This window comes from Aythya marila (genome assembly GCF_965140915.1).
Source record: "Aythya marila genome assembly, chromosome: 5".
In the NCBI taxonomy this organism is placed as follows: domain Eukaryota; kingdom Metazoa; phylum Chordata; class Aves; order Anseriformes; family Anatidae; genus Aythya; species Aythya marila.
In genome coordinates this window covers 14,752,328-14,824,416 of record NC_139046.1, presented here as the reverse complement: position 1 = coordinate 14,824,416, position 72,089 = coordinate 14,752,328, and the positions used below count along the sequence as shown (strand labels likewise).

Below are 72,089 nucleotides of genomic sequence, written 5' to 3'. Positions count from 1 at the left end.
TAGGAACTTCCCTTTGCCAAGTTTGGCTGGTTCACTTGGTAGGAAGTGCCCAAGTGGGACTCCCCATGGGAGTTCCCATCCTGGTGCTAATCTAGAAGTAACCAGGAAACAGAGAAACAGGAGGAAAGACAGGATCAATAAAGTAAATGAGCAACATGAAAGCAACAGAGACAAACCAATTAAAATAAAAAAGAAGGGCTAAATCTGCTCCCTGGCCAAATGGAGCCTCACCAGTGCAGTCCTAACCACAATGGACAACCTGGTGGAGTTAGTCATTCCCTGAAACACAATATTTCTATACAGGACATTTCAGCAGCATGGTGATGTCTTCTAAAAATCAGCTGGGTGCCGTGTGTTACCCAGCCTCCCCTGAAAAACTGGTACCTTAGTGTTGGTATGGGTCACCATGAGGGTAAAGATCTTAAGTGCTAAGTCACGCATATACCTTTGCAATTAATTTGACTACAGTGTACCAAAATCTAATTTATTTTCTTATCATCTCACAACCATTAAATTGCTAGGGTTGAGCTGTATAAATGCTTTAAAGAAAGGCAGCTTCTAGTCACTAAGGGATATGGCAGAAAATTTCCCTTTCAAGCTTCGTTATGTAACGCCAACTTATTTTAATTAGAATTTTGCTCTCAAAGTCCCACTTTACCTAAGTAGCATGATCCCTGAAACACAGTGGAGATCTCTGATAGCACAGGCAATCTATCTGCTTCTCTCAGCAGGTGCTTGGCCTTTGGTGTTATGTCTCTCAGGCATGTGAGCCCCCAGCAGCTCCCTGCAGCATTGTCTATTACATTGTCTGTGCTTACTCAGAATGGGTCTTGTTCTCTGCTATCAGAAGTGCAAGAAATGTCTGTGTAAGCATTGCACAGCTTTAATTCTCCTACAGAAGAGTGGTCCTCTGGGAGGAAAGTCAAATAAACAGCAGCCTAAACTGTACTCCAGATAGCTGAAAACCAGGAACAGGACCAAACCCAATTATTTACAAGATGATGCTGATGTTAGCCTTTTCTCAGTAAGAAAAAAAAAAAAGCAGAGATTTTTTATTTTATTTATTTATTTTTTTAAGTAAGTACATTCCAGCTAATTAAAGGTTTCCCTTTCTTTCAGTCTTGCATGAGAGTTATTGCTGTATTAAAGTCTTTGGCAAGCATCAGAAAGGTGTTGGGGTTTAACCCCTCAACATCTGTAGCCAACTGCATCATCTTCCTATGTTTTCTGTGACATGTCCTGTTGCAGAATATGGAGACTTACCTGGGCAGGCATTGAAAGTAATTTCAGTGCAAAACCCCCAAAGAAAATGTACATTTGTCATATCATAAAAGGGTGATTTGTGTATGTAGGTGACAACAATCCTGTTCTATTTTTTGTCCCAGCATTCTCGCACTTCAAACAGAGCAGACCAAACAATTTGTTTCCATGTAATTGTGTTAAGACTACAGGCAGCTGAAATTCCTGATAATTGTGCTATGCTTTGTTATGATGATGAATTACAGGGTATGTTTCTGCCGTGCTCATTAGTCTTTCTTTGCAGTCCTCACCCTGCATGTGCACTAAGATAAATTATGCATTGACCCTTAAAGGCAGTGTTCTGATGAACCATATTGTTTTAAAGTACCTGTTTTGTTTTGGTTTGTTTTTTAATTTTGCTTTTTGACATCAGTTGCTCTTTTGATTCTGAAAATGGGAGATATAATTTCTTCTTCACCCTGTTTTAGAGATTGGAAACTTCATTGAACATGTCATCCTTTAGGCAAAAAACAGGAACTAATCTCAAGAATAAGTGCCTTACAAAAACAATATAACACTCTTACATATAGACATTGAGAACTGTTTTAGAAAAGAAGGAAAACAATCTTGGAGCAAAACAGAAGTGTTGTCCCTGTCTGGAGACAGAAGATATCGCTGATAAATATTCAGGATTATATACATGTAGATTGGGAGGCAAATTTGAAGCTATTTAGGGAAAAAGGACAAGCAAGGTAATAATTGAGTAATTCAACCTATTCTGAGCATTTGCAGTAGTTTACTGCATGAAATGCTTTCTTCAGAGAGCAGACACTGCAGTCAAGTAAGAAAAAAAAATGTAATCAAGCATCTGCAGCACGTCTTCTTTCTCTCAGTGGACACTACAGTTTTTGCCAAACATGGCGCAGTCACAAGATGTAGAATGGGAAGAAGCTCAAAGACCTTACTCATTTGTCTAATAAAATCTAATCCAATACAATAGCTAACCACTTGGTGGATAAATTACATTGTATACCTATGTATATTTACTACATCCGTAATCATATATACTATGGTCAATGCCTATGAAAATGCTGTGGTGGTGACCTTTTTAGGGAAATTGGTTTAGGGAGCTAATTTTTACACAATATTAGGTTATTGGTATTTTTTTTTTTTTCTTAAATTCTCTTTTAAACAATACATCATTGTTTTGTTTTGTTTTTTTCTCCCCCTAATATGACATTGTGCTTCTGTCTGGATACAGTGCCTCAGTGCTTCATGTCATTTTGATGCCTGAAGTCTCAATTTGCCAATATGTTGTCAATTTATCAGTAAGAGCATTAGCACCAAAGTATTTGAAAACATCTGAACAATCAGAGGTTACTGGCTAACTCTATACATGCTCCAAGTTTCTCCATATTTGCCATCTACTAAATTTGAATGAAGAAGCTGAGGTGTGAATTTTTAGCTTAAATGTTATCTTGTGATAACACATGTAGATGTCTTGCAAATGAAAGCTGATATGAAATATGGAGTGAGTTAACTCATGACTGTCTAAAGCTGACTGTGTAGATATTCTTTAAAGTTACTCTTAAGCCCTGAAATCACTTTTCTGTAACCCTTTTCAAAGTGTTTACTTGTGCTTTCTGCTTGACCAGTTCTGAAGACAGCAGATGCTGTCTTCATCCTTATACTCTTGAGGGACATATATGAGTGCGCCTGTGATGTGATTTTCTCCTGTTAGTCTCCTTCTGAATTGCAGGATGGAAACCATCATAAGCCACTTCTTACCAGTGATGCATATACTATGGTAATAACAATGCCTTTCTAGTTAAAGCTCCTGTTCAAGTACCCAAATTCCAGATATTCAGATAGCAACAGAAATACCTAAATTAGTTATGCCTACATGTAGGATTTTGTTTGTGGGCTAGAGTGTTGTTTCAGTCACCCACACAGAAGGAACTGCTGCCATTTCTGATGCCCTGGAGTATACGAAACATCCTGATGGGGCTAGGAAACCCATTGCCAACCAGAGAACAGGCAGGTTACTCTCTCTAGTCTCATATAGTACTGCCTCCCTCTGTGTGGGCCCATATTAGAGTCAATAAAAATCTAGTGTGTAGTCACTGGAACTGAGCAAGTGATTCAGCTAAGCAGCTGCTGGTTCCCTGAGTTAGCGTAAACTGAATTGTGCTCTGGGCCACATTGGCTAGATATCTGCAGAGCATAACAGAGTATGAACAAGTGATGCATGTGTAGACACTTACATGTATATAGCTGTAGTTAGATACCCTAAGTACAAAATATTTTGAACAGCTAATAAATTATAATTTTTTTTTTTTTTAATTTGAAGGGATCATTATAAAAGCTTTCTCTCAGTACTAATGCAAAGCAATCAGAGCATCTCTAAAGTATAAAGATCGCATGGGGAAGTATCTGTCCTATGGAAGGTAGTAACTGGACATTGAGGTATTTACCTTCTACACAAACACTAACATGTAAGGCAGACCTACCAACAAATGACCTATCAGGTTTCCAAAGGAGTCTATTGCTTTAAAATGAGGTTTAAGAAAAAATAAAATTCTAGAAGACACACTAATGATTGGTGACATATTGGCAGGAGCTAAGCAGGAACTAGACAGTGTTACCACTGGTTTTGATTGCTCTGATTCCAGTAGCTTTGTGAGAATGATTTCCCATTCCTTGTTAATGAAGACCTAACAGAAAAGGTGCACCATTTCCTTCAGTAATAGATTTTTCAGGGACTAAAGGGCTGAGCTTTATGTACTGTTTCTGTGCTACAGGGCTGGCCTTATTGCACTGAAGACTGAGGTGCAGTAGCATTCATATGTGCAAAATTTAATTACTCTGATTTATCAAGCAATTATTTTTCCTACTAGTTTTATTCAACTGTGGGAGATCACATCCTTTCTTTGAGCAAAATGAGTGCATTTGCTCTAGGATGTAATTTGCCATTCACAGATGAATTCTCTTTAATAGTGACTTTGTCTTTATTTTTCATTTTCAAATAAAATTACATTCTCAATTTGTTAGTAAATTTTACTTAATTTGTTAGTATAAGACAACAGTAAGTTCTTTACTGCACAATGACATGGCTTCTGTCGGAAGGCGATTCCCACCCAAGCCTACCTTTTAGACCATCATGTTAAGCCATGATGGTGGAAGATGGAAATTTTGTGTTTAAAACAGAAGCCTGGAGAAGGCCTTGTATCTAGAGTTTTCAGTTCCTGCATGAAAGCTCTTAATTCCTAATCTATAAAATAAATTACAATGATCACTTCTACTTCTCATTCATTTAAATGAATAAAGGAGCTTTCTGCTTCCAAAGTAGTTGATATAAATGCTGATTTCCAAGAGACAGTTTGTAAGTGTGTGTTGAACATGCACAAGCTTTTAGTGCATAGTTTTAATGAAGGGGGCAGTTTGTTGTCTTGTATATTTTCTGATGATTGTCTCCCACTCAGAAGCACCTAGCTTCTGAATGGGAGAGATGTTTCTGAATGAAAAACCATTAAGCCATTAAGGATGAACCCTCAATTACAGAATGGCTAAGTTTGTATCAGTCACAAGATGCATATTGTAAAAGATCTTGGGGATGAGAACTTGGCAGCATCCTTCACTCCTTGTCTTTCCATGTACACTGAATATTCTCCAGTATTTTGATCATTTCACTTTTAACATTTTTCCATTGCCAACCTCTGTTTTCCTCATTTGTAGTTTCATGTTATCTGTTTTAAAGTGTTGTGCTAAATTGCTGCTTATAACTTCCAGTTTATGTGGAGCATCTCATCATGTTTCCCTTTTTACCAAATTTCCTTTTACTTTTTTGCGTTGTTGCTTATTTGCATTGCTGCATACATATAAGGTGACATCTAACAAAGCCAGTAACTTTGCTTTCACTGGATCCCTTTCACACATTCTGAGGGCAGAAAACAGCCTAATTTTCATTAGAAAAAACATCCAGTTGGAACAAAAGTAATTAGGATGCAGCAGAATATAATCCATGTGGACCACAACAGGAGAGAAATGTTCTTCATGTGTTATTTTTATTATTATTTTTCCTTTTCTCTTTCATTTTTAAATTCTTCAGAGCTTTCACTTGACTAATCTGTATTAGATGCATGTGAATCTCCCAGAATCACAGGAGGCTAAGGTTGGAAGGAGCTTCTGGAGACTGTGCAGTCCAAATCCCTGATCAAAGTAGGGTCAGCTACAGCTGGTTGCTCAGGGTTTTGAATATCTCCAAAGATAGAGAGTCTATAACATCTCTGGGCAATGTGTTGCAGTATTCAGCCAATACAGTACAGTACAGCAATACTGCAATGTGTTGCAGTATCGTATTTCACTTTGAGCCAACTGCCTCTTGTCCTTTCATGGACTCATGTTCAGTATTGTGGCAAAATATTGTGAGAGAAAGATTCAGTAGTATCTTTGATAACACACTGAGCAAATATTTATATTATCTGTTTTTAATGTCACAAAAGGCCATAAGAAGCCATTAGAGCCATCTAGTCAAATCTCCTCCAGAAGAAAAATCTTAAAGTCAGTAATTTCTACATAAAGTCAAATAGTTATCAAATAATAATTGTTTCAAAAGTACATTTCACAGGTACAACTCATATCTTTGAGTATTATTAAAAGAGAACCTGATACATCCATTGGTAATTTGTTCTGGTAGTAATTTGCCTTTAACTAAAAATGTAGAGAAAAACAAATGATGAATTCACAGAAAATGAATCAGGAAGAAACCCAGGATACTGTCCCCCTTATCTGCCACTGAATCATTTAAGCAATTTTGATGTATGTTGTCTGAATTTTTCTCTGAAAAACCCCAGGGGTGGAAACTGAGCTGCTTCTGTGGACAGTTCTGGTTGTTCAAAAGTTTTTGCAGTGCCTGGTTTAAATTTCCCTTGTTGGTATTTAAGTGTGAAACTTCTTGCTTTATCCCCAGTGGTCATGGAGAATTGCTTAGTGTCTTCCTTTAGTCTACACAGCTACCCTTTTTATATATAAAAATTGTTAAATCTCCTTTCATATTTCTTTCCGTTAGATAAAATCACCCCTTTAGCCTTTCTTGAACAAAGTGGTCTTGAATTATATCATTCTTACTGCTCTCTTAACTTCTTCCAGATGGCCTGGCTTATTCTTGAGGAGCAGTGCTTGTAACAGAAAACATACTCCAGTGAATCCTGTACCAACTCTTGCAGACAGCCTTTCATTTAGGCAGTATGTTTGTATTTGGCAGTGCTATTGGCACATGCTCGGATCCAATCCGCTTTAATCCTCAGATCTATTACAGAAGAATAGGTCTGTCATTCCCTAGCCTTTATTTGTGTAGTGTAATCCAAGTGTATAGCCTTTTTTATTTTTCTTTCTTCCTTTATATATATATATATATATATATATATTTTTTTTTCCCCTTCCCCCCAAAAATTAATCCTGTTTCTTCAGGAGAATTCTCTAACCTCACAAGATTATTTGGTGTTTTAGTTCTAGCCCTTATAGTGCTTGAAACTTCTATTTTGGAATGATCTCCATATTTAATAAATATATTATATTTATTATATGTCTATACTGTCATGCAAGCTATTTATGAAAATACAGTGTAATAGACTTAGAATGAATTTCTTTAGAATTTTATTCAAAAAAAAAATCTTTTTTTGAACGGAAGGTTCAATAAATATTTAGATACAACTTTCCCCATGGATAGTCAGTAAGCTGCAGTTTTGTTGAAGCCAGGATGGCCTACCACAGGAAAGATAAGTGTATAGTTATCATATATCTTAAAGTTCTTCCTTGAATCTTGCTAGTGACTACTATCACAGAAAGGATACTCAGTTGACTGAATTTTAGTTTTGTCTTCTTATGGACATTTTTGTCTACTTATTTTCTACTGTTACATGTCAATAGTGAAATTTGATCATTTTCCTAAAAAATATAATTAGGTTTATTTAACATGATTTGTTCTTGAAAGGTCTGTGTTGGCATCCACCTATTTATTTGCTGTCTTTTAGATGTTTGAGGATGATCTGTTTGACAATTTCTTACAGGATTTTTCTGGAACTGAGATTAACTAAGTTTTGTTTTCTCCTTTATAATGTCTCCTCCATTTTTTAGAATAGGGGTAGGATTTGATTTTTCCCATATCTGTGAAACCTGACTAATTTAATCATTTGTCAGCCCTGAAAACAAAACAAAACAAAACAAAACAAAAATAACTAGCAGAAGTAAAATACCCACAGAGTTTTCAGCAAGTCAAACTTTTTTTGAAACCTCTATTTTACCTATTTTCCTGCCGGTGTTCCGGTTTTTTACTCATCTCTCTGCCTCTGATGCTAATTTTGTTAGCTGTAAGCTCACAATTGGCCTTTTTAGTGAAGACAGAAGCAAAGATGTCATTAACGGCGACCTTTTAATGTCTCTTGTTGAATAATAGACTAACATTTTTCTTAAACTTATACTACTAATAATGTAAATATAGAGTATTTTCTCCATTTTATTTTCTCACAAGTTATATTTTACCTTTCTGATTTTATCCCTGGACTGATGATACTCTAGTTCAGGACAATTTGTGCCCATGATTTGTGGGGTTTTCATCTATTTATTTATTTATTTTAAATAATGGCACTACCAGCTCTCTGCAATTCCTTTTTTCATTTTTACTGACATTGTGTAAAAATCTAATACTTCCATCTCCCAGAGTTTGTTGCACTCTGATGTACTAATTCCTGTGATTTATTATGCTTCTGTTCTCCCTGCTAACTGACTGAGGATGTTTAATTCTGTAATCTATTTCCTGGTCACTCTCAGATAAGTTACTTTTCATCTGTTTGTTCTCAAGTTCTTCCATAGTGGCCAGAAGTGCAGTCAGAAGACCTCTTCCTTTATTTAGTTTCTTCACCTTTTACAGAAACAAAAATATCACTATGACATTTCAAGACTTTGTTGCCAATGAGCTCCTGTTACTTTCCTTCCCCTGTGGTTGTCTGGGTGATGAAAGAGTTCCACCACAAACCAAAGCTGTCCTGTCCTCTTCAGGATTTTGCTGATTTCCCAGAATATGGTTCATCCATCTGGTCTTTGAATAGACCTAAAACATAACAGTATTATTTTCTAATTATCTTCCACGTTTCAGCTGGTTTCTATTTGCAAATCTCCTACAATTCAGAAGAAAATCAATATACCCTTGAAACAGAGAAACATCTCCTTTGTTTTCCTTTTCTGTAAGAGCTGAACAAGATACGTATTTAGTCTGCTAAATAATTGGACAACATTACAGCATTAAAATACTGATCACTTCTGAGTCAAAATATCTGTTGGTATAACTCTGATGAACTTCAACAAAATTTCTCCAGGACAGAATATGACCTTTTGTGCCCATTGAAAAGGAGGAAAGATATGCAAATCTTTTTTTTTTTTTTTTTTTTTTTTAAATCTGAAGTTGTTTAAATTTGAATTTAAGAGCTCTCAAAACATTTGTGACATCTTTTCTGATCTCTGTAATTGTTACTCTAAACATTATATTCAGGATATTTCATATTTCATATTTCAAATAATAACATTTGAAAAACAAAAAAGGTTTATGGACAGGAAATGGAAAATCTAGAACTAAGACAAGCACTTATCAGATCTTGTGGGTACTACATTAAAAGACAATGAGGATTTCCCCTTTGTACAATTAAATCCAATTTTAATAACTAGGTTCTTCTGCACGACTGCAGTTAATTTTTAATCACTGATGTAGAAGTTAAAAAAAAAAGTTCTTTCTAAAGATGAATGGAGAGAAAAAAAATATTATTATTGATTTCCTTAAGCTTGTCTCATATGATGGATATATAAAATGGAAATAATATAGAAATTCCTTAGGCTGTGACAGGAAATACAAATCATGTGAATGGAAAGGAAGTTGTACTGGAATAAAGACATTTCAGAAGATAATGAGTTCACTACAAAACGGTCTTTATTAATTATTTTCCTATAACTCTGATGCCAGTGGAGCACCTGGTAAGACAGGGAAAGATACGTGTGGGTACGTCACTTTTTTTTTCCACTAGTAACTGAGGATGTAATCAGGCTGTTGGCAAACTGAATGCAGTGAAAGAAGAAAGAACAGAAAATCCTGTGTTCAACCTGGAGTTAGTTTTCTGATTAGTACAAATGGGGAAGAAACAAAAAAAAAAAAAAAAAAAAAAAGAAAGTAAACCATAAAAGGACCCATGTAACTGACTTGCTGTGATACTTCAGTTCTGAATTTTCTATTCTGAATTAACATGTTTAGCTAAGGGTGACGACTTAAGCTAAAGTGACTGTAGGCATTATTATGTACAATGCCGTTGTACATTATTATGTACAATGACCTTATGGATCTCAAACGTGATCAGGGAAAGTCTAATACATTGAGTGAAGGAGAGTTTATATCTGTGGTGTTTCAAAAAAAAAAAAAAATCTTGAAAGGTACATAGGAAGAATTTTTTAGGGCTGAGAGTGACCTGCTAACTGGAGTGACCTGTTGCATTCATCTGTTGATCTCAAAGAGTGTATTCACAGTGCAGCAGATACCAAAACTAAAAACATCTTTGGAAATTTCATCACAGAACATGTGAATACATTCTGTATCTGTGTTTTTCATCTTTGTCCCTGTTCTTTTTTCCTAAAGCGCATCTTGTACCTCATGTGCACTGGAAATCAAATTTAGAAATTACATAATTGTCTACAAGGGGATGGAGTGACTGCCTTATGGGGTCATCTCCTGCTGTGCTACTTCACAGTAAATCTGAATTGTTTCCTATTTCAATGAAAGAAATCACTAGAGGAAAATAGAACAGACTTTCTTTCCTACTTTTTAATGTTGAAACTGGAAAATACGAAGTCAATTCTCAGGTGAGTCAGGAAAATATCCCAAAAGAACTTTTTGATGTATTTATCCTAATTTACTGTAAAATAGATTATTTTTTTTTTTTAATTTCCCTAAGTTAAGCAATTTGTATTCCTTCTACTTCTTCTTCTTCTTTTTTTTTTTTCTTTTTCTTTTTTTTTTTTCTTTTTTTTTCATACAGAAGCCAGGTATAATAGTTATAGAAGGCATGGGAAATATCAGACTTAAGGAACAAATATAAGGTACTGGTTATAATTTTTTTTCAGGTTAGGCTAACAAAATTGCTAAACTGAAATTTACTTATTGCTTTATTCTTTCTAACATCCCCTTCCGATGGAAAACCACACAGCTTTCAAGTTTCTGATGCGTAAAATATCTGTATTCTGTGTTGAGTTGTACTATGCATAATATGAGCTCTAAAAGTGTTAGATTGATAGAAGGGATTCTTTTCTTGCCTACGAAAGTCATAACATTTTTAGCTTTCCACAACTTTTCTTGCTTTATATCTAAAAGATATTCTCTTATGATTTATTAAAAGCTATAGAACATGTATTTTGTTAAAACAATAGAGAAATCAAGTACTGTAACAATGAGATATTTTATAAAAGGATAGAGAAATATATATGCAGATTCCCCTGGAATTTTTATGTGTTTGCTGCATATAAATTAGCCCTATAACTTCAGCGAGGACAGACAAGAATAAATAAGTTCTGAGAACATAAAAAGTTAAAGTTTTAAATAACTTGGTGAAGGACAAAGCCAAAACACTGGTAACAAAAAATATATTTTTTTCCTTTCTTCATCAGTTTAGTTATAAATACCCCAATAGTTTATGAGATATACATACTTGAAAGTGTGAAAACGGTGAGATTAAAAGCTTTCTAAGTAGACATGCCTCTCTGGACAAAACCTCTCTGTAAATTCAGTTTGACTGAGGGCTCTCTCTTTGTTCTGGATTTCATTACAAAAGCTTTGCAGAATTCCAGTAAATAATAATTTATGACGTAAATTTTATATCAAAGTACAAATGAGAATAGAATTTGCTTTATTGTATTCATCTTGAAACCGTTTATATCAGAAATATAACTCTTTGTAATGATCATCCAGGCAATGATGTTGTATTTAATGAGGATCAGTTGAGAGAAGTTTGTAGAGAAGATGTTTAGAAAGAGAAATGCAATGTAATAAATTAAATATACTGCAAAACTAAGTAATTTCTCCTGGTATCTGTGCATACTTGCTGAATTTACTTACAGTCTATGACACAAAATACACTTTTATGAAAAAATTGCTAGTGGTTCTCTTCAAGAGAATGTATATAACATTACATTTCAAAAATGTTGGATGAACATTAAAGTTGCAAAAGCCAAGAAAGAAAAAAAAAAAAAAGCAAAGCTTGAAAATTCATGATTAATGAAAGAACATGCACATCGTATACTGCATGCATATAGTATGAGAAGGGGACTGTTTTGTTTGCAGATTACTGCATATCATATTTAAAACAAAACAAAAACAACAACAAAAAAAACTATTTAAAAAACTATATTTTTTTTATATAAAAAAAAAAAAAAATCAAGTTCCTCTCCTGCCCCCACCCCCAAACCTGAAATCACTGGTCAGTATTGGAATTTGTAATTTAATAAATACCTGGAATTTTAGAAATGCATGGATAAAGCTTTATTATCTTTTCTGCCTGTGAAAACTACATGTATTTTTAAGACCATAAGGAGATAGTATATGGAGAAAATAGTATATGAAAATGATATGCAAAATGGCATTATGTCCATGGTTGTATATGTAATAATAATACTGTCACTGACTTTGGGGATCTTAATCTTCCATCTTATAACTATTTTATGGCAACACTTCGATAGAATAAGTACTGGATATATCACTTGAAATACTTAGCAAAATATAATATTATTACCTAAAACTAACTGCAGACTTAAATATGCTCAGTTAAATATGCTCAGAAGAAAATGATCCTAGGCAGACCCAAGGAACCATAATGGCTTTGCCTTCACAGGAGGTGATATTTTCTTCACAGGATGTAGAGATCTTTTCCATCCAATATTAGATGTTGTAACACAGAGAAAAACTCAGACATCATGAATGGAAACAGATTTATCATCATTAAAAAAAAAAAAAAAGTGCAACTTTTAAAACATGTACTCTTTAGTAAAAATCATTCAATGTTTATGAAACTTTTAGATTTCCAGTAGGTCTAGGCATGTATCTGTAAAAAAAAAAAAAAAAAAAAAAAAAAAAAAAAATCTATTAAAAAGGAGCATGACACTCCTTGTGCAGGCAGTCAGGTGTCCAAACCCCCTGTCGCTGACAAAAAGCATCACTGAGAACAGAGCTGCCTGAGATGAGGGGCCACCTCAGGAGGAGGGGTCACTGCCCAGGATCTGCTGATGGAGAGAGGCAGACGAAGAACAGCTGTGAAACTGGATGGTGCTCTCTGGTGGCTTTGCTGAGTTAAGTCTTTCCAAAGCCTTCAGTCAAAGCATTCACAGAAGTTTGGCTCTAATATTTCCCATAAATTTCAGTCTCAGAACTGCATAACAAGTTAATTCATTGGTTCCACTTAATTTTTAAGCAGCTGAAAGTATCCAGATTTTGACCATTGTCTCAAAATACTTTTTAAAAACAAAAACATTTTACTGGTAATCAAGTAACAGCACTTTGTCCATTACATCTTCTGTGTTAAAACAACAACAACAGAGAAACAGGTCCTCTTTCTTTTCTCCTGCAAAAAAAATTGAGAGTATACTCTAACAAGATAGCTAAAAGAAGAAATTATTTGTCATCATTTGTAGCAGAAATATAAAAATGAATAATAAACTACCAGTTATGAAGTTAGGTACAGAATTTAGAAAAATGCTGTGTTCACACAACAAGTTATTACTTTAACATAGATGGAAAATTGAAAAGCTTGAGCTTTTATGGCTCCTTTGAAACTGGTTGCTAAAGTACTTTGCAAAATTTAACTTTTTAGGAGTGTTTGGAATTCTAAACTACTCCTGAGTAAAGTGTTCACATTACTGAAAGCTGTACAGCAACTGGAGTTTAAAATGGGGGCTGGAGAAAAACATATTACTTGTTTAAATCTGTAGAAATTATTTGATTTAGTTAGGAGGTAATTTCCCAAGCTGGATTTTATCTAAAATTCTGCAGTTGTCACCTGAAGCTTATGGGAAGAGACACAGGATATTTCATGAGAACAAGTTATTGTGACCCTTGCATAATGCCTCAGGACAGATGATTCAGGATGGTCTCTTTTGACAAAGTGCTGGTACAGTATAAGTGTAGGTAAGAATGCTATTTATTGCAAACTTGCTAATCTGAAGTTTCTATATTTTGTTGTTCTTGGCATTCTTAAAAAATAAACTGTACAAGTCTGGTAGACTAAAGACAAGGAGAGTTATTCTGCAATGGGGATTGTTAAGAAATGCACAGCTAAGATTGCAAAAAGTTGTTTTGTAATGTTTGAAATTTTACTTCCTGATGACTTCATACAATGGTGGAGTTCTCTGATATGTAGTAGGGTAGTTGAGCAAAGCATTATGTCAGAACCTTGTGTAATCTTCTTCTGAACATGAGGATAAAAGCACAAGCTAAAACCAAACAATGGTAAATTCTGGTGGAATAAGAAAGAGTAAAGCATATAAATGCCTACTATATGAGACTATAATGTCTACAAGGGGACTAAAAAGCTAAAACTTTCTTATGAATAAGAATTTTTTGACTTTAGACAATGTTTTCCATCTGTGGATTGAAAAGCATTTTACTAATCCTAATGAAAGCATCACATCTCTTTGTGGGAAATACATATTATGTCTGGTTTGCATATGGGTAATGATGAAAATACTAGCTCTCAGTTTTCAATACTGCTCTCAAGTGCTCCCTTCAAAAGCTGCAAGTTGAAATAAAACTGAGCTGTGTTGATGAAAAGGAGGTAAAAATAATGGATTTTGGACAGAAGTCCTTTTAACCTTTCCAGATTGTTTTTTCCATGACAGTCACAAGAGTGTGCTTACACAGTGAGAATTCTCATTGTGTCTAGTTAAGTCATGTTAATTAGAAACAGAACTATGGACTCATTATGTTATTATATTCTTCTTTGTATGTAGCTTGGTTGATATATGGTGGCTCTGTTGAGTTAATGAGTCATGCGAGATGCAAATATACTTTCTTTTTTCGTTCAAACTCTTTGAAGTACATTACCATCCTTGCTGTGGACGTGCTCAGAAGAGGGCTGTGGTCACAGGCTGTCTCTAATGCAAATGTTGTTATGTATTGATGCTGGAACTGAATCTTTCATATGTCTTTTTATCACAAACCCCAAAAATCTTTCCCATGCAATGCATGTATCAAAGCAGCTACTAATACAAAATACCTGCACTTTATCTATCATTAGTTTATCAAGCAATAAAGGCTAGCATATGTTGAGAATGATCATAATACATTCATAATAATTAAGCACTGCCTATTCTTGAAGGGTATAAAGTTAGAGAAAAAAATTAAAAGAAAGAACAACAAAATCCATCACATCTGTTCAAGATGTACACTAATAAAAGCCGGCTCCTACAGCCGTGCTTGAGAGAAAGCTGGGTGCTTCAGGCAAGCAGACAAAAACAGGTCAGATCTGGCAGTTGGCTAGATGGCCTCCTGAGGTCCAACCTGAATTACTCTATGAGTTCATGATTTAAAAAATAATTTTCTTTTTTTTTTTTTTTCCTCCCCAGTGGTTGCTACCATTCCTTCCCAAGTTCAACTGGGTCTTGAATGAGCAGTGCTATGTGGAAAATAACGCACAACATTGAAACTGAAGCATGGAAACATAAATTAAAATGTTCTCATAAATCAAGATGTTCTACTAGTTTTTACTTACCAGCTATGAGCTGGAAGTTGCCATTTTGGTCCACTAAGACACAGTAACTGCCATTAAGAGTATATCTAATCCACACTGATGCAATGAAAAATTGCTGAGCTTAAACTGTTCATTCAACAGCTGATTGGTGGTGACTTTTCATTTATGAATGATATGGAAAGGGTGGAGCAGTAATTTCTGAAATTGCTCCAGCCAAGTTTGTAACAGGTCTTTGTCCTCGGTGAGAAATCCATTTGCTTCTATGTGTCCAGATTCCAGGTACCTATATATCATGTAGCAAAAAAATAATAACTTAAAGAAATGTTTTCAGATAAATTTGTCAGTTGAACCTTAGTCTTGAAAATTTAGCTAGAACTGTTTAAAAACACAAATGACTAAATTGAAATAATGTTCGCTTTTTCACAATTATTGCCAATTATTTGATCCTGGAGAATAAATCAGGGGAGAATTTGATCCAGGTAGTTAATTACATGACATGAGCAAACTGCAGTTCACAATTTTCTTCCTTCTTATCCAATTCCAGATAGCTCCTGCCAGGATTCCAGCCTATTTGCCTAACACCTTTGCCCTTTTCCATGTGTTTCAATGTTATCACATATTGCCCTCGTCAGTCTACACCTCTCTTCTCTCTATCACTTTTCCTACATCATTTTTTTTTCCTCTGATATTTCCATTTCTTCTTTGCCCTAAGCCTGTGCACCACTACTTTGATCCCTGGCCTGAGCTTTGATTAACTCTTTCTTCTTTGTGGGTCTGAGTGCATTGTATAATTTATCTTTTATCTTTTATCTTTTGGGGGATGAGGGGTGATTGAGCACTTTAGAGTTTTTTCAAGAGCTGATTGACCTAGCTCATTTCTGAGTGTGATTCGTGCTTGGACCTTATACAGTTCATAAAAACCTGAGGAAAAAAAATGGCTCTACCTCCATGTATCCTGATGTCTTACTATAGTATCCCTCCATTCATCAAGAAGGATGATGTCTACAACTGTATTACAGCCCTCTCTTAATGCAGCTGAAGGATCAAAGTCATTTTCCTTTGATGAAGGTGCTGTAGTGCAGCTTCTTTCTCTTCCTGGACAAAAAAAATGCTGCCTCTTTCTCAAGTTTGGCTTAGATTTTAGAGCATTTGTATAAAGTAATCACAAGACTATTAAATATAAAGTTGTTTGTCAGTTTAGATTGATGTTGATACATGCATTGGCATGATCTAGATGTGTTCATGTACAAGTACTACTCTTTTTGCAGGGAACATGATCTGCTTAGATGTTGAGGGGACTGTCTGAAGGTAGTCCAATGGCAGCCAGTCCAGCTCTGCAGCATTAGAACTGATTTTGTATCTGACGAAAGAGAAGCGCTTTAGCAGACAGTCAAGCTTAATCAAAACCAAACACAGTTCTTGAATTTCTTGATGTTATTGGTACAGTTAGAAGTAATCATGAACATTTATTTTAAAATATTGCTGAACTGAATCCAAAGATGCATCTTAAGCGTGCTGAGTCAGCTTCCTCATTCTTATGTACAGGGACTTGCTTTTAAGCATAAATAAATTTATTCTGCATATTAATACAGATATGCACAGAGTACATCAGGATTTTTGGTTAAAAATAAAAGTAGCATAATTATTAAAAAAGCCCATTTCCACTCCTGTTTTATTCTGTATTCCAGATTTGTTATTCTTAGAAGATTCTGTATTCTGGACAATGATAACTTTTAGTAGTAGGAGGAGGTTTTTTAGAATTTTCTTTAGGTCTTGGGATTATTTTACCATTTGATTATATTTCACCAAAGAAAATGGGCAGGATATATTATTTAGTGCAAACAACTTGCTAAGATGCATAGAGGGAATTGGTTAGGCTAGGATTCTCTGAGCAAGACACAAAGAAAAAGTACATTTGAATGTCTCTGGTACTCAGGGATGTTCATGTAATATTTAAAATGAATTGTTCCTCATCTGTCAAAGCCTTTTTCATGCTAGAATAGTATGTGTGAAAACCTAAATAACAGTGTAAAACTTGTATGCTTGCTAGCATCCTGGCTCTTTGAGGGGTTGCATTCAGCTCTTGCTGACTTTCAAGGGGAGCTAAAGATTCTCAGAGTACTTCCTGGGACACACAGACTCTCCCAGGACTAGAGAGGGTTACCTGTAAGACCTCTGCAATGGTAGTGTCACCTTCCGATGTGAAAATGACCCTTAGAATAAATTCATTTTTTTATAATCAGTAACTGAAATGCCATATTGCACAGAAAACTATAGAACCTCTAGTGTTATTAACATCCTAAACTTTGGAACATACATACACACTGACCTCTATTCCTAAAATGTAACTGTGAGTGCTGTATTTTGTACTATTTAAAAATCTGTGTCTTTAAGCTGGAAAACATAAGGTGAGAATTTTTACACAAGGATTATTAGATCTGATAGAAGAAGGATAATTCAGATATTCAAAATAATTTCTAGAGACAGATATACTTTGTAGAGTCAAAACATGGAAGTTCTTAATGCTTAACAAGATAGTTATAAATTTAATGACCACACTTTTGTTTCTGAAAGCAACTACTGATATATGGTATCTCTTATCCTATTTTTTTCTCTTACTGCCCAATGCTAAACTGGCCCGAATTTTCAGGAGTCCAGATGTCTGTTCATTTGACATCAGACCTTTTTCAAAGACTTCTTTGGTGGGGAACTCAAAAATGTTTGGGCATGCTAAAAGGACAGAGTCCATGATAAGTGTATTTAAAAGTCAAATGTGAATTGAAAACAGGATGGGCATTGAGAATTCTGCCACAAAACACCACAAGCTCTGTTGCACTGACAGTGCTGGGGTTGGTATCAGCCTGACACAGTGAAAAATATGTGTTAGTGAGCAGAAAGCACTACATACTTTGTCAGTGGTTGTTTCTTTCCACGTAGAGGTGCTTCTCTTTACTTATGTGTACTGTGATAGATGATGCAAATGTTTTAGTGTTCTTTTTTCACAGGGGTACTGCATGTGATGCTATGTCAGTGGTTTGACTGGAAAGCAACTCTTTATTAGTGGGAAGGCCCCTGAAAGGAGCAGATACACAGCCAGGTTGCAGTTCACACAAGAGGAAGCTTTTCCTAAGGACCTAGATGGGGTGCAGGAGTAAAGCTGGGGCGACTCAAGATGCCCCTGAAACTTGCTGAACTGAGTAGTGGGCTGAGATTTCCTCCATAACACTTAAAAACCTATGTTTTCACCTTCCTATCTGCAGCTTTTGCAGAGGGAGTGGAGCTGCTGAGTGTCTGGAAAGAGAACTTACCTTTCCAACCAGCCATCAGAGACAAAGGGAATTGCCAGCTTGTTAGTGCCTAGGGACATGCGAATGCTTCTTCTACACGATCAGCAGCCATAGCATTATCAAAGGGCAGGCAGTTTTCCATGCACATATAAGCTTTGGATACTTGGATACAGCAAAATACAGAGTTGTGAATATGGCAAAGGAAAGAGTATGCAAATTAAACTTAGTGCTACAGCTTTTTCAGACAAAGCCCTGAGCTATCAGTGATTTCTTAGGCAAGGATTTGGGATTTGCTGTATCTTGTGTGTGACTCAGAGCTCAAATGTGAAATGTAGTCTTTTTTTCTTCTTTTTTTTTTTTTCCCCACATTTCATATTGTCAGTATATCACACAGATGCGCATTGGCTCCAGCCTCTCTAATAACTTGATTAATGGAAATAAGGGTTGATTTTTTATTTTTTATTTTTTCCGGAATGCAATGTTTCCACTAATTAGAAAGAGCTAGGTTGAGCCCTGCTATGGAAAAAAAAAGAAGCAACTGACAGTATTGAAGTGTTAATAATTAGAAAGCTTTAAATTCTTGTAGAACGCTGGGTTCTAAAAGATTTGGTGGCATTGAAAGTGGGCAGTATGAAAGGTGACAGCTGGACTGTAAATTTTTGCAGCTGGGGAATTTCTTTGTTTTATGCTTGACTAACACTTAGCTCAGTGGCATTTTGGTCTACAACTGGACTCATTGTACAAATAAATGGGATGTTTTCTTTTTTGGCCCTGAAGGCAACAGGCATGTGCTTGTGCAGCATGCATTATCTGAGCAAATTCAGACCCAGAATCAAACTGTTACATCTGTGAGAGCTCCAGGTCACAAAAGGCTTTCAACCAACTCCTTCCAAGATGTTTTTGGTAAGTTTGTGGTCTTATTGTGCACAGATGCCCCGGGGGCACAGAAACCAGCTGGCAAAAGCCCTTGTCATCAGCCTCTCAGAATATATTTTCATGGGCTTCAGTGGGATTTGAATTAGGCTTCTTAGGCTGAAGTTTCCTTGGTGCCAGTAATTGGGTCAGCTATTCAAAAGTGTTCAGCACTTATGATTCTTGCAACGACCTTCATAGTCATGTTTTCCAGCAAGTCCAAAGACCTGATGTGTTTTAGGCTAATGAAAGAGCAGCCACAAATGTGTTTATTTCTATCTAGGGGATGCAGAAATATTAAAAGTTCATTCTCCACATATGCCCCTAATAATACTGGTAAAGATAAAATGTTCTGTGGTACTGGTAAATGCAGCTTTCACATACATATCCTTGATAGATTTTGGAGTTTTCAAATACTTTTCTGAGGGAAGTAGAAACAATTACAGTAGACAAATATACCAAATTTTCTTTCTCTCTTCTTACCTGTTTGTTTCTAATCAGCGGAAAGCTTCTAATTTCCTTTCCTCTTTGGCATGCTAGAAATTAACAGAGGAAGTGCACATGCTATTTCACTTTGCCAGAGACTGGCTTATACAACAGATTTTTACTCTGTAAGACAGATTTTGCTGTATTTGTGCTTTTTTCATCTCCCCCTGAGGAGTATTAACTCAAAGCAATCACAAGACACCCATCCTTGACTGCTGCTTCTTGAACAGTTATATCTTCTTTGCTTCTTGCTTCTGTATTTGAAGCATTTTTAAAATATATTTATGGAGAAAAGCAACAATCAAAACAACAAAAAAAATAAAGGCTATCTCCTATACAAAAATCCTAACTATTTGATGTGAGAAAGCTTGAATATACAAAATACTTTTGTTCCTGTAGAATTTGCTTTCAAAAACTGCATCCTTTCTACTGAAATGAAGAAAGGTAGAATGCTCTGCAAAGTGCAGCATTGAAAAAGGAAGATGCGTACCCACTTGGAAAATGCTGAGCTGCTTGGGAAGCTATAGACAGTGCATGTTTATGGACCTTGTTTTTTAAGCAATCTCCAGAGCTTGAACGGATTACAGTGATATTTTAACAAGGCTGCTGGCATCCATCACCAGCTTTCACTTACTGAGAAGGCTGAAAGATGGAAGAATGTAATTATTTCCAAGTAAGCTAAATGCTAGTGGCTGATTGTCACAAGAACTTCGGTGCTTTAAACTTCTTAATCTCCTGCCAGGCAGACAGGTAAGTCTCGCGGGCTTCTCTGCCAGCCTCTGTTTTGGTAAGGGGAAGGGGCTCACAGGGGACTGGGATCAAAGGCAAACTGTATTTCTTAAATGTTAAATATGCAGTATCACACCTTGTCATTTTCTGTCTGTCAAGTTACAAATTCACTACCTATAGGCTGAAATATTTCTGTGAAGATATTATTGCTTTATTTAGCCAGGATCTGCCTATCATTCCAGACTAATCCCTAACATATGCAATTTTTTTGTATACATTTATATGCTACTGGAAAGGGACACGTACATAAATCATCCCTATCTAGTGAAGTAACTCTGTTTAAACCTCTTTCTGTCATCCTATAATTACTTCTAGATTGATTACTATGGTTAAAGCAATGTTATTCCATATGATAGATGTGATAATATGTATAGGACTAACCTTCTAAAGATGATTTTTGTTGAAGAGCTTTCTCCTGAAAGTACAATTTCCTGAACTCAGATCTTCAGGCAGCTTATGTTACAGATAAGGTCTGCAGCACTGTAGAAGTACAGTGGTAAACAAGGGGTTTCCAAGCTCACAAGTGGGAATTGACAGCATCAAAAATAGATATTTCTTTCTCTTTCACCCTTGAAAGAACTGTTATTCTCTCTAAGTAATGGCACTGCTGTGCCTCTAGAGGTGAGGCTTCCTATTTGAAGACTTTTAGCATAAAAGACCTCATTACCATTTAGAAAAAACAGAAGACATTTTAAACATAAATAAGTTTTGTCTTAATGAAACTTTTTTTCTGTTGTCTTCTGAGAATGCTTACCAGCTTTAGGAATTACTATGATTATTGAAAGGCAAAGATTTTACATGTTTTTCTAATTTTTTTTGTTGTTGTTGTTTACAGGAATGATAGTCAGAGAAGAGAGTATTTTAGGCTAAAATATAAATATGCATTTTTTAAAATTATTTAAAATATGGTTGTTTACAGAAAGCAATTAATTTAGGTTCTATTTTCAATCTGGCTATGATAAATGAATCAAAGCCTGCTGGCAGACACAATTCTAAATAAATTTCTAAGAATAATTAGATGTGTAATTAACAGAAGACTGAGTTATTATCACTTTCTCCTCTGTATAATAATTCTGCATAAAAACATGAGAAATGGCTCTCATTAAAATCTCACAGCAGATCAATCTGCAAAAGGGAGTGAAACATTAACACAAAGCATTCAAGATGTGCAAACACGGTGATTAATTAATTAAACAGAGACTGGCACAGAAAAAAAAAAAAAAGTCTAAAACCAAAGGGAACAATTAAGAAATATATACCTCTTGAAAGCTATATTTTTACACCCCACCTTTTCTTTTATTTTTTTCCCCCAAGGGACTCTTCAAAGTCCCTTGTGAATCTATATTTGTATAGTTTGCTTTTACCTTTTTGCTCTGAAGAATCAACCTATACCTGTGCTTTATTCAACTGTAAAATTTTCAAAATATTAATCACTGGCATGAGTGATTACTTAGGAAGGATTCAGAAGTGTATGGCAGAGGGCAGCTGATGGGATTTGCTTTCCCCAGCTATGGGCAATTCTCTGAAGTTTAGGGACTTGCTGCTCTGTTTCCAATTACTTTCAGCAAAAGGCTGCTTATGAAGGTACCTCCGCTGGTGGCAAAAAGAAGCAAAGCAAAGAGCTGAAAAGTCTTTTGTGAAATACAGAATAATTAGGAATGCTTTGAAAGGCTCTACCAGCCTTTCTGGTACTGAGATTCTGGAGAACAATGGTATCCAGAGTAGAAATGCCAGCAGTTACTTAAATCTTTGCTTGTGTCAAATTCCTCAAAATGCATTTACTCAAGTACTGTGCAATATTATGCCAATACTGATTCTCTGCTTTTTAGAGTATTTAATATTGTTTAGGGGTTCTTTGGCTGCTGTGCAGTGTTCAGTCCAGCAAGGTTGTCCTGTGTGTAGTGCAGTAGTTAAGAGCTCCAAGTGAATCCTATGAATATTCAGTATGTTACTTTTTCTAATGCTTGGAAGTCTCTACCTTGTCTTACCCAGATAAAAAAAAAATAAATAAATAAAAATAAAAAATATTCTATGGTCTTAAATAGTAATGTCATGTAATACACACCCAAGAGCTTAACAGAACTATAGTAAGACTAATTTAGTCAGTGCCTTTCTAATCCTTCATTAGCATACTATTATGTATTTTTGCTCAGTGGGTATATTGCCTGTTGAGAAATAATGTGAATATTTATTCAGCAGTAAAAGTGTTGCTGCTTAACTTACTCAAGAGCTTTTTTTTTACCACGAGTGAACATTTTTATCTAGAAAAGGATTTCAGGCAGATGATCACCCTTGGGATTCAATGAATTCATGCATTGCATGTCCTATCTTACTACACGGCTGTATAGAAAGATTGCTGTTCTAACCAGATTCCAGTTTGAACAGAGGCACTGCAAACATGCAGCCGCCTCTCAGAAAACCCTGCCTGTCTTTCAGAACGGGTTAATGTACATGCAGTTTCTTTAAGCAAAATCACAGATACAGGTCCATCTTCATTTGGTGCAGTAGACTAAGCAGTTTTTATGAGACAATGCCAATCTCCTAGGAGCAGAGTGCTTTGCTACCCAAGTCAGAGGAGTTGGATCAGACCACTCATTTTGACATGTAACTTGTGCTTGGTATTGATGATCCAGAAAGTATCTGTTGCTGTTTCGTCTTTACAGAAAATGGTGCTTTTGGTCGAGATGTCACTTTTTAAATCCGTTGAGATTATTCATTTATATTCCACGGAAGAAGTATATTTAGTGCATGCATTTTCTGCAGTGAATATGGCTGCATATTCATATTTTTGATACATTTTTGATAAAGATACATTGAAATCCTCTTCTCAGTTCTAGAGTGACATAAGGAAAGTAGTATGAGATTACCAGTATATAGCGATTTTAAACTGGAGCTAGCAGTTGCGATGAACAGTTATTACTGTGTATCTGCTGTTACTAGCTTCAAAGATGTAAAATATCACTGTAATTGGCAAATGTAGGTTTACTTTCCTGTAAGTGAAATTAGAATCAGATCATTTATTTCAGACTAACCTGTGAAAGCATGAGCAAACCCAACAATTAGTAACCACAAGCAGTTACCTTTTATCTTTCCTTATTCAGTTAGAGGTTAAATTGGAGTAAAGTAGCATTTATTTAAAAATAAAGACAACCACAATTCTAAAATGTTTTCCATTTCACTGGCTTTACTTACCACTGGCTGTGCAAATTTCTTACTGATGCAAATTTTTTCCAATTGTGATATCCTAGTCAGATTTGCACTGATGAAAACTAGAAAAAAATAAATTAAAATGGTTTTCAATATAGAATATTGAAAATAATTATTATAGTAATATTATATTAAAAGTACATTAAAAATAGTTTTTAGAAATGCTAAATATGCTAAAAGTAGATGTAACTGTTTGTCTATGCTCTGCCATGCTTTTGGATATTTTCTTGATTGAAGGTATATTTCTTATGGTTAAATTTTCCAATTAATTGTTGATGATGATCTGAAAATGCATTCACTGAAGCTCAAATTCTTATGAATGTATTATATGACATTTAAACTAAAAAGGCAAGAAATCAATTCAGTTGTTTGTGTTGCAATTGACTGAATAGTAATTGAGACACAGAATATTGAAAGGTCAAAATGAGAAACATTTCCAGAAAAATTCTTTGCAAACCATTTTCACGGGCTCTTAATTAAAATTTAACACATAATTGAATTATGCCTTTTGTTTAATACTTAATAATTTACAAGATCTGTTAATATCTTTGCATATATGTTAAAATTATTGTATCTTTTATATTTAACACCGCTTTTAAAAATGTAATTCAGTTCTCAAATGACAGTGAGTGAAGGCACAGCTTAAAATCAATGAAGGAGTGGTCTCTATCAGGTATTTGAATATGACTGGGATGAAGGCCAATGTTTTGGTAAGAAAGAAAGGAAGGAAGGAAGAAAAAAAAGAAAGAGAGAAGGAGAGGGAGAGAGAGCTATTTCATTTGTTTCCAGTGATAGGCAATTGTGTGTACTGGCGAGTTCCCCTGTGATTCAGTTGAGAGCCCACAAGGATGCCCAAGAAGGGCACCTTCTGATGGCACCTCCATCAATTTGAAGTACAAGGTCTTGCACTACGGGCCCTAGTTATCTGCAGCCCTGAACACCAAGGGACGCTGCCGGTCTGATTCACCTGCAGGAGCTCATGGTTTTGGTAGGACACCAGGTGCCCCTTTGCAGGGAAATGGAGGCTGACCAAGTCCTGGTTTGCTCTGGTCCTTAGGCTCACAGGACAGTCATTTTCTCAAAGAGGATGATAGTACTACAGAAAGGATGGAAAGGTGGGAAGAGGAAAGATAAATAGAGAATGTAATAGAAACAGAACATGTGCATTAGTCAGCCTTTTAATGCATAATAAAAAGCATTTATATGAGATGAAATTCAAGCTTGTGAAAGAGAGATGCTGTACTTGCTTTCTCTAAGGGACTGAATTTTATCTAAAGAGTTTTGTTTTTTCCAAAATTTAAACAAACAAACAAACAAACAAAACACTACATGAATGTTGACACCTCCAAACCTACGGTTGCTGCAATTAAAAATCTGAGGGTTCCTCCCTATATGGCAAACAGCTTGGTTTCTTTTTGAAATCAACACTTGTTGACTCATTTCCTTTTATTGGTGGTTATATATCATTGTTTTGTTCTGCAACGGCCCTTGCCTAGTACTTTTTATGAAATTTTCTCCAATAAAGCACTTCAACACTGTTTGGTGTTCCTCCTTGTAAAAATAAAGTACAAAACATAGTACATTAAAATATCAATAACTTGTTTTCACACTTTTTAAAAATGTCACTGTTGAGGATAAAAGCAGGCACTGACATGAAAGTAATGGGCTAAAAGGGAAAAAGATTAAACAATTACAGCTTATGCCAAAAGAAGACTTATTTTACTATGCTTATGGAGAAAAATGTTCATGTTGACTCAGTAATTTCTTTGTAAGAATTTGGAAAATCTTTCCACCTTTCTCTGTCACCTTAGTCTAAACATTCACAAGTTTTCCAGCCTTTCATTCCTCCCAGGTACATACTCACCTCTGATCTTTTCTTTATATATTTCTCCATTTTGCCATACTACTTACCTGAGATCTTGTGCTAGAGTCACTATTCTATCTAGTATTTCATAAATTCATTATACAAATTCAAAGGATTTTTTTTCTTATGCTCTTAAATGGGGCCATCTTTTTCCATGGGTTGGCAAGACTCATCAGTCACAACAGTCACGATACCCAGCTGTATTTCACCTCCTCCTTTCTGTCACACCATTTTGTTCAGAAAAGAAAAAAGGAACAGTGAGACATTCCATAACCCTACCATAGCAGACAGAGGAAGTTCTCCTTTGTTTCCCTGCTCCTACATTGTGCAACTAATTTTTCTAAGCCAAACACACTCTCTTTGGTTCTGTTTCCTTTTACAGGCATTAATATACATCTCTATAAACCCATAATTTCACATTTACAACCCAATGGTCATTGTGTGACAAACTATTCCTTAACAAAAAAAAAAAAAAAAAAAAGTGAAATAAGATTTTAATCTATAAAGGGAAGAGACTGATAAAAAAAGATAATTAATTTTAAACACATAAGAGGAAGTTGCAAAGAGAAGCTCTTTTTCTTTATTGTAGTGAAAAAGACAAGAAATATTATGTTTAACTTTGCATCAATGGAGCTTAGAAATACCCTTTTTATAGTCATGGTAGTGAGGCATTGGAATAAATTGCCTTTCAAAAGCATGGAGACTCCAGAAAAAAAGACTTGTAAATGGAGACTCCAGAAAAGAGACTTGTAAGCACTGGTTAGAAAGTCGTTTCCTAAGACTAGCATGTGGCTGTGAGACAGAGGTGGGTTAACTCTCTTTCAATCTTGATTTTTATTATTTCTCAGCACTTTGTTGCAAGCATGTAAACTTGTGGGCTGAAGGGAGTAATGTCAGATATAAGCAGTGACACATAACAAAAATACATTATTTACATCAACCATTGTTAAGGAAACCTTTCTGGATTCATAACAAAATACATTATTTACATCAACCATTACTACAGGAAGCCTTTCTGGATTTATTCCTACTCAGGAACAAAGATGAGGTGCTATGAGAGATGGTCAGAATAAATATCTAAATTGGCAGAAGAGATTAAGGGATAGTGAATAGTACTGATTTTATTTTACTACATAAATCGATGATCATATAAATCAGGAACAGTCTACGTGTATTATATTATCTTAGTTTTAGTGTGTTTAACCTATGGTTAGTAGGCTAAGAGAACTTAGAAAAAAAAAGCATTTACCTGGAGGTAGTTCAACTATAGTGTTTGTTGTTTTTTTTTTTGTTTTGTTTTGTTTCTTTGTTTTTTCTTAGAAATATCCTGCAGTATCTTGTTGATAGGAGTCTAAATGACCTTCACTTACTAAATCAATATTGAAATTCCCATATTCCTCTCTAAACTGTACCAGGAGGATGAAGTAAACACTTGTATACATAGTCATATTGGATGAATTGAAAATGTTCTGTGATCTGTGTCAAACAGAAGCTCTACTAACTGATCTAATGGTCCTTGCTGAAGTTTAAATATACATAAAGCATCTAACTCTACTAAGAAAATGAAGCTACACTGTAGATCTTGCTTTATAAAGCATGAAAGCAGAGTGTGGTGGGGCTAAACTACTGTCAGAAAAGTTACTTTTACTTAAGATAACCTGTCCCCTTTTCACTGAGGCCCAGTGCTTGCCATTTAGATAGCACACGTGAGCTATAGGTTGGAGTTTTTCAAGAGGAGAATTATCTGTCTATTTATGTGACTGCAAACTAAGGCATTTCACACGGCCTTGCCCTTTAGCTTGTCCTATCACTGTAACAGAAATAAAGAACTGATGTAGCTTGGGTCTTTGACAGTAATCACATGTGAGCAGTTTGGCCAAGATCTGATATTACACCTAGTACCGGATCCCAGGGGGAGAAATCCTGAGGCCTTTTCGTTTCTTACATCTTACCTGGTCAATGGGAACACAGCTTAGTCAGTGTTGAGCAAATGCCATGATCTGACTAAGGATTTATCCAACACAAGAATGTCTTGTTTTGGATACAGTTTGAGAAGTACTGTTTATGTTATGAAACTTATTTTGGGAACAAGGTATTTGGAATGTCTTGTTTTTCAGTTTATTGAGCCACAGAAGTCAGCAGAAACCCTGCCACAAGCTGCAGTGGTCAGGTCCTGCTTAGGGTCTGTCCACTTGGCATCAACCTTGCAGAAGTCCTCTGCCGTTCCTCTGGGGCCATTAGTTGAGGCACTCTGGGATGAATCTCTCAGGGTCAGCTCCAGTTATCCACTTTTATGGGCCAAAACTAAATGGTATCATTGTTGCTTTTCTCCTGTCAGTGAGTTAAATGAGACATCGGTGAAAGCAATGGCAAGGTTATGTCAGAGAACTCCATTTTGCAGTCTCAGAGAAATACGTCCAGGCAATTCCTCTGGATGGTAGCTCTGGCTTACTGCATATCTTTTCAGTCAGAGAAGTATTTGCTCTGTCTGAAATGCAACATGATAAAGAGGTCAGAAATAAGTAGTACATTTGCACTATTATCACAGGAACAGAGCTTACGTGTATGAAAGTAGCTTCAGCTGGAAGTTCAATTTTGAACCCATGCATTGGCATAACTAAGGGAGTCACCCATCATTTTAATGACATCTTTGCCTGGAGAACCAGAGGGTTAACCCATCTTTGGTTTTAAGCAGGGAACAGCACCTCCCCACTGCTTCACCCTGCTCCTGCTGTGTCTGGGTGGGTTTCCCAGGGTGGGGACTGTTGCTGGGGGCTTCAGCCATGCCGCATAAAAGGGGGCAGACCTCCTCTTTTCCCTGCTGCATTAGCAGTGGTTTCACCCTTTCCTTGCAAAGCTACCCTACGGGATGGCTGAGGGCATCCTTGGGAGCGGAGCAAGCCCAGGGAGGAGGAGGAGGCAGGCAGGGAGAACATCCCCTCTCTGAGCTGCTGTTGCTGCTGAAGCCGTGCCGGAGCTGTCGATGTGGCTCCCCAGAGTTAGTTGCTCAGCAACCAGAATCAATTAATATGCTTTGCAGAAAGTGCAGGGGAAGCCCGTGCTGCTGTCAGTGAGAAGGCAGGAGGCTGAGGGTGACTCAGGATCCCACCCCAGCCTGACACCCATTCAGTCCCACCCCATCCTCTCCAAACCCTGTATTAGCTACTATTCTTTATCTCTTTTTCTTTCCTTACAATGATTTAGAGACTGTATCCCCAAATCCTTCAGGAAAGGCAGCTTCTTGCTCAAGAACTCCCCTGCTTTGAGGGTTTTGCTTTTAGATCTCATTTAGGGTTATTTCTCAAGCTTCTTTCAATGCTTTTCTAGAAATTCTAATGTTCATGTTCATTGGGAAGGGAAAGGGACAGCTGCTGCTTTGATCAGATCATTTTAAAGATTCCTCAGCATGAGAAGGGTTGTTTGGTAGCACACAGTTGAGCAGCAGTAATGAAAATGCATCATGTGTGAATTGGGAAAGTTTTTGTCTCTTCCTTTATTACAGGTAATCAGCACTGCACATATGAGACCAAAGAGGTAGTACTGATTGTTGTGAAACACATAGGCAATAGAATAAATGAGGGGTTATTATTTTTTCCCCCTTTCTCTGCACAGAAATTTCAGGGCTTCAGTAAGGTATTCTTTTCTTTTTTTCTTTTTCTTTCTTTGATTTTCTTTGGAGTCCCTCTGATGACACCACGAATCTGGGAATGAAGAACTTCTTCATGCTGATTGGAAATGGCATTGCGGAGCTGAAACTTAACTGGAGGAAATATATCTCCTGAAGAAGAAAATATAATGCACTTTAAGGATCTGGCTTCTTGTGAAAAATTCAAGCCTAGAGAAAACTTGTCCGCTTTGTTAGGAAGAATGGGTTGGACAATTTTCTTCAATTCCACAGGATATCTGAGTGCCATGCTGAGCTTAATCTCTGCAGCATGCTCTGTGCTTCTCATCTCTTCCTGATGCACTGCATGGTAAGGCCTTTTTCTTTCCTTAATAATAATATTTCTGTTATGGTGAGAGCTAAAGATACTACCAATAATCACCTGAAAATTGAAAAAAATGTAAAATGCTAACAAAAAAACATTTGTCAGTATGGCTGTTTTCCAGGAGCAAGTGTTCTGATTACTGCAGCAGCTTTATAAGACCATTTCTGTCTTTTTCCCTTGCTTTTTGGCTGTATGTGTTTGCGTGTGTGCACACCTGTGTTATCAGCTGCACTTGGACTGGAACTTTGGTAGCTATATTGTAGATATTTCCAGGTTAAAGGGGATGTTTAAGAATTTTCTCTGAAATTTCTATCTCTTTTTCCATCCCTCCATTCCTTTCCTCCTGCCTCCTCTTCCTCTCTCTGTCTCTGTCTCTCTGGGGTCATGGTGCTACACCTTCCCTGCACCTCAGTTGTGTACTGACCACTAGAAGGCAAAAATAGTAGGGGAAATAAATCCTGTATGAACATAAGAATAGCTACAAATCTGTATTATCTGGATAAACAAAAGCTACAGAACAGTTTTCTGTGTCTGCTAGCTAATGCAAGATCTGCAGGTACAAAAGATTTATTTATTTTTTCCTCACGGGAAACAAGTATCAAATGCAGAAACAGATCCTGGTTTTTGTGCAGTGTGAGGCAGATCCTTTTACAAGTCAGAAAGTCAAAAAAAAGAGAAAAAAAAAAAAAAAGACCAATGTGAATTATGACAGTTACTTTTAATGACCTAAGTCATAGCAAAAGTAAGCAAACACAGTATGAGATGTTCTCATATCAAGTAATTTCTGTCATGTACTAGTGGGGTGTTAGGAATAATTGTAAATGAATTCAGTGAATGTTGCAAGATTTTGTTCATTAACAGCTGTAATTTGCCTTCATCTTCCTGGATGAGAGGTGCTAGAAGAGTGCTAGGTGATGTTATTAGCTAAATAACCGACTTACCACAATTTAGGGTCATTATCAGGAAATTGCCAAGCAGATCAGGAATTATAAAGTGAATGAACTGAGACAGAACAGCTTAGCTTTCCAGAAAACCTAGTTTACTTGGATTCCTGTTTCGGTAACATAGGGTAGAACTAAAAGTTGTAAGCATGCCAATGGTAAATATATATTTTCTTCTCTGTTCTGGTTGATCAGTGAATTTGGAAGAGGGAAAGGTGACTGCCCCTTGGGGAGCAAACCATGATAAGGGCCTGCCCCACTCTGAGGGTGAGTCCTACAGGGCTTTACAGGGTTTGAGATGGGCCAGAAGTGGGCCTGTGTGGCAGGTGTCACAGGCATTCCAGCTGGGTATGGAGGTGATGGAGTCCTGGCAGCAGGTTCTGAGAGTGGGGAGGATGCAAAGAGCCAAAGCAAAACACCAAGCCAGGCCAGGCCAAAACACCTCTCATGAACTGAGTTTAAAAGCTTAAAACCTGTTCAAAAAATCAAATTTTGTGTCAGTTCCCAACACGCCTTCTCCTTTTGCAGCGAAGGACTTCATAAGGTAGTTTTTTAGAGAGAGAATGGAAATGCAGCTTTTTAAAATCAGTGCAGCAGGAGGAAACTGAGATGATACAAAGATATTCTGGTAGCGTGGTAGTTTTTCAGAATGGAGGAAACAGTCTGGATTGTGGGAGTAAAGGTTCAAAATATGTATACATGTACAATGAAGTAGATTTTACCATCTAAAATGCACAAATATTTTAAGAATTGATAAGGAAGACTGAGGAAGGATAAGAGAACTCAAAAATGTCATCTTCCAAACTCCATTGTTTAAAGAAGCTCTCACTTGTGGAAGTAGTCCTCTGAGCTTTTTATGTGAACAAGGACTGCATGTTAAATTCAAATTTCCTACTGCAAATCTCCCCTCACATCAACAGGTCTATTTCAATCAATGGGACAACTCATATGAGTAAGAACTACTCATGTGAATAAATTAGAAAGGGTTTTGTAAGACCTGTCTCTTTGATTGTCATGGCAACAGATTTATTAGGCTTCTGGCATAATTTGTAATTCCCTTCTAAACAGAATCATTTTTCCTTTTACTCATATGAATCCTTTTGCCTTGCAATTAGGACAAGAAAAATAGGTCAACTGCATTCTGAAAGATCGTACAACTGTACAGACATGTTGTTAGTGAAGAATTATCCGAGTATGCAAAGTTTACTTTTATTAGTGGTCTCCAAATCCAAGAGGAGTGTATTCTTATTGGAATCATTCATTGTTTTATTTATTTCTGTGACTGTATTAACATTGTTACTAGGTATTATTATCAACTTCTCTGAAAATTCATTAAAAAGAAAAATTTATATATCATTGAACCCATAAAAATATTCACTATTATTAAGTAAAAGGAGACTTACCACACTGTCTTCTACATTAAATATGTTCATTCTTTTAGTTAACGCATGACATTTAGCTCTTTTCTAGATCTAGAAACATGTTTATATGCAATAAAAGCCCAATTTGAAGTCATAATCATACCAAACTTCCTACAGAATATATATATAGTCATATTAAAACATCTGGATTTTCTTCCCCCATGCAATTTTGTGTGCTTATAGAAGTCCATATTATTAGGATATATATTACATAATTAATATTTCCTTTGTTGTACATTGTAGAGAACAGTTCATTTTCAGAATACAATATAATAGAAATTCTTTTGCAGTGGGTTATGCATTATGGAAGAAAGAAAAATACTAGAAAATGCAAATATAGCAGCCTTTAAAACGTGTCCAATACACTAATGCAGCAATAGGTTGTGTTTTTTTTTTTCATTTATCCCTGTAATAACAACATACATATAGCAAGAACATTGATTATTTTCAAAGAAGTACATGATTCTGAGAAATAAGATTTTGCTCTTTGTCTTTAGCAGACATTTCTATCAATGATTTACAGACACAGACCTCTTTCTTTTGTGTCATTTTTCATCATTTACTTTAAACAGCTGAATAACAGCTGTATTTGGCTTTCTGTGAATTCTAAAGCAAGTGAAAATAATTTCGTTTTCTTTTGGATACTATTCAATAATGGTCTGATGCTTAAAACACGTTTAATTTCAATCCATTGAACTGTTTCATTGGATAAACTATGTGAATTAGAGCTTGAATCATCTGCATGATCAGGACAGTTATACTAAGCAATGGAAATATTTTCCATACTTACAACAACTACTTCTAATCAAGAAAAATATTTTTAATAATACAACACGCAAGAAATTCCTACACCTGGAATGCCTTAAGAGGTCTTGATACAAGACCCAGAAAAATCTGATTTTTTGCAAGGCCCACTAAAATAAAACAAACAAACAAAACAACAACAATAAAACTGAGTCTTAAGGTTTTATTGCTTAAACATAAATAGCCATGGAAAGAGCATTATTCTTTTAAGAAATTTCAGTTGATCAGCACCTGTGTTTTCCATAAACCAGGATAAAAAATTGAAAAGGCAAAGTTTTTTAAAAATTGAAAGATCTAAAAACTCGTATGTAAGGAAATACTGATTTTGAAATGACCTCTTTCATTTTAACATTATTATTCAGACTCATTTTTGTAACAAGAAATTGCATATATGTGTGTTTTTTTTCAATGAAAGTTTACAACACTTAAAATCTCTCTCTCTCTCTTTTTGGTCAGGGACTTTTTATTTATTTATTTATTTATTTATTTATTTATTTATTTATTTATTTATTTATCTTAACTGGATTTGTCATAGTTGTCCCAATATTTATTGTCTCTTACAGGTCAGCTCTTTAATTGCAAGCTCCCTGAAGGGCCATCTTCAGCACTACACATTGTATATCCCTATATTGCTGATACTGAACATCAATTCCTACCAGCTCTATGGTAGATGTAAGTTCTGATTGCAATTCCCTCTTTTAATTACTTTTGTATCTCCAGTAAAAAACAAGCCTTTATTTGCTGTGAGTGTTACAGATACTAGAAGAGGTAGCTTCTATTACAAAAACCTTTGAGAGGCCTTCAAAAGGCATACAAGCAAGGGGTAGAATTAATGAAGTATTAATATCCTTATTAAATAGGCAAGGAACTGAGGAACAAAAAAGAAATAAATAAAAAAATGCCCAAAGCTATACTGGACTGGCAAGGAAGAGTTCTGAATTGAACCCAAATGTCCTCATTCTTAGTTCATCGCTGTCCCTGCAAGGTTGTTCTTCATTTTCTTCATTTTTGCTTAATGACTTGCATTTGGACTTTTAAGTTAATACTAGTTCAAGTGTCAAATGTGAAATTACTGATGCGTACTTCCTTTCCAGTGTGACACAGTTGTCCTAAAAATTCTTTTTTCTCTCCTGAGCTGTTCCGTTTGAATGTAACCATTAATTATGCAATTGATTTGCTACACAGGGGAAATATATCCTAAGTTGAAGAGAAAATTCAAAATAGAAATATACTAAACATCCCATGCAGATTCAGACACGTACTGTATCTGTTTATCCTGTCAGAATTTAAGGATAGCTGCGAGGGCTCTGTAATAGCTTTGAGGGCAGAAACAGATTTAAACAGGAAAAAAAAATACAGTTAAAATATAAAAAGGCTGATGATTTGTTTTCTAGAATTCACAGAGATCATTATAAAAACAACATTGTTTACAGAAAGATGACACAGCGAATATGATACCTAACAGAAATTCTTATTAATGATGGTCTGACTTCTCTTTCCAAGCTAATCTTTCACCTTTTTTTTTTTTTTTTTTTTTTGAATATATGAGTATTTTAAGTTCAAACACATAGATACTTAAGAACTTATCATAAATTATCAATTCTTTCTTTCTTTCTTTCTTTCTTTCTTTCTTTCTTTCTTTCTTTCTTAAATGACAGCGACTAAGGGATCCAAATACCTATAAGGATATGAACATGGGATTTATAACATTTGTATATTTCCTACAATATTAATAGATCAAGAAAGTAAATCTAATTATTATAATAAGGTAATCATTGAACCTCAAAAGGTAAGGTCTATTTTAGTTGGCTAAGGAAAACTGAAAAATAACCACAGAAGTCCATGAACACGAATAAAGAATTTTATTCAGGGTAATGGCCTCAGAAACAACAGACATAGGGAAAAATACTTGATGAGCTTTGATGAGTAGGCTTTGATGAAACAAAAGCAAAATAGATAAACAATGTCTGGTGCAACTCTTTATGAGAAAAAGAATGGGAGAATGCCTATTGTTGCATTAGTTTTAAACCAAGGTAGATAGAAAACAGTGGTGTGACTAGAAAGCAGCATGGTCTTTGTGATTATAGATCATATCTTAACTGTTTGTTACCTGTTTAATGTGGAAATTAATGTGTTACATATCTTTAATATCTGACTTCTGAAAAATAGGGATTAATCTCTTTATAATATATGACCATCTGATAATATGACTCTAGATATTGAAAAGCATCATTTTCTCCTTCAGGTGAAAGTGTGACAAATTTGATAAGAAAATTTAGGACTTCACTTTGACACACGCTGAAACTTAGCAATAGTGTAAAGTGAGGTGCTACTGAACCAAGCTAAGAGTATCAGAAACTTCCCTTAAGGAATGCAAATTTGATGCTTGAAAACAAAGCCATTTAACCTGTTGGACTCAGAAAGCAGATGGCAAGAATATTTATTGAGATATGTAGCCTGTGCATTGTTGGGATTTCTTTTTTACTTTGTGCCTAAAACAAAAACTGCTTGAAAGGATTTTGTTCAGGTATTCATAGCAAATGTAACTTTTCACTGACTATAGAAGCAATAAAATACTTAACAGAAGAAGACAAGATTTTGGAAGAGCTTTTAAAGTATTCTTGAAAGTGCTTTTTAATGGATAACCACAATGACCCTTAGGATAGTACTGTTTCTCTGCTGCCAAATATAATACTTGTTCTCTACCGGCATTAAACAATGCTGGAAATCCAAGCTTTCCTTAGGAAAAGACTTCCTTTTCACTGATGTCATTTCTATTTGTGTTAGGTTCCTGTGTTTTTGTTCCACAGCAAATGCTTTACATTGCATCAAAGTGCTTTGGAGCTTGGCACAGCTGGATGTGTTCAAAAAACGCTGCTACAAAAATGTATGGCAATCCACGTTGTACCTGCTCCTCTGGAGCCATTCTGAGATATTGCATATTATAAAGGGAACTGTGTTGTTGACGTGACTTTCTGTAACTCACAAGGTGTTTCAATGTATCATGTCACTGGGAGCATCCTAAGAGTGAAATGCAATGTACTTGGTAATATTTTTTTAATAGCACTAGCATATATGAGCCTGTTGAGGAGGGCTGGTCTTCTGCTCCTGATTGTGATCTCTCAATTCCTGCATCTGCTCCTGCATTTTCTTAATGAATTGTAAGGCATCATTGGTATCTTTGGCTCTAGTTGTCCCCACCCCAACACCAAAACCATGCAATGGATGTTCAATGCAGGAGGGCTCACAAAGCATCTGCTCCATCCGTTCATGCTTACCGCAGAATAATTCCTGTCTTCCTCATTGAATTTTAGAAAGCTAGTAAGGAAAACTAGTGAAAACATATCTTCAGTGTTTCACAAGTGATAGATGAAAAGCATCACTAAAGCCTTATATTCCTAAAAATAAAAGAAAGAAGAAAGGGGATTGATATTACAAACAAAATCCTACAACCATATACCTTTCTGATCTCTCACATGGCTTTCAGTGTATTTATGAGCACATGCAGAAGGCTCACTAACTGGACATCAGGGAGATTTTACCATCAGAAACACTAGTGCTCCATACCTCACATCCTGTTCCTACCCACAGCCCTTCTCTGGAGCCTCTCCTGGAGATGCACCATATCCCTGCAGAAGTCAAGTTAAGCATGAAGAGAGAAAGTCTTTCTTCATCCCTGCAGGTTAAGCAAGGGATTAGTACATGATGCAAATAGACAGAATCAATAAGCAATTTCTGTTATAAAACAAGGGAGACCTTCCTAACATCCATTCTTTAGCAGTAATTCCAAATATTTTTAACAAGTTTCATGGATTATGTCTGATTCTTCCTCAGCCTTTCAGTGGCACCACCAAGAGCAAGTCCCTCAGCTGTATAAATGTGTGCATAAATGGTGTCTCTCAGGTGGTTAAACAAAACAGACACTACTCCTCATCAACCACTGCCATGTCTTACTTTCTGTCTTGGTCTGTGAGCTCTGACAGCATGGTCTCCTAGCTTCTATCTGTCATAGATCCTCTCTACTCCTCACTGCTAAGCCAAGTCCCTGCGCACGAAACTCAACTTTCATCTGTGTGCTAGCACAGGATAACTGCTACTGTTTTTAGAAATATAATCCATTGAAATGCAATGAGATGAGATGCTTTGGATATCTGCTTTTTTAAGGAAATTGCGACCAGGTAGGAGTTTTCCACTTCAGCTGCTTTGATTTGCCTTATACTTTGGGTATGAAATACAGAGCATGAACACATATCCTCTGTGCTGGGGTAAGCGCTACCATCCTACTTGGTACTGTCACAGTTGGGCTGAATTGAAGAGGAGCCAGAAACTCTGTACTTCAGGTAGTCCCAGTTCCCCACAGACATGTGGCTGGGCTGAAGCTGCTATCTGCTTCACACCTCCATTTCTCAGCTGTGGAGGTATGAAGTCTCATCCCTTCTTCCATTTATATAAGATGTACAGATGCTGAGTTCTTCTAGAAACCAGGTTACAGAGTGATTCAACTTCCAAATCTGTTCAGCAGGGTGACTGAACCTTGCTTGTGTGTCCCAATGTGAGGATTAATCTGTTAATGTTTGTAAAAAGCTATGTAAATGCTCTGTATCATGCTGAGAGGTCAGGTATTGCATTGCTCACTGACTGCTTCTCCTGACAGTTTAAGATATATGGCAAACAATGTCTATGCTTTCAGCTGATGTTCACTGATGTATCTTGACTGGCTTAACTCTCTCAGGATTTGGCCCTCCTTCTTTAGCTCACTGATGGGTGATACAGCACAGATATGCAAGGCTGCTTTCCACATAACCTTGGATACAATAAATATGTCGATTTATGTTTGTGCAGGACTGTTAACTCAAAAGAAAACTCATGATTTTCCTGTAGCATGAGTGCAGTGCAGGTCCTGAAGGACACATGGAAAGCAAAGAGGGGAGCTGGAGCTCAGTTCCCTGCTTGGCTGCAGGCAAGGAGGCAACAGCAGAAGTTGCTTCTGCAAAACATTGACAAGGATGAGTAGCTAGTTTCACTGACTGCATTACCATGTACTTGGTCCTGTTATCAACATTACATATGGATTTTTTATGTTGATTTTTAGTATGAATGAATAATATTTTCATTATCTTTAATGCTTTTTGCAGTTAGGGTAATTTTTCACTGAAATTTTCTTATGTCTCTATGGGTTTATCTGTATTTTCCTAAGCTGGAAAAAAATGCTGTGGCACACACAGGGTAGGGACTGTTCTCAGCACAAGCTATTACTAAATGAAAGCAAGACATTTAAAGGGAAGGGACTTTCTGTGAATCTTTGTTGTCATGTGATCCTCTTCTTTGAGGCTACTAATTCAGAGCTAATAATTCACTATGTGGGTCTTTTTCTGGGACTAGCAGGGATATGGGCTTGAAGCATATGCTAGCAGATTGGGTGATTAAGTTATGAAAAAGTATTTTTTGTTTCTGCCATGATTGCATGTCTGGGCAGCTTTTGTTTTTAAAGCCTGATCCAATTCCTGGTGGAGTCTGTGAGAATCATGCCACTGGTTTCTTTCACAGCTAGATCACACTACTGGCTGGCTCCACCATTGCCGTCAGTATACGGTTGTCATGGTAGAACAAACTTTAGTTTTGTACCTTCTTTCTTTACCTGATTTTTAATTTAATTATATATATATATATATATATATATATATATATGTATATACAGTTTCAGAATAACAACAGCCTGTATAAATATACCCAGCCTCCATTGATTTGGCTTAAATAACAGGCAGAGGAAAGATGGTAGGACATGGGCTTCGGGTGCATCTAATGGGTGTGGCAGGATGGTGGCAGAGGTTTCTGTTCTACAGGGATAGTACTTAGTTGGTTGGTTGTACTTAGCTGGTTGTACTTTCTGGGAGATTTCTGAGCCACCTGGCTGTGGTGGAGCCAGCTTGGGCATGGCTAAGTGCACAGCAGTCCCATGACTGCAGCAGAGATATAGCCCGTGTCAGTTATAAATGACTGCAAGTTTGAGCAGGAATAATTTATAAGCCAGGTTTGGAAGGTTTCAAATACCTTGTTTACTGCATTGTTAAAAAAAAATAAAAAAGGGTAAAATTATTACAAAACAATGAAGACCAAATAGCCGTAAATCTTCCTTAGATGAGATGTCTAGTAATATTCTAGCATTATAGTTTTGACAGCAAAATAACATAGAAAAACAAAAATTAACATTTACAAGAAATCAGGAATGAGAAAAACAGAAGAAAGGCAATAGAGATTTGTGCTAGGAGAGGGATTGTGGCTCTTGAGAACAGGCAATGTGCCATCTATGAAGAGCAGTCATTTTTGCAAATCCCTGTTTTCCTAGTTAGCAATTACCACCTGGCAACAATGATGGAGAGGTAGCCCATACAGTGCTTTGCTAGGGTGGAAATCTGGTGCTTTAATAAAATGTTTGGTAGCTCTGCACAGTGTCCTCCTGCAACATATACCTGGGGAGAGAGTGCTAATGAGTGAGGAGGTGGGAGATTTCATTTCTCTGAGCCAGAATCTTTCATGATGACCACGCTCATGGCGGGTCCTACTGGGACCTCAGAGGCCCTACGCTCCAATCTCCACCTGGTGCTTTGGCCATCCAGCCATCCTGCCTGTGAGAGTATGTTTGCAGATATAAAAATGTTATCACAAGCATGGTGTGGAATTATTTGTCCTTAACTGGATGTGAAGAGCGTTGAGGGTAACAGTCATCACGCTGGTGGATCATGAGTTACATGCAGATATCTTTGAGAAAGCTATTCTGTTCTTATTTATTTGCAAATACCTGCATTTGGTGAAGTGTTGTGCATTTGTAAGTCGTGCACATTTTCGCCTCAGTAATGTATACTTTAGCCCCAGGGGGAATGTGGAGAGAGCGTTTGTGACCAGAGTGGGTGACTTCGTCAGAGAAGGGAAGTTGCCCGGCCTTACTGGCAGACTTTTCTGAAAGGTTTCCCAAGGCCAGCCTCCAGAAGCATTACTGCAGGGTTGTTTTTGGCATTTGTAGTCCATGAAGAAGCAGAGTAAAACACTGTCAGTGGGTTTTCATAAAGAATTTGATTCTTAGATTATTAGGGAGGGCTTGAATATAGCTGTGAGTTGTACAACCCTCAGCTTCTCTTTGGAAGAACTCCACCAGCCCACATCCATCTTCCTTTCCTCCCCAAGCACAGTGAGCTGCAGCAATGTTGCTTTGCTCTGAAGCTACCCACAACCACCCCCTTTGCTGCACTCTCTAAGCAAGTTCCAGTGAAGAAAGGACTGGAAAAAGGATGAAGGAATTGGAAGTAACTGGTAGAAAAAGAGTAATGAGCTTGGGAAGGCAGGCTCAGGAGTCCTTGGAATATTTGTTTTCAGAAATAAAACAAAAAATGCTCCTGGCTACAGCAGGCTTCCTGAAAATTTGACAAAAGTAATCTCTTATCCATAAAATAGATTATTCTTATAACTGGAGTCTCTCTTACCAACCTATACAAAATGGAATGTGCAGGTTTAAAATCTGGATGCTAGCATAGGTTCTGCTCTGATTATAGTCAAAAAATGTAGGCAAGAGTAATTAGGATGCACGCAGATTTGCATCCCCTAGACAGATTTTCAAATAACAAAATGAATATAAATATTGAATCTATGGAAAGAAAATGTCCATTATTAAAATCAAGCCACAAGTTTGCACCATGAAAAAGCTTTCTTCTTTGACACAGCTGTCAACCCCACTGAGATTTTAAATTGGAGTTTGTCTAGTGTAAATCTCAGTTTCTATTTAAAAAGCAAAGTCAGAAACATTAAACTTTTGTCTTGGGTTTTTAAAATACAGGAAAGCTAATATAATTGCTGTACTAATGTAGAGTTATGAGCTTTTAGGCTCTCCAGTTTTTGGCAAAGAACAGTTACGTCTTTTGATTCATGGGATAAGATATTTTGTTATATAAATTTGCCATACACTTCCTCTTCAAAAAAAAAAAAAAAAAAAAAAAAAATCATCCTTTCCTCTTGCCTGGACCATTTGGCATGTCTATATGGTTTGTAACTCACTCTAGAGCTGGCTGCATTTCAGTAACCAGTCACTTTGCAGAGTTTCTGTATGAATTATTGGAGTGCATATAGCATCTGGAGATCTAAGGAGTTGAAAGTATGTTTCAAATATCCAACTGTAACTTGAAAGGGTTCCTAAGACCCAGAGTCAGGTGTAACAATAAACTGTCTATGAATAAGGCAGTGACTACACAAAGCTCTACAGAAAAAGTCTCTGGTTGACAAAAGGATGTCCCCTGTCAGACCCATGGCATAGGCAACATGGATTCCAGATTCAACATAAAAGAGTGGTTTTAGCAGGTGACATAAAGTACAACCCTGTGAGAAAAACAAAGTTCAGCTATGCTAGCTGTGTCAATGACATTTGGGAGAAGCTAAGGTGTGACAGAATATGCAAAATAGAGCTTAGAACTGAGTTCTTAAGTTAGACAGGCTTGTATGAATGCTGTTAGCCAGCTGGGAAGTCTTTGGAGAAAAATGATTTCATCAAATGAAAATCTTTGGAAGGTTTCTTCTGTATCTGGAGCAAATGGGGAGGAATTTAGTTTAAGGATGTTTTTCTGAGTTTTGTTAATTTATTTTCATTCATCAATGACATTGATTAACACTGCATTGACAGGACAATGTCATTCTTAATGATTTACTCATCTCCTTTAGCAAAACAATATGAATAATAGCTAACAAAGGAAATCTGCATTTTATTATTATTATTATTTTATTTATTTATTTATTTATCTATGCTCTTGGCATCTCTAGAGCCACAGATTAAGTACAAGTGCCTAGTGACCTCCTGCCCAAGAGTGTAGGGTTTATGGGTGGATCTTCTTCCATGGCTGGCGCTTGTACAGTGCGTAATCTAAGATGACAGTGACCCTGGCAGCCTTATGGGAATAATATTTTCAGCAGAATGAATTGTTCTTGAGTGGTTTCTTCAACGTACTATGCTACATGCCTGAACATTTTTTTCATCATCTTGAGCATATGTTCTAAATTTCCTCTCTGCTCTTTTTATTGTATGGTTTTGATTGTAGCCAACAGCAAAGGTCAAAAGACATTTTACTGTTTCTATTTCTGTGTTTCTGTTAAGCTGAATTAAATTGTTGGTGCTGTAAGTGACTTGTTAAAAAGCTTATGCTGCAAGACTTCAACTGGTATAAACTGAAACTGAGCTGCATCAGTTTAAACCAGATGGTCCAGAGAGACAATGTGGTCCAAAGGATAGGGTACTTACTGATCTGGAAACTGAGAAAAATATTTTAGCTCCCTGGAGCTTCAGTGGGCAGCTTCAGGAATTTAAATATTGTGTTGTATATTACTCTGTCTCTTTTTGTTTGCTTTGCTGTGTTTCATTTTGTTTTTCTGGATGTGTGGTAGAATGACCTTGAGTTTTAAGGTACATTGAACTTTCGATTTCTCAATCATGTGGTCTTATTTCTTTTCCATCTAATATTAATCAGTAAAGCTGTAAGTTCAATTTAAATTATAGATAGGTTCTGATATCATAATATCTAGGTGATCAGATCAATTAATTATGTTTGCCACTGTTCATGAGTTGTAGATGTTATAATTTCTTAGTTCACAGTTGAACCAGCACTGAGTTGTGTACTTCCAGCAGGGTTCCATTACGTTCCTACATGGAATACATGTAGGAAATATATGTTTCCTACAGTGAATCCAAGAGAATTTCTTGGACAACAAGTGATTCAAATCACAATTTTCAGGTTGACCTAATATTTATTTATTTATTTGTTTGTTTATTTATTTTAATTAGTTCTCAAATGGCCTTTGGAGATATTTGACCCAATGTTTTTTTGTTTTGTTTTGTATGTTTGTTTTTGTTTTGTTTTGGTCTGGTTTGGTTTTGGTTTTTTTTTTTTTTTTTTGGTGGTGGTGGTATTTTTGTTTGTTTGTTTGTTTTGTTTTGTTTTTAGTCAAGATATGTGATTCATGAAGTCTTGTCTTTTTCTATCCCTAGAATTTACTTAAATGGCATGAAACAGCAATATCTGAATAACACTTCTATGATTAGTGCTCATTTCCCAGTTTTGTTTTGATTGAATCTCTTTCCTCTCAACAGAGCCTGAAGAATGTTGTCCTAATGTAGGGCTGCCATCTTCCTTGGGTTTTAGCTGGCCACAAGCTTCTTTTTTTACTGGTATGCCCATTGCTCCAGTTACCCCAGCATACCCTGGCACTTCTTTACAGCATGAAATAGGAAGAAATGGGTAAACATCTCCCTAGAGAAACATTTGGTTTTAAAAATATGAGAAGAGCCAAACAGATACTTTACAAATGTGAGTAAAGTATCTTAACTGAGAAAGCATCAGTCCTATAGGGATGGCATAACAGATGTTAGAATAGAAAACAGGTCTAGAAAACAGGTCTGTGTGAACAAGTAGAATATTTTGGGCAACAATTCATGAAAAGAATAACTCTTTGTTTTGAAAACTAAGTTGAAAGAATCATTACCAACGTACTGTTTATAGACATGTTGCTATTTATCTACTTATTACACCAGTTTGATGAGATAGTGCTCTCACTATGTATTATAAAGACTCTAGGACTTACACACGATCATTTCCAATGACCAATTTTGTATAACTCAGTTATTATGAATATTTCAATTATTGTTACCAGACTCTTTATTGCGAGCAATATTTTTAAAGAATCTATTATATGTTTAAAAAAAAATCATGGCTAAATTTGGCTCTCAATTCTAGAAGTATAAATCTGGATTATTTTTCCTTTTAAAAATAATTTTATTCAATTTCATGGACAGAATTTGGCTTGGTGCTCATCAAAGAAAAATATAGAAGAATATACATTTATCTTCCTAAATCCTTAAGAAGAGTTACCAATATGCTACTGAATACTCTTAATGCAAGAAAACAATGAAATATTTTCAGTTTTCTGTATGTGGTTATGTTTTTGGTTTTATTCACATTTATATAGACATTGTTTTAAATTACTGGCACTACATTAGGGTATGTCAAGATGCATCTTATAAATAAATACAACTTGCCATGACCTTGAGGCAACATGATGTGTACGTTGCATTATATTAGCTATCCAAACATGTTCCTTATATAATACAGTATCCACTTCAGAGAAATAGCATGGGTGGTTATACATACTGTACAGAAGACTTAAGCAAATCTATAGCTAGGCCATCATATAGCCACCTTCGGCTACTCACTTCAACCTTTCAGTATTTTTCCCCCCACTTTCAAATACATTGTTCTGTTTTAATTTTGTAAGCTTCTTGGGCTAGGTATAATTCTTGCTGTCTGTATCTGGTTTCTAGCCCAGACATCAGCAGGGGTTGCCGCATGCTGCTGCAATATAAATGACTAATGATGATGATAAAAGGTGTGGGAGTTGGTTGCCTGCAGTATTATCCTACTTTGCTAACTTTGTTTTAGAAACTAGCTACTTCCTCTAATTATCAGCTTTTTTATCAAAATTAAGTCTAACATTTTTAAAAAGTCAAAGCATTTTCAGCCACCTCACTTTTGGAATGTCCAACCCAAGAATTAGAAAAAAGCTTTGAAATTTTTAGAGTTTGGATAGTGCTGCTGCCATGGTGTCAGTAGCCAGTAGCTGCACAGTAGCCAGTGCCAGGTGCATGAGAGGCAGGCTATTGGCACCTTTAAGTGTCAGCTGCGAATGTGTCCTAAAAAAGGCATTCAATAGGGAAGTGCTCTATATTAAAATTTGGGCTGATATAGGTAATAATTACACACAAAACAGCATATGAAGAGAACATTATCAAGGTTGCACAGCTCAGCAATTGAATCTAAGAAATGCTGCAAGTTATACCATCTCTACTCCATAAATTAGCCACCTTGCACAGGTGCATCGGTCACAGACTATTTTTGCACAGGATCAGAGACTAGCTTGGTGCGCAGAATAGATGACACAGTTTGTGAATTCAGTACTTGCTTTTCTTTTCACTGTTCGATGCATAGCTCAAACTTTGCTGTGAAGGCAAAATTATTTCTCACTGGCGTATTCCACGGTGTTCCACAGTTCAGGTCCTTGCTGTGTGCAGATGTTGACTTATTTACCTTTACAGTGCCTTACTAACAGTACTGGGTGTCATTACTCCCTTGTTCTGGTGGTAACCTGAGGCAAAAAAGAGCAAGTTTACAAGCATCCACAATTGTGGTTGTTTAATTTATTTGTTTGTTTGTTTGTTTTGTTTTGTTTGGTTTTTTTTTTTTTGAGTAACTAGCAGTACATACGGCAGGTTCCTTGTTTCTACTGCAATCGCCAGTGCTCACCACTCCACATATTTAAGCCCCCAGGCCTTATTAGTATACAGAACAGGGCTGCAGCACTGAAAAGTGTGGTGTCAATGAGCTGTCCCCTTCCTCAGGGCAGCATCTCACTTCTGTAGACAAAAGACTGTTGATCCTTTTTGCACTCTCCTGCCACTTTTATATTCTGCATAAAAAAAAAAAAAAAAAAAAAAAAAAAAAAAAAAAAGAAGAATCCTACAAACAAAAGCTTTTTTCTTTCCTCTCCTATGGAAAATGCACTGTGTACTCAGTGAAGCTGGAATTTGGTGAACAAAATAGTGTTTAGCTATAACCTACCTGATAACACATAAACAGAAAGAGGCTGAATTCATGCTGGATCACCTTTAAGTGTGGCATTTTTGAATGGTCTCTGCAAATTAATTACGCAGAGAATTTATTTATTTTTGAAAAGCAAACTGAAAATATTGTGCTATTCAAATTGTCATGTTGAAAACCATCAATGTGTCATTTCAACCTATTAAATTGCTGCATGGATCATTTAAGCAAAGAGAGTAATTAAACACACAAAAAAGATAAAATAGAGGTAATTTCTTTTGTAAAATCTATCAATTAAAAACAAACATGTTTTCAGATGCACTAGACCTTCTCCAGTATTTATACCAGGCCATCTCAGCTATAACAAAATTACCAATGCAGTTTTTGCTTCAAAAGTGAAGATACTTGAGTATTTTACAGAAACAGTCATTAGGTTTATATATGGCTAAAACAATAAGTTTCCAAGCATCATCCCTGTAAACAGCAAAACTAGATGAATTTTTCCCCCCAATATTTCCTCTGTAACAAAAATAGATTCACACCAGATGGTTACAATTTTAAAAGTTTTATATATGTAATATATATATGTATAATGTATTATATATATTTTATATATTATATATATATAAAATATATATAAATGAATGTAACTTTCCTAAATCAGAAAGTGTTAGCTAGAATTTTTTTCCCTTAATCTAGCTGTAACTAATTTTTAGAATAAACATAACTGGAAGTAAAAATGAGATATTAGACTTTCTAGATAGTTCTTATACACACAAACTAGCAGCTCCTTTCCAAAGAATCTCAAGTGTTATACTCCTCAAGGTTTTGGATGATGTTCCAGTACATTCTTGTTTTTTAAGGAGAGGTCATTTCTGAGCTCTGTTTTGAGGAACTAATTTTAAGGGCAGTTCAATCCACTACGGGACAAATGATCATCTGGTCTTGGCTGAATTTAGAGATATTAAATAGCCAAAGAAAGACAAATTTGTGTAACTTTTCCTCCTTGTAATATTTCTTAAATGTCTTCTGAAGCAGCTCAGTTTTCATTCCAACAAGCTGTGGTGTGAGGGCAGCTCTTCAAATTGCTTATGACAGAGGTTATGTGCCTTTTGGCAGACAGTGGAGACCTGTCCTTTACTGATGTTTGAGTATTGTATTTTACCTTTTACAGGGCTACAGCTTATTTTTGCTCCTAAAAGAGAGCCCTGGATATGCCCTTGAAATAGAAAATGAAGTGTTGAGATCTGAAACGATAGGAGATACTTTAACATTTCATTCCTTCATCTAGCTGCTTCAGCTAATGCTACGTTTGTCTGGACAAAGATTTAAATTTGAGGGCTTCTAGCAGGTTTTTTTTTTTTTTTTTTTTCTTTCTCAGAATGGACAATAATATGAATGGACTCTGCAAAACAACACTATATAAGTTAGGACTCAAAGATTCCTCTGTATTGATCTATGAATTGATATCCATAAGATATATGCAGGGTAGATATCGGAATGTGTTAGCTTCCAGGGATGGTCACCTGATCATTATGATATTCTTCTTTTTTAAGCTCAGAAAAGATAGGCAAACAACTAAGAGAGAGCTCTGACTTTTAACTTCAAATCTTTATTCCCTTCCCTTCCCTTCCCTTCCCTTCCCTTCCCTTCCCTTCCCTTCCCTTCCCTTCCCTTCCCTTCCCTTCCCTTCCCTTCCCTTCCCTTCCCTTCCCTTCCCTTCCCTTCCCTTCCCTTCCCTTCCCTTCCCTTCCCTTCCCTTCCCTTCCCTTCCCTTCCTCTTCCCTTGTCCTCTGTTGGTCCAAAACCCCCTAGCATAACTACAGAAGGCACAGAAAAGGGCAAGAAAGATAATCAAGAACATGGAATGGATTTTGTGTAAGAAACAAATACACAGACAAGGATTTTTTAGCCTTGAAAAAAGATGACTACAGGGATATTGTAGGAGATTTACTGTATTCTAGGTGGCCTGCAGAATAAAAAACAATTATGCACTGTGTCTCAAATTACATAATTAGGAATCAAGTAGCAGGTTTAAATAACAAGTGGGTGCTTTTGCAGATATTCCTTAATTATCTTCTGAGCTCATTGCTAGAGGATACTGTATAGAAAAATAGAAGTTGACATGAGTTCATAAAGAAATTAGACAAATCTGGAGAAAACAGATCCATGAAGTGGCATTAAACCCAAAGATGTTCCCTTGGGCAGAGGAAGTCCTTGACCTGCAGATTTCTGGACTCTTGTTAGGTACGGGGGTGAGCATTACTGCATGCTCACACTGTGCACATTTGTCATCAGCTAATGGCAAGGGGACACCCGGTTAGCCAGACCTTGGTCTGGCTCCATTTGGCTACTTCTATTCCCATTAGCACCACAGCAGGTTTGACCAGCATCTAGTGGACATCTTACAAGGCAGTCCTGGGAAATCTGCACTGTGGCTAGCTCTGTCTGTCCCTTCCCCAATGACAGGGAAGAAGAAGTGGTGAGACACAAAAGACCAGCTTGGGGCTGGTGTTTGGTTGCTCTTCTCCTTCCCCATTGCAGCTGCTGCTTCTGGGGAAGGAGCCCCTTGGGCTCTGCAGGACAGGGCTCTGCAGATGGTAAATGAAGGTGAAACCTATGGGATCTCTTCCCACCATTGTGTCCATGATATGTAACTATTATATTTCAGCTCTGTTGCTGTCCTGGAGCTTTTATCTCCTGGCTTTTTTCTCCAGCTCCATGCTGAGGTCAGCTGCACCAGCAGCCTAAGTGCAGTCATGCATCCATATGCCAGCCATGAACATAGTCCATCATCCTCAGGAGTTAAACTGTCTGCAAACAGCAGAGCAGTAAATTGTCTGAAAATGGAGCACAGGCATTGTCAGTTGCTCTTTTAGAGCTGGTGCATTTGCACTCTTTGCAGATGGATTCATGCAAACAAAAGAAACATAGACCCTGTCGTTGTCCCTCTCTTCTTGCTGATAGAGGGTACCAAGGACTGACCTCTGGAATGGTGGGAAGGCAGGACTACTTTTCTGACTCAAAAGGTCTGAAAAGAAATACCGAGTATTTAAGAGGATGAAAATAGCAAGAGTATGCTGCAGTACCAGCTGAGAGTCAAACACTTCTGCTTCTGAGCATTATCACCAAGCAACCAAACACAGTGCTGTGTATCAGGAAAATGGATTGTGAACATGAAATAGGCCAGTCTAAATCAATGAGAATTACACTGAAATTTCACCACTGTTTGGGCCAACCCAGAAAATTCATCATCTCTGGCTTCACAAAATGTGGAGTTTGAGTCACAGATGCTTCCAGTACTGTTTAAATAATTTTAAATGTTAGTTTTGATTCAAAGAAACTTTGTTCTTCATAGTGCATCTTACATCAAGAGGGAGAAGGATGGGTTAAAGGGCGGCCTTTGTTCAGGTTTGTTTCTTTCACAAACTGTGACACTTGAAGCTTTATGAATCCTACTATGGGAGACCTTGCTGCAGGTGGAGCTGAAGGCTATTTGTGCATCTGTGGATAGCACTCTGCTCACAGGCAGTAAAGGAGAGTCTCCAGCAGTAGCTCGGTATTTATGAATCATTATTCTGCTACAAATCATAGCTTTGTTTGTAAGATAGATATGCTAATATTCAAAATATCCAGTATCTTTATGATAGAGCTTAGGTATCCTCAGCATGTCAGGATTGCCCATGGTCCCAGAGACCAAGGAGAAGGAAGGAGAGGAAAGGCAAGTCCTTCATCTCTACTGTGTCCTGAGCCACCTGGGGAATAAACTCGCTGCCAGACTGACCACGATGAGCTCTGTTAATGCATTGCCTATTTGAATTCTGTCTTCTCTGAATAACCTCATTGCTGCTGAGTGCCCTCCTTTATTCCAGAGGAGGTCTCACATTGTTGAAACCTTTGGAGATATCCTGGCTGTGGTGCTATAAATAGAGTGTGTTTCCCACTGACTAAAACCTGCCAGCATAGCAGCAGTCTGACGTGGATTTGCTTTTTTGCTTGAAGGCTACGTAAGTGCTTGTGTCCTCTCTCTGCTGAGACGTCTCAGATTCTGGCACTGGTTTTTCTGCTCACTACTGGGGATATATTTTTGAACTTGGCTCACATTTCTGATTTTTTTTTCTCTATAAGGAACACCTCTCCCTGGGCACTTTTCCATGCCTCCCCTCCCCTCCCTTTGCTTTTTTGCAGGTCTCTGTTTTTCTCAGGTATTCTGACTGTTACTCTGTAATAGTTTCTGCTCATCCCATTCGTCTGCCATTATACATACTGCACGCTGTCTGTGCAAGCTGCTTTGGCTGAATGGACTTTTAGTGAAGCTTTTTTATGGTCTCAAAGCTGCTGCCTTGCTTTTCCTTCTCTTGGCCTTATCTTGCATTCACATGATGCCTTTCAGTTATCTGAAACCCAGCTCTACAAATAAACACAGACGGGTGTCCCTGCACCTGCTGATACTTCTCTGAGCAGGTCTCGACTGGTAGCTAATAGCACGATGTGTAAGTGGGGATTAGGAGGGGACTTATCCAGTCAAAATGGTACAAGGATTGTACATGGGTACAAAGTCATCACAGAAGTGAAAAAATGACAATGTAATCCTTAGAAAAGGACCCTGGGGCTGCTAACACACTTAAACGTGTCTGCTACCTTTGCCTTCCTCCCACAGACCACTAGCAGCGATGCAGTATCTGTTCAGATGCCCTGCTCAGCATCCTGCCTAGGGGCTGTCTAAGATCTGAGCTGAGCCCGCAGCTTTCCTAAGCCTGCCCTTGGAGGGAAATGAGGTTAAAAAACCTTGTTAAGAGGAAAGGAACAAACCCCCAGGAACAAACCCCCACTTGCTGTGATGTACACATGGGATTGAACCCTTGAGGAGCCTCTCCTCCCTCCTAGGTAACTCAAGCACTTCTGTGTGAGATAAGGGAAAGTGTCAGCTCCAGCAGCAGCTGAACTCACGTTCTGCTTTGTATGATTTCTGTGCCCCATTCAGTTTGCTAATCAAAACAAGTTTCTGCTGTGTTTCTTATCCCCGGAGGGTGGAACTATCCCCAGAAAATTAAAGCTCTCTTATCTGTTAATGTGTCATCACAACTAATAGCCTGGGGACTGTAAACAAGTTTAAATATCAAAACAATTTGGCTGGTGATTGTCTGTGATTATGTATTAAGAATACAAAATTTGTGCCTGCTGATATTTAAGCTAGATTGAAGATGAGGAACCAGATCCTCAGCTGCTGTAAATGGAAGTGGCTGAGCCGAATGCAGGAGAGAGGCTGCTCTGTGCCAGCTCAGCACTGAACCCTGGTAGCTTTGCAGATTTCCTTCTTGCCTGTCAAAGCACGAGGTCATGCACACCAGCATGGGGCTGGTAAGGAACACTGAGTGCCCCCTGGACTAGCCTCCTTACATGTTGGGAGCTCTGCTTCTGCTGCCTGTGCCCTCAACTCCCAGCCTCCTGGGAACCCTTTGAATAATGACTGAGAACTGAAAGGATTTCAGATTACAAAACTTTTTCAAGAGCAAGTCAAGGTGCCAGCATGTTCAAAAGCTGTCAAATATATCAGGGCAGGTACTTCACGAGGGACGTGTTTTGTATCTTCGATGTGACAAACATACAGCAGTACGACAACAAACATGAGCTTGCTGCTGCCTTTTCCAAAGCCCTGCCTGTACCCCATCACCTTCAGCTGGCTTACTGCTCATGCTGAGAGTGAGGAGACAAGGAAGGATTATTTCCTCTTGCTAGAAATGTTTTGTCTAGTCCACTGGGCTGCTTGCAATGACAGGGGTGTGTAACAGGTCCTGCAGATTTGTGAAGATGTAGAGGGTGTATTTTATAGGACTGTTAGATTTGAATTATTTCATGTTAACATGAAAACTCTTTTGAAAGTACCTGTATGGTGTCACTATTGCTATGGTTCATTTTCTGGTGTAGACTGGGCAATTCTTCAAGGCATCCTACAGATGAGAAACTGAGGCAGGGGGAAACAAAGTGGATTTCCCCTAGATACGTAAGTCAGCAGTAGCTCAAGAAGATAAATATCAGAGATGTGTTCTAACCACTGAGCTGTTCTTTTTCTTCCCCCCATGCAAAGAAGAATACATGGAATACATAACTTTTCAGGTAAATCATTTCAGAATATACATCTTTTCAAAAGACCGATATCAGGTTAATGACGAATCTTGCAAAATGAAATAGGAAGCACATTAATTTTGATATGACAGGAGAGCACTTACCCAATCAAACAGTACTTGCATTAGAAGGATAGTTATTAAAGAACTGGTAATTCTAGTGCTCACTATCATTCCTATCTCTCTCAGCAGTTCTGGTAAGGAGAAAGGGTGTTTCTGACAAGCCTGAAGTCCCATCAGAAAAACTATAAAAGGAGCAATGTGTCGAAAGAATCTTAAAACATGAAACAATGTCAAATAAATTAAATCAATTTTCAGAAGAGAATAATAAAGGCTGGGAAAAAAAAAAAAATCTTAATTAGGGTAATTAAACTGAAACCACCAACAACTATTTTCCCATTAGCAAAAAATACTCACAAAACCCAGTCAGCCAAAATTCCCCCCTGAGCACAAGATCTGTGAAGGTGAAAGGCTTGAGTCTGGTATCAGGAGTGTACCTTTTCTCCAAGGTCAGCCCATAAATGTAGAGAAGTAATTTTGATTCTGATCTCCTCACAGTTCAAAGACAAAGCTCACCTTGATTTCAGTGGTGCTATATTTGGCAAAGTACTCATATAATAGTATTTGGTCCCAGTCTTTTCCTGTTTGAATTCTAAGCACCTGTTACTCACGCCTGTTGTGGTCTCTATTGTAGTTTAGGGGAGGTATAAAACAGCAAGTAATGTGGTCCCACTGGAGCAACCCATCCACTAATGGTGCCAGCATCCACATTACAGCTGTTTTGGGGCTTATACTTCAGACCAGCATTTGCCTGGGCTTGTGTTCCCATGGATTGAAATTCCCGCTGTTTTTTGTAGCATATGGGGAGCACATCTTTGGGTATAGTTTCATCCAATAAAGATGCAGTTCATGCAGTTCCAGGCTGCATTGTGGAGAGAGACAAATGCAGCATGTAGGCATGGCAGGAGCAATCTGTCAGAGGCTGTTGGAGACACAACCTTCAGTAGATCGTGCTGTGCATCAGCCCACTCTGCGTTTGTTGCCACCTCATTGCTTTCCTGCTCCTCCATATTCATCACGCCCCAGTCGTCTGCTTTTCCACACACACTTCACTGAATCACACCAAAGACCTTTCCCCTTGGTTAAGACCCTTTATTGTAATAATCTGAGTTGCATTGGTGGTGTTCAGATTTTAAACTATTCAATATCTCCTTGTTGGTAATCACAACCTGGAAAGAATAGAAAAGTGATTGCATGACCTCAGATCAGAAACTGTGCACCCTGGGGACCACTCTCTCGTAGAAGCCATCAGTGGGTGCCTGGAAAGATTTTAATATCGAGGTGAGGAGGTAGTGATACCTCCACACAATACTTACACAGCTTCTAAAAAAAAATAATAAAATCATCACTCAAGGACTTACTGAGCCAGAGGGTTTTTCTTTATATTTATTAGCCTTTGATATTATTTTACTTTTGTGAATTATTCAGCTACTTTTTAGATCTATATTAATTTTACAATCTATGGTGTCCTGCAGGAAAGAGTTTTACACTGTAATTGTGTGATGCAAACTTTGAATGTATCTGGAAAAGACTTGGGATGTTAATAGTAGGGGTTAAGATGTCCTTAAGCTGCCTCTGCTCACTTTAATCCAAGAAACACAATCACTGAGCATGTGTGCTGCAGAGATGCTGTGCCCAAGATGAGTGAGTTGGTGGGTGCAGTGTGTGTGCAAATCTGCTCCAGCTGAGGTTCTAGACATTGATGTGAGTGGGAAACTCTGCCCAAACCATTTATGCAGAGAGACCCATGCTTTAATCAATGCTTCTTCTCTGGCCTTTTTCAGAGCCAGAAGGGCTCGACCCACAAAATTATTGGGGGTTTGTTTCTGTGGGATCCAGAAATGCTGAATCAAGAGTGCTCAGCTCTGAGGGAATGAGCCTGCAGAGATTTCAGAAGCAACCTTTGCACCCTCCCCTCAAATCTTTGTGTTCCAGGCCTGGGATTTTATCTGACTGTATTTGTGGTTCCACTCGATTTTTCAAATGAACAGTGAAGGACAGACATTAAGCCAGAGGGACAACCTCTCAGTTACTGAAGGGGAAGAGAACACAATATCCAAATGACTCACAGCTTTGTGGGTGAAGCAAGAGCCGCGTGTCACAGCGTGGGATGTGGGCTTGTGGTCTGATGTCATGTAGAAGGCAAATACTCCAAAGCCTTTCTGCTGCTGGAAGAGGTCCTGCAGGAGGAGTTGCTGGTGACAGTGTCTAGAGGAAACTGGGGACCTGAAAGTTTCAGAGGGATGGAAGGGATCCAGGAGCCAGTGTGCTCTGGGAGGTGTCCAGTGCCTCTGAAGTGTTGATCTCCTGGGACAGGTTACCAGAGGACCTCCTGGATTACCATGCTCTGATTGATGCAGCATCCCTCTCCTCATTGCCCCCTGCTCCCGTTGACTTGTGTTTGCCATGAATACCCTCAGGTTGCCATCTTATTCCTTGTTTTCTGCTGAATCCCTTGGTGACACCAAGGCAAGCACATAAATGCTAATGCAAGCATAAAAGTAAAGGCTGTTGGCACCTCCACAGACCCCTGCTTCTGCCTTACTCCCTGCTAATCACCTGTACATCACTTGTACCTGCTGGAGCTGCACCACAAAGCCCTTCCTAGGGTGGTGCTAGCAGTTGCTGTCTTATATAAGAACATCTTGCAGATGTAACAAATACAGTTTGTTTCATCTAGACCCTTTCTTCTTCCTCCCAGTCTCTCTGATGGAAGATTTCCTACCCTCTTCCAGTCCTTTCTTTTGGTACTCCAGTTGCTGTGCCATGGCTGTGTGGCCCAGGACCTCAGTGGAGCTGCAGGTCTAGGCTGCCCCTTGGGAATCCTGCTGGGGGACATGTGCCTCAGCAGGTGGTGGTCTCCCCTCACTGTGCATCCAAGCTGCTGGGGTCTGGTGTGTTTGCTCCATGAGTTAGGAGTAAATTCCTCATGAGGGAGAAATTTGGGAAGTGCCTGTCCTTCCTTTCTTCTCCAACCAACCCTTCCTGTGAGCAGGAGCAGTTTGGGGGGCATTTTTTGCTAACTCCTGACATGGTTTCCAGCAGCAGGAAGGTCACAGGACACAGTGGGCAGCTGGGGAGACAACAGCAGGGCACAGCCTGAACCCAGCTCCTGGCAGATCAGTTTGCTGTGGGAAACCAGCCAGTCTTTTCCAGTTTTCTGGGGCAGTCTGTTTTGCCTGTTTTGTCCAATTTTATAGCATGAGATGAAGGTAGGCATGGATAAATAGAACTTATCCTTTTCTAATTTGAACAATCAAATATTTACCCAGGTCTCAGCAACTGGCTGGAACACCAAGGGAGCTCTAGCAATGCCTGGAGACAGGGCTGGTCCCAGACTGGTAGGATTTTCTGTCTTAAGCAGTTCAGATGCTGGAGCTGCTGCTTAGGAAATGGCTGAATCCTCCCTGCAGGCAGATCAATACCTCAGCTCACTGCACTGCAAGGAACTTTTCATTGTACATTAAGAATGAGGAAAAGAAAAGCCAAGATGGATGTTATTCTGTTTTTGCTTTTGTTTTGAATTATTTAGTGGGAAGTCACTGCTGTCTTCCCTCTTGTCAGGAAACAAAATGTCTTTGTCTTTGGTTGTTTTTCTTGTTAAAAAGGAATGAGGGCTTCCCAGATTTATTTATTTTTTTTCTCTCACCGACTCACTCCCTGGTACTGAAATGTAAATCTAGGCTCTCTGCAAGTTTCCAAGATTGTCTTCTGCAGTCCAAATGCAGACCAAGTCCCCCCTAATATTGGAGGGAATCACACCTCAGTGGTACATTTCTAACCAGCTTATAACAACGGTGCAGACAACTTATATGTGCTAGAAATGGTGGCTGGCACATAAACAGAGGGTGTTACAGAGAGTTACAAGAAATCTTTAGGCTAGCTGAACTATAATTTTAATTAAGCAATTACTAAATAGCTAATAAAAATGTTAAACATTTTAAAAGTGAATTCTTAATGTAAATTAAATTATTAATATGAAGTATTTAGGGGCATAAATTCTACAGTTGGTTCCACTGTTAATATGAGCTTGGAAAATCAACCTAATGATCTGTTTTGATATTTTTCTTCCTAATTCTAGATTATCCTGAAGGGGAGGATAAAGAAACTGACCACCAAGATGGTAATCACTAGTGGAAATGAAGAAGATAAAGGCAGTCAAGAAAAGGAAAGCAAAGAAGAAACCATCTTGGCAATGCTTGGAATTATTGGGACAATTCTGAACCTCATTGTGATCATTTTTGTGTACATTTACACAACGTTGTAAACTAGCAGGCATGCAAATAGAACAGATAAAATGGCCATTAAGAGTGACGACAAACATTGCTGACTATTGACAAGTTCTTTAATCAGAATTGACTCTGTATTATATTAACACATCATAAAAGCACTGCCTGCAGGCAGTGAAGGCTGAAGCACAATTAATTTAACAAGACTTCTTCACACAGTAACAAGCTAAACTCTTCTGTCCTGCCCTCTTCCTTTCGCTTTGGTTTTCAGTTTTGGGGAAAAAATGACTGCAATTATGTAAGTTGTAGCTTTGAAGAAATCCACTGGGGTTATGTTGTTTTAACACAATTAAAAAAAAAAAAAAAAAAAAAAAGAAAGAAAAGAAAAGAAACTGTACACAATATCAATTAAAAATGTATACTGTATACCTGCAAGGATTGAACTCAAAGATAGCTACATAGCACACATCACATGTCCATTAGTTCAAATTATTTTTTCTCTTGGTTTTTCCTTTTACTTACATTGAATCTGACAAGCTTTTTGTTTAGAATGAACATATGGTGCAATCATGAAAAAAAAAAAAAAAGAAACAATTCTATTGAGCAAGATCTGCCTAAAACTGATAAAATGTTGGGAGAAATACAGTACGTGGTTATTTTTCCTTTCTCATTTGCTTAACATCTGTGTCTGTTCATACCAATGTTTATAAATATATATTTTTAATAAATGTGCTATATTTTTAGCATGAACCAAACATTTGGAGACACTTGTATTCATGCAGCTAGATTTTGTTTGATGAAGTGCCCTTTTTGACAATGGATGTTGTTCTTCTCAGCAATTATATAGCAGTCTTGTTTGCAGCCCTCTCACTGTAGTCTGCAGCAAGCTCACATCATGCTCATATGCATGACTTGAAGTTGGAATGTCAGCTGAAAAGCATTGCTGCTTAATACGGGAAATAGCAAAACATCGTAAGGTGACCTTTGGAGACTGGTTACAGAAAGAAGGCTCTATTTATAGTTTAAACAAAAAGCGAATGAAAGGAATTTTGAGCCATCTCTCAGGATACTACAAAATTCACAGAATTTACAGCTTTCAGAATCTGTCACACTCTCTAAGGGCTTATAGTGAGAGAAGCAAACAAAGATTTATATTGTTGAAAAGAGAAATGTAAAGAGCTGGTAGAGAGGGGCTTATGAGAAATCTAGGCTGTAAATACAGAGTACATTTTAAATGTGAGGTTGATTAACGCTTCACACTTATCTGACTTATGCTTTAACTGAGGTTGGTGAAGTGAAATTCTCTGACTTGTGTTTTTGGCAGGAATGTACAATAGATGGTCACCATTTTGCTTCAGAGTTCTGTACCTGTAAGTGTATGAAGCATTAAAAATGAGAGACCTCAATTTTGCCTCAAGCTGCCTAAGTAGTTGCCCGTTAACTCTGACATATCTTCTGGAAAAAAAAAAAAAAAAAAGTCAATTACTTGTTTGCTGAGTTGTGGCTTGAATAGTACCCTCAGATGAACAAAGGAGATTGCTGTTGAAGTCAACTGGAGCTGTAGAAAGTCTCACCCTAGAGTCTCAGTAATTTTAGTGATAAGTCATGTGCCTCTGGAACCAGGAATGAGCCTCTTACAGGTGGCTAGGACCAGTCTCAAAAGTACAGAAGTTCACTTAAAATATAATAAGAGCAAGCCTGGGAAACCCTCAGGGAGACCTCTCATAAAAGAGGTATGTAGTCTCTTGTGGTATCACAGTCAATAATAAAACCATTAGGAGGGAAAAGGTCAGTGAATAAATTAAAATGAAATCCAATATGAAAACTGAAGGAAAACAGAGCAAAAATAATCTTATACTTATGAAAATATATCAGGGTGACAGAGGAGAGAAAAAGTGCAAAGTTTTGAACAAACACAGAACTGTGCAGAAAGAGGGAGCCAAGCATGCCAGGGTGGTTGGAGAAACATTTGTTGTGTCTGAGCACTGCTGGTAGAGCCACAGGTCTTGGGAAGAGTAAGAAACATTAGTGGTACAGTTCAGTGGAGCAGAAAGAGAGCAGAATGAGGCTGATCACGCTTTCTTTTTTTTTTTTTTTTTTTTTTTTTTTTGGTAATTCTTGACAATTAGAAAACTCTTCTTTTTTTTTATCCTGACTGAAATGTAAATGGCTAAAACATCTTTGCCTCCATCCTGTAGTTTTTCTTTTGGTGAAGCTACTGCTGATTGCAGCATGTGGCATTAGCATTGTCACCAAGCCCCAGAGCACATCTGCATATTCTGCAGGCATCTGGGCATGGTCCTCTGCAGATGTTTCTTTCAAGCATCTCCTCCTCCTTTTCCAGCAAACACCAAAGCAATCTGTTTGAGGCTTACCCATCTTCTGGGGGGAAGCTTGGGAAAGGGCAGAGCCAGGGCTGAGAAATGAGCTCTGATGCCTGCTATTTCTTTGCCTGTCTGCTTCAAGTGATAATACCTATCATCTTCTTGTGGGCATGAAGGCATTTAATGAATGAATGTTCACTAAGTACTTCTTTTAATATTGTAAATAAAACTCTACATTGTAAAACAACAAATAACACCCCCCAAACTCCAAGTAGAAACTTCTGCTGTCCATCGCTTTGTGCGCCTTCAGACATGGACCAGCATTTTCGCTAAGGCAGACATGGCAAACAGCCTAAACATGCTTAAGGTGAACTGGTAGACTTAAAACCCTAAGGAAACTATATTTATCCTTCCTTTCATAAGACCAGTTAGAGGAAGAGTTTCCTGCTGTGGATGTGCTGTACTTTGCCTTAGAGTAAAGGATCCTCTTTGCCTTAGCATCCACAGCACAAGCAGGTGTCTGCCACCTTTCACCAGCAGTGTGCTGCATGCCTGGCCACAGTGCTTTTATTGCACACTGCAATAGGAAGAAAGCTTTATCCCATACCATAAAATGTTCAGCACTTAATATTTTAATTTTACAGGTTTCTGTTCACAGATAGTTCTAGAAATATCCTGGGGCAAGTACTTTTTAAGTAGATTCATTAAGTATTCATTTAAATAAAAATGAAGAGTTTCCTTTGAGGGCAATTTCTTTGCCTTTTATTTAGTATTCATCAACACTGATATGGGAAAAGTATGCTTTCAAGAATGACTGTGGAAGGAAAATATTTTATACAAGAACCTGAATGAGTGTCTACCCAGGCAGACGCACACAGGCCTGATTTCGGCTGGATGCCAGCTGGAGCCAAATTACCCTAATGCTTTTTTATATGAGTAGTTGTCAGCATGCACCTGTAAGAAATATTCAACTAGGTAATGCATATATCATGGATTCCTTATAGTCAGTAACTGCAGTATAAATAGTTGAATAAAACTTTTCATTACAAGTGCTGAATGGTATAGCTGCTTTGGCAAGGAAAAAGCTGATAGTCTCATTCCTGGCTTGATTTGTAGGTGATGCAAATAGTTTCCAAAGTATTTTTTTTATATATATAAAATATTATTACATTAGTGACAGTAACCTTCATGTTTCAATTTCAGTAGAAGAAAATGAATATCCAATATCTTAATAAGATATAAAAACAATATCTTTAGCTTTTATAAACTGAGGATATCCTTGCATTTTAAATATGTCTTACTTAGTTTGATGGTTTGAATTACAGGAATGAAAAATGTTTTCCTGAGGTGAAATGAAGGTGTCATTCTCCCTGCTAGTGTCTGGTGCAGCATTAGCACAGCATGGTGCGTACAGAAGAATTCTGAGGAGGAAGAAAACTGTTTAAAGGCCATAATGAATACAGCACAGTGAGGAGAAGGAAGAAAGATAGGCTACTGCTCTCCTCTCTAGTTCCTGTAGCTGCTACTAAAAAAATCATAATCTCAGGAATCAGGTGTTCCATGTGGGAATATACCTTCCCAAATGGCAGGGCACCTTTTTACCCCTTCCCCATGCAGCATGTGGCTGCTTGCAGGTGGGGAAGGGATTTCCAAGTACTGAGGCCGGGAGTCTTTTGGGGGTTCTGGAATCTGCTGGTTTGGTTTATTGTGTATAGGAGTCTAGTGTGGGGCAAAGTCTTATTATTTTAAGGATAGTCAGTAATCATCTTCATTTTATTTTCTGATAATCTAGGGGATCCTTGGTTAAGGATGAATTTCTCTACACAGCTCTCTTCTGTTCCACAGGTAAAATTTTGATTCTGTAGACATCCAAATACTAAAAAAGCATCAGTCATGTCTTTACAAAACTTTAGTATGAAGCATTGCTAAAGTCCTTATATTTCCACTTAATCCATATCTTGGAGTTTATTATGAATACCCCAAGGTCTCGTCCATGAATGTCAGAATGTGTCATCATTCCTAAGTGAGAAGTTGACATTTCAGAACACATTGCAGGATATGCAAATAATTTGATCCATAGCAGGGGATGGGGATAAAAATAAATAAATAAATAAATAAAAATAAAAATCCAGGGAAGCAGTGCTGCAGATTTTACTAATTAAACGTCTTGAAGTTTGGCTGGAATGCTTACTTTCTAGATGGCCAGTGTTTCAGAGGGAAAAAATATTTTTTTTTCTTTCTTGGAAAGTTTTTGGAAGTATATGTAAGTGAGAGAAAAAACCTCAGTAAAAAAGTTTCAGCAGCAATTTTCAGCAGCAGCCTTCCAAAGCAAACACTGACCAGGCCTCCAAGTGCCTCTGGATTGCTTCCCAAGAGTAGTTTTTGGCAGCCCAGGAGCACGCCGCACATAGATGTAAGCGCCTCTTGCGTACAGAAAGGATTTGCCTTCTTTGTAGCAGCATGCACATGTTTACAAAGATTTTTAAGGATGTAAGGAACAGTATGAAGTCAACAAAAACAAATACTGTTCACCTTGAGTTGCAGTAGATGCCCTGCACTGCTTCCACAAGCATTTTGGAGGCTCTTCCCAGAGGCTTTTATAAACTGACTGTAGATTTCCTTCCCTACCAGCGATCTGAGAGAAATAAAACCCACACAGCACAGAACCAACACACCAGGCTTAAGACCTGTGTGCATCCATACACATTTATCTATATCCAAACCATCTGGTATCCAATAAGGCTCTCCTTGTCTTAAGCATTAGGTTTGCTTATTTCCATTTCACCTGGGGGCTCAGATGGTGAAAGGCAATTTGTAGGGCTGAAAGCACCCAACTGTTTCCAAGGAGGAAACTTTACATAATGTTGCTGTTAACTCGAAAGGTACCTATTCATCCTGAAATATGCTTGTGTGGTGCCATGCTCAGAGCACACAGTCCTCCATGGGCAGTATCCATCTGACAGACTGTACATCATGGCACAAGGCTTGGGTTTGGGCTGTAGCTGGCCACCACGGCAGGGTTTTATACAAAAGCTTGGATCCCAAGTCAATCTCTGTAGCATGATAGAAGCTCCTGCCTTGTTCACTGAAGGTACTTAGCTGCATTCACAACACTGGGATCTCTTCATCTACAACCAGTACAAATTTAGGCTCTATATGCAACACTCCTGGCTCTCTTTTTGGAAGTAACAGAGTTTCCTTTCTCATGGCTGAGGAAATCACCTTTGGGTATCCCTAATCTCATAGAATAGGGAGCAAAGTCCCTCCTGCAAGGCAGAGATAGCAGCATACTTTTCACACTGACAACATTCATGCTCGCCTGGAGTGGTAATGGAGGCTCTTGTCCCTCCCATCATCCTACATTAGTGAAATACAAGGGTAAATGCAAGTATATTGCCTGCTTTCTGGATTCTCTGCAAGCTCAGTCATCAGCTACACTCAGGCAGAATTGTTTTACGATGCTGAGACTCTGAAATACTCACATGCCTCCAGAAGCCATCTCCTAAGGAATAGATAAAAAGCCCTGAGATCTTAATCTGGCCCTGATACCATGAAGGTCCCACCATGACAAAAGGATCAGTGTCAATCTCTGGCAGCAAAGTGTTAATAGACTAGCCCTAGCAAGGGACACCAGATGGGAGATTCCAAGAGCCAGAGTTTGTGCAGAGGAGACGGGCTGCTTTCCACAGGTACTTACTTTCTTGGAGCAATGGTGTTACCATGAACTGATATTGGTGGTGAGCTATTGTAATAAAATGGTTGTGTAGCAGGGAAATGATTTCTCTACTTCTATTTCCTGCAAACAGTGGGAAAAGCTTTATAAATAATTCTGGCTTTGTCAATTTAAGATATGAATTAAAAATTACTATATATGTTTTCAAATTTTTAATGTGCTGCCTTTTTTCCCCTATTGAGTAATTAAATTCTAGTTCTGCAGATACTATTTTTATTTCTATAATAAAGATGTCTAATGTTAAAATGTTGGTATTGAATGCAAAAGGAAAGAATGAAGACAACATTGTGAATGTTTTATCAATTTGTTATCATGGACAGAAAATGTAGTGGTTTTTTGTTTGTTTGTTTGTTTGTTTGTTTTGTCCATCCAGTTCACATTAGTAGCAGTATACTTATACTAATCTCATACCATTATTTCTGGAGCCTAAAGAAACTGTGTGGGACAAAGATTCATCATTTAGAGCTGTGCATTTTTGAACAGCTGTCAGCAAACAGAGAAGCATATGGAATGTTTACATTAAGGTAAAAGAAAACAATGCCATACACATGTATTTTTTAACAGTTTCCAACTCAGAAGTGAGCTCATACAACTATCATTCTTACACCCCTGCTGACATTGCATAATACATAGTAGGGCATAATTTAGATGCTTAATCTGCTAACACTTACACATGTGCATAACTCAGCCTAAAGGGTTTAATTTCTTTACAGTCAATATGCATATGTATTTACAGTTTTGGGGTACTGGCTGGCATTTAGCTGACAATTTAGCTATAGCAGCAATGCAACTAATCAGACAGGGAAAAATATGAATTTTCCTATACAATGATCTCATTGCCTCATTGACTTTATTTTCAACTGATCTGTTTGAGACTGTATGATTGATGAAAGTGATGTTATACCCTATCTAATATAACCAATGAAGGAATCAAAGCAATGGAGGAACATTCAATCTACACCTCCCATCAGAAACTAGGCATCTAAATTCACTAAACTGCTTTGAAAAATTTCAGTGCTGAATGTTTTGCATTTTCCTTTACATGATTCATCATCAGTCAACAAACTAACTCATTAGTGGCTTTATATTTCTATTTGATTATATACTAATGTTTACGTGCAGTTTCACTGAACTGTGCAAACACTAGCAAAATGGATTTTGCATCCTTTGATACTTTTTGTTTTATAAACCTATTGCTAGTAAATATTGATCTCCTGTTTTAAAGATCAAGAAGAGAAATGTAATTACATCCTTAGAGCCACATACAATTCTTAAAACCTTACTACAAATTTAGGTAGAAAGTGTGTGTCCTTTTACACCAAACAGGCATCTTATTTCTTGAGCCTGTTCTTATGGTCAGTCCCAAGTGACTCCAGTACTATTCTGAGTATAGCAGACCTACAAAACTAAGTTATTTTGATTTTAGAAAAAAAGAAAAAGGTTGACTAATCAAACTCCTTGAAGCAGTGCATCACTTGGTCTTTGTAATGTTACAGAGCAAGACAAAAAATCTGATGACCATAGAGGGTGCTCAGTTCCCATCTGACCTTCCCCTGTGTGGCAGCAGCCTTCGGTGCACCTTGGCAGACCTCATGCCTGGTGCCCTTCAGAACTGAAGAAAGTAAACAATAGCTGTGCAACTAACTTTCTAAATTTTGAAATATCACCAGTGTTAACATGCCTGCTTCCACTGGTGCAAACACGTAAAATATCAGAGCTATTGGTGCGACTAAGGCCAAACACTGGCATGACTCAACACAGAACTCCAGCTGTTGTGTTTGGACAACACCCAAGTTGGAGCTTTGACCTCCAGTCACTGGAGATGCTGAGAAAACATTATTTGGACCCACTGGGTATTTGTTATTTTTTGAGATGCTTTTAGACCTGAGCTGAAGCAAAAGCCTCAGAAATTCTGAGATTTTTGATAGAATGGAATTTAGAAACAATTAGTTGTTGCAATGTAGTTTTATTTGTTTAAAATATATTTTGTTGTCTGAATTCCTTTTTTGAAGAGAAAATTAATTTCCAACTGAAAAGTTGTTTTTGATTTAAATCAAAACTCCATTCCAAAATACTAAAATACTAAATAATTCTGCAGAGAAAAAAAAAAAAAGTAAATAAAAGAAAAGGGAGGAAGGGAGGAAGGGAGGAAGGGAGGGAGGGAGGGAGGGAGGGAGGGAGGGAGGAAGGAAGGAAGGAAGGAAGGAAGGAAGGAAGGAAGGAAGGAAGGAAGGAAGGAAGGAAGGAAGGAAGGAAGGAAGGAAGGAAGGAAGGAAGGAAAGGAGAGAGAGAGGGAGGAAGAGAAGAGAAGAGAAGAGAAGAGAAGAGAAGAGAAGAGAAGAGAAGAGAAGAGAAGAGAAGAGAAGAGAAGAGAAGAGAAGAGAAGAGAAGAGAAGAGAAGAGAAGAGAAGAGAAGAGAAGAGAAGAGAAGAGAAGAGAAGAGAAGAGAGAAGATATAACAACTTTCTTGTTGAATTATCACCTTTTCACTGAAAACTACTTGTATTACAATGTTCAGAACATCTCTCTCAATCACTGATAGTCCTTGTATGTGTAGTAGAAGTTACCAGATAAGATTCCTAGCGCTCTTTGATTTATTCAGTTTTGTCTTCCCATTTTTCCACTTACTTTCACAAAGACAGAAAGAAAGTACCTCTCAGGGACAGCAACCCCACAACTGTTGTGCCTTCATGCCAGCTTCATGCTGTGCTCCCTGATACAGCTGCCCCCAGATGAGGCACCCCAAGCGCAGCCTGTTCCCAGGCAGGCAGAGTCCCCACCAGAGCACCCTGCACTGCTCCACCCTGGGGATGCAGTCCCATGAGAAACCATCACTGCTTAGCAATAGGGCAGTGCCTGGCTCATAAAGCTTGCTATATAATTCAGCAGGGCGTTCAGCGATTAATGCCTTTTTTTTTTTTTTTTGGTTTATTTTTGACATGCATAAAACTTTCATAAACTGAGATCACCCCTCACCATATAACTCCTGTGCATCAGACCACTTCTCCCATGAGTTCAGGAGCACTCAAGTAGGTTGGAGAGAGAGAGGCCATGAGATATCTAGTTGCTGTCAACAACTCTGTAGGAAATCTTCAGAGGCACAGATTTCAGCATGTCGGCACACAGCCACTTCCTCCCCGGACCTGGCTGCCTCATCCCTCATGCTCCTGGGGGCAGTGAGGGGAGCATGCACATTTTTTCCCATCCTAATTGTGTTACATGCTCAAGTGGCTTTGTTGTGGTAAGAGTGACTGTGGCAGAGGCCAGGACATCAAGGGAACACAGCTGCTGTGTCTCTGGGCTTTGAAAGGCTTCTGTTCAGCATCCAAGTCCTGCTGCAGGCAGTGGCCACCTTGTGCTTCCATGGAGCTCATCTATCACCCAGTGGTATCAGAGCTCCCTGTTTCATGGCTGTGGTTTCAGGTTTCAGGTTCCGGGGTATTTTTATGGGTTTTGTTCCAGGTTATGATTTCAGAGGGAAAAGTTGTCACATCTTTGTTTTTCAGTGTTTTTAAATGTTATACCAAAAAAGCAAAAATAAAGCAGTGACTACTGTAAAAAAGAAAATTAGTCACTGATTTTTTTAAGCTGTCCCAGATGTCCCCACTCAAACACACCTTTTTAGACAAGTGGCTCTCAGGAGATTTGAAGGACCCTTGTCGGCTCCTGGTACGTCCTTCATCCCTAGCAGTCACCACTGACTCAATTGGACTGAAAAGGTGTCGTCCTGAACAGGATCATGCCTTCTCCTCCAAGGACATTATGTGATGCCACACTCTCTATTTAACTGCACATGCATTTTCTTGTACATGCTATCTCATTCCTTGGCAGAGTCTGAAAAAGAACCAGGTTTCTGCATCCTTGTGTTACGCCAGAGTTCTGCCACCTCTATTTGGCAGTGTGGGTGGGGAGACCACAATGTAAAGGCCTGAGAATCCAGCTGAGATTTCTAAAATTTGTTTCTACTTGGCCTTAAGTACACAGATCATTTAGGGAGAACATGTGAGTCCAGCCCAGTTTTTATCAGTCATTTAAACAATTCTTATTGGACATATGAACATTTACATGGCATGGTATCATAAGAAATATGATAGTAATGTGTTTTACCCACAGTGCCTGGAGTGCTCACAAAACCTTGATGTAAATGCTGGAAAACTTCCACCATCTCAAATCACAAAGAAATATGGAAAGAATGACCAGAATCAATGAGGCTGGTCATTTAAATTGATTTAGACATTGCTACTTGTACTAAAAATAAAAGGTTCTAATGTAACCAATGGCAAAGGTAGGGTTGCTTTGGTGCCAGAAGTCCCGAAGAGGATCAAAATCTCACATTATTAACATACCACCATTCTGCTTACTTTGAAAAGAGGGGAGCCAGCTAATCATTCTGGATCTGATATATCTGAGCTCCAAAATTCCACAATTCACCATTTTGTTCCAACCTCAAATGTACCAAAGAGTCTGAAAACAATGATTCTTGTGCTGAAATTCCACTGCCTGAAACCTAAATAAAGGAAAAAAAAAATCAATAAGCATGTGGACTGTTTCTCCATCAGTCTGCGCTGTGTTTGCAGGAGGATGTACTGAAGTGTGGCTAACAGTAAAACAGTCTGACCAGTACATTCAAATATCCTTTCAGATCAGTAGGTTTTTATTTATAGTCCTGATCCCCTGGACAGAAGATGGATATTTTTTCTTTCTACCAGATGGTTTCTTCCTTCTGTGTGTCTTTTTATTCATCAAGTCCTAGATGATAATGTTGTTTTTGATATGTCATTGCAGAGGAGTAGTGTTAAGAAAAGAAATAAAATAGTCCGGATGTAAAAATAAAATGTCAGTTTGTGTCAATCAATTCAGGTTACATGGAGTAAAATGTATAGAACCCTGCAAGCAACTCACACATTTTAGAAACCATAATTTCCTAGGGAGTGGTAGAAGCAGAAGGATGTACAGTGTGTATTGAGGGGCTCTTTGAAAACTACCGTGGAATATTTTTATTATGCAAGAGTTAAATATATTAATTCACTCGAGTGGCTTCCCTTTGGTAAGTAATTGCTTCTTTACATTCATTACAACACATGCAGGGTGGTGCTTCTTAGCTGTCAGTCCAGCTGCTAAGTCACATAGCTGTCAGTCAAGCTATGTGACTTGAGCTAAAGGCAGCATCTGGCTCCCAGATCTGAATCCAACCCCGCACTAACGTTCACATTTCCCTCGAAGAAAGTGTGCGAGCCTGTTAGCTTTCTGGGCTGCCCACAAGCTCGGAAGTAAGAATGTGCTTAAGTGCTTCACTGGAACTGGGCAATATCCTGCAGCTGCCCTAAAGCACTCAGACCAATTTGCTTTGCAGGAAAGTTATTATGGTCTCAAAGAAGTATTTTACGCTTATAGAAGAAGGGAAGAAATGTCACAGGGCACTTATTTCCCTTTCAGTCCCTTTCTTTTCCTTCTTTCTTCAACTCCCTTCTCCTGGCTTGTGACATCAGCCCTGTCAATTCCTTACAAAACATCACTTCTAAATAGACTTGCTTGACATTGCTATATATCTCAGATTTAAACTGAAAACCTCTTCCTTGCCCAGGGCCCTATTTTCTCTGCTGATCCCTTTTCTGCCCCCAATGACACCAGCTGTTGATCATCGTTTCCCACAGCCAAAACAGCTGCAGGGTGTTTTCTATCACATACCTGGTATGATTGCCCTTTCTAACAGCCCTGCTTCTTCCTTTAGTTACAGTTTACCAGTGATACAACCATAGCTTGCAGTAGCAATGCATTTGCCAACAAGCAGGTTTATTGGGTTTTTGTCCCCTCCCCCCCCCCCTTTTTTTTTATTTTGGTTGGGAAGAAAAAAAAAATAAAAATGAGGCCTCTAAAGTTTTTGATAAAGCTGCTTAGAAAATGTCAATAACTTTGGTCTACTGTCAGGTGTAATCCAATTCTTCCTGCAGTTTTTATCTTTATTTACGGAGCTATTGACGGTGATCATGCTGCTTTCATGCTTACAAACTCACAGCTGATCTAATCAAACACTTGTATCATCTGTAATGATGATGCTCACCAATAAACCTGCCCATTGTGGTTCTGCATTTTTAAGATGTTTTTGTCTGTTTGTTTGTTTTTATTTCAGGGGATTAGAAAAGCTCTGGAAAACACAAGCATGTCTAGCAAAATATCCTGGTGATATCCTGTGTTCCATCACAGTGGCTGTGAACACGCTGGTTGTGAAATCCCTGATCAGGAGCTCCAAACAAAGGTAGTGTGGCTCTCTAAGCAGATTCTCTCCCCTTAATATGACTAAAAGTAGGCTTCAAATAAATGTTGAAAAAAAGCAGGAAAGTATGAGTCATCTGTAAAATGTCAGTTTGCATGCATCTTTCTGCAGCATGTAATTATTTTTATAAACATGTTTAATTAATTTTTCTTTGTATTTCATCTGGGTCTGCATTTGTTTGTCATTCTCTTTGCTGGGTATAGCATCAGGCTGTTAAAATGTCCATAACTGTTGTAGCAGTGGGAAGCCCTTGAAGCACTCTGTGACAAAATGGCTTCCCTGAAAAGCCTCTCAAGGAGGAGACTGCAGTCTGAAGGGTTTCTGCTGTGAAGATGGTATGTCCTATAACGCAGATCCCTCCTGTGCTCATAACCAAAGCTCCTCACTGGGACAAATATGGAGATTTGTTAGCTGCCTTGCTGGGCCTGCTACTCCAATAGCCACATCACCAGTGGGAGCCCCTGTCCCCACCACCCTGGGAGCAGGAACACCCCTTGTACAAACACAGAAAAATGGTCCCAGAGCAGGAGGGTTGGGATTTTGGTTTGCAGCTGGGGGTTACTGGAGGTAGCTGACTGGGCAAGGACAATTCCCCTGCTCCTCCGTGTTCCTTCATCTCAACACGGGTAAATCTTTGAGCTGTGTGGGTTAGGAGGAAAGCAAATTATTCTGGCTTGAAGAAGAAATAATTGATATTTTACCCTTGTCATCAGGGAAAGAAAAAAAAAAAAAAAAAGCTGTGTCTTAGACAAGGCTTTAGATATTTTTTTCCTTTTCTTCCCCATTACCAAAGAGACAAGGACTCTGACTCCTCTGGAAAGGTAAGTTGTTAAACTGTACCCTGAAGATATAGTTTGCTCATGAAGAGTAAAAGCAGCCCATGGCTCCCCTGTGTAGTAGAGCCTGAGACATGCAGGAGAGAAAAAAAAAATTCAAAAATTCCTTCACTAAATCACAGAATTACTTTCAGCTATGAAAGAACTTACTGCTGTTGCAGATGAGCTGAAGTCATGAAAATCTGTGGCTTTTTCTCATCTAAATGAGCATGTGCCATTGGGGTCTCCTATGGCTGCAGCCCCATGAGCACGTGGTGGCTGGCACACTGGGAGGGAGTCTGATCTGCCCACTGAAGCCAAGAACATGAGGGCACCTCTGGCCAAGCATGTAAGACACCTGCTAGTGACCACTCATGGTTAACTGGTATCTTTAGTTACGTTTTCTGCCTGCCATCTGCGATAAGAGATTCATTTTCTGAATCCTGGCATCTGATTTAACTCTTTTAAGAGTTTGATTCTTAAATAGCTTAATCCAGTGGCATTAAACTAGTAACAAAGCTGATAAAAATATTCTAATTAAGTAATATCAGTTTTCTGATATTACTTATTCAAGATGCTGAAAAAGTATTGAGAATGCCTCTTTTACACTCAGTTCTAAATTGAAAATTTCCCACTTCAGCCTATCAGGTTCTCAAGGAATGAAGCTAGTTTAAGCAGGATAAAAATCTTGTCTATCATTTGTTTCTGCATTTTCCCAGCATGTTTTATGAGCACAGGATGTTAACTGCTGGACAGCTACCCCTTGCCTTCTCTGCCTTCTCCACAACCCCATTTCAAAGTTTTCTTTGCTACTCTCTGCCCTTGTTTGCTGGCTGATATAACCTTTCCTTTACAAGAAATGTAGAATTCTGCCTTCCTCTTCAGTGGTTTTGATATTTGGTGTGCATTTGACTTGGACATAACCTACGTGTTTTGGGGCATATAATTCATTCTTGTACAGTTTCATTTTCTAAAATAATTGGCTTATTAAGGAGATATTGTGTCTATCTTTACTCAGGATGTTTTTTCTCTCCATTCTCTATTGTTGTCTGATAACAGGAGTCTGACCCTTTATGCGTGAAGTCCTTTCTAGTATTCCACTTGTTCTAGATTTTAAAAAGCCATAAATAATACTTCCTCATTCTAAGAGTGAAAATGCATTGGAAAAAATCATGTTTCCTGTCCTTTGACAAGGTGGAAGAAGCACAGTCGTTATCTCACTTGAGTATCCCTGTACTTACAACTACAGAGTTCAGTTTGAGGTGCTGCATCACTGCTAACAGAGCAATTTATATTCCTTTCATAGTGACGTCAGCTGGCCCATCTCTACCTATTTGCAGGATGAATGGTGTGCTTGGATCTCTTTTCTTTGAATGTACACAAAGTATCACAAGTAATGACTTCATCTTTCCTGGAAGAAGCCAACAAGCCTCTGGCAACCTATAGTATGTGCAGAAAGATCCTTATTCTGGGTTATATGAAAGTAAATCAGGAGTTTCATAACTGCAGGATCCAGACGAGAAATTGAAAGCAGTCTTGAACTTACCAAGATACAAGGCAAAAATAAAATCTTATCTTGACTGTAGCCACAAGAGAAATGATCAAATTAGTATCAGAAAAGCTTTCTGATTAGTCAAATGTATTAAGATGTTACTCATGCATCTGTTTTTCCATATATACATCTTATCTTTTTAGGAAAAAAAAAGAATATATATATTTCCCATATTTAACAGTCTTTGATTCCGACTGTCAGTTTCTGAAAGGTGCTTGCACAATGCATGGAGCACCATTGCAATTCAGCAGCGATCAGACACCATTATAGAGTTGAGTTTGACAAACTGGGGGAAAGTTAAGGTCCTGCCATTCCCCACAGAGATAGCTAAAAGTCTTGGTGTGAAATTTAGTTATTATACATAATTAAAACTTCTAAACAGTATTTTGCATTTGACTCCATCTTCCATATATTTAACCAAATGGACAGAAATTGTTCCACAGTTCCCAGGATATACTTGACAATGGAGGGAGCCCACACTGTACAGCTAGTGCATGTTTAATGAGGAAAGATCCGTCTGGTCTTTAAGACTTAGCCTCTTTGGCAGTGGTTCTTTTAAATCGGATGAATACACTGGTGGTTTCTCAAAAATGTTATGTTGAGCATTAGCAATATGCAAGCCTCAAAAGTGCCAGACATTTATTTTCAAGAGACCTGCTGCTGCTTCCTGTGACGGTGCTTCCTATTCCAGTGATGCTGATGGCTCTTTCTGGACAAAAGAAATATTTGTGAAGTTGAGGGATTTGTCAGGCCAGCTTTATGCTTCCCATTCTTTGTGACTGCTGTCTTCATCGCTGGTCTGAATGTCCTTCATGGAGTCACAGGGAGGAGAGAGAGAGGACGTCTCCTAGGTTGGTTGACTGGATAGTACAGAGCCTGCATTTTGTCCTTCCAGACACAGCCAACATAATTCTCCAGGGGCCCATCAAGAGTATGAAAAGTCAGAAATAACAATTGTTATGTCCTTTCTCTGGACCTGTTTTGATTTGGGTGCATGGGGATCATTTCTGTGAGATGTGAAGGACTGAGCTCCTTAGGCTTACGCTCCTCTCCCCAAGCACAGAGGAACAGAGCAAACAAGCAGGATCCATCCCAGCAGAGCTGCTTGCAAAGTAAGGTGCCAGCCAGCTGTAGAGTGCTTTCCCCCATGGCATGAAATATTGTTTGAGGAAGAATCTGTGGAGGATTGCTTGTCATCTGATTGCATTATTTTTCAACTACATGAGCAATAAATATTTAAAGTCTGGTTGTAGGCAATGTAACACTCTGTTAATATGCAGTTCTGAATACAGAAGTGAGAGGCTGTTCTTTTCTTTTAAGAGGAAACAAATACATCTGTTTGGCATAAACTATCCTCCTCTCCATTCTATAAGGAGGAATATGTTGAGGCAATTTTGAATGAATGAAGGTGGAAACTAAAGGGAGACAAGTATTGCTGCATATTTATTTCTACCTGCTGGCTATCCCCTGTTCTTTTCCATTTGTCAGATTGAAGTGTTAGATCAAAACCCAGACAGGAAAGACAAAGACTGAGAGAGGGAGCTGAGAAAACTGAAGAGCTTCACTTCTACTTCTTTTCTCTCTCTGCTCATCACCACCTTATTCTCTCCCATGGCAGAGAAACAGCAGTCAGAAATGGAGATAGC

At 37.8% G+C, this 72,089-nt stretch overlaps 1 protein-coding gene across 1 annotated transcript; it reads left to right on the top strand.

Moving 5' to 3' along the window:
* Positions 1–29,488: 29,488 nt before the first annotated feature.
* On the top strand, positions 29,489–55,783 carry TUNAR (transmembrane neural differentiation associated intracellular calcium regulator; the record flags this gene model as incomplete). The annotated part of the gene is made up of 2 exons (XM_082762250.1): positions 29,489–29,527; positions 55,598–55,783. The coding sequence occupies 2 exons, from the start codon at positions 29,489–29,491 to the stop codon at positions 55,781–55,783; spliced, it is 225 nt and encodes a 74-aa protein (XP_082618376.1).
* Between the last annotated feature and the right edge of the window lie 16,306 nt (positions 55,784–72,089).